The 72,089-nt window shown below is 46.8% G+C and overlaps 1 protein-coding gene across 1 annotated transcript; it reads right to left on the bottom strand.

Moving 5' to 3' along the window:
• Positions 1-27,034: 27,034 nt before the first annotated feature.
• GDF1 (growth differentiation factor 1) lies at positions 27,035-69,058 on the bottom strand. Its single transcript, XM_075347135.1, has 3 exons — positions 68,848-69,058; positions 30,221-30,559; positions 27,035-27,846 (listed from the first exon to the last, which is right to left on the bottom strand). Exons 1-3 carry the CDS (start codon positions 69,056-69,058, stop codon positions 27,035-27,037), a joined length of 1,362 nt encoding a protein of 453 aa, XP_075203250.1.
• Positions 69,059-72,089: the final 3,031 nt, after the last annotated feature.

Below are 72,089 nucleotides of genomic sequence, written 5' to 3'. Positions count from 1 at the left end.
GGTCCAGGTCCCTGGTTGACATGGGACACTGCCACGTTCCCCTGGAGCAGACATGTTGTCAGTAACAGTCCTGGAGGCATTCTTGTGCAGGGCCTCCAGGCTCCCTGCTTCCGGTTTCGTTTTACATTCAGGATACTCCCAGGGGGCAGGGCTTTCTTTTCACGCCTTTTAGTCTGCTGTGGTGCAGTTATTTTTCAGAGCAAAAATGGCAGCGTTTTTTCAAACAAAAAAGTTCAGTCCATATAACACAGTTTTTTAAGTCACTCGTCACCCGGTTTGACCGGGTCCAGTTCAATACTGTTCTTGACGACAGGAAAAAGGGTTGTAGCACCCAGGGATATGGGGTACTCGGTTCCGGGCAGTGTATGTCTTGGGGATGTCACGATTGTGGTGGTTACCTGGTTCCGGGCCCTGAGCTCTTTTTGGAAATGGAGATATTTACAGGGGATATTTGAATAGAGTTTATTTATGACGCCACTTGCGGTGTTGCGGCTAACTGTAGGGAGCTGCGGCTGCAGAATGTCTCTACTGGTGGTATGAGCAGCTAGTATGGTTGTCCCTCCGCAAGTAGGGTGCAGCGGGTGTATGGTGCAGTGGACCATGGAAAAAGGGAGTCCAGACAGGTATTCAGTGCAACTGGTTTACTCACTTTAGATGTTAACTGGTTTCCCGAGACCGGCTGGTTTCGCTTCCAGGTCCCCTTCGTCCCAGTGCCAGTCTGGTTCTCTGGTATCTTCCTCTCTTGCACCTGTGTCTGGTAAGTGGGTCCCCGTGGTATAGAAATATTAGTAGAATAAGACCCTGTCACACTGCGAGACGCACACGGCTAGCGATCACACACACGGGAATTTTGTACCATACCCCTTTTGGGGCCTTTTTCATCATATCATTATACACCTACAGTTTGCATCAGACTGTCAGCCTGAAAAAAATCTTAAGTTATATATTAGAAGCTCTATGGATTATGAGCTAAAAATGTATTGAAACACTGGGCCTCTACCCCTTTAAATTGGTTATTTACATACAGGCTGCGGTAATATTCATATCTGGTTATTACTTTAACATACAAATTGAGTGTATCTATATCCCCTAAGTTCTGGACACATATTGGACACTATTGATTCATGCCATTAAGAAGCACTTGGGATCCAGTGATTGTATACATCCTATATATTTGGTGCCGTGAGAAATCCTGATACCGCTAATAGTCCGGTCAGATGAAGGCCGAGTAGGTCGAAACGTCATGACTTGTATGGACTAACTTCTTTTTGATTTATATGTCGCAGACGGGTGCCGCCTCCGTTGCGGCGACGGGGCTGCTCGAGTGGCGCTCGGCTCCGGGATCGTGTCCTGGGCTCGAGTGGTGACCGGACCCGGGGCTCGAGCAACCGCCCATCCTCGCACACAGTGAAAAAGGGAGGTATTTACAGGGGAGATTGTCTGTGACGCCACCCGTGGGTTGCGGTGATGGGATGGTGGCACCGCCGCTGCCTCTCGGGGCCGGCGTCCGGGACTGATGGTGTGGGGGCAGCAAGGTGGTATCCCCTCCACGAGTAGGGGGAAGGTGTAGTCCCGGGGCCCAGGTGTAGGTAGGGAGCAGTGTTGGGGTGCCGTAGGCAGGTTGGACCGGATGACTCCGGTGTACTCACAATTAGGAAGAATTCACACCAAGTCTGTATTGTAAACCAAGGCCAAATGCCGGTTGCCTCTGGAGGGGTGTGCTGGTCCCGCACATGGGTTGACAAAGTAGGGACCCGTCCTCCTGCACTTGTGTCTTGTGGTGTGTGGATTAACACTGCTTGGAACGGGAGAAATCCGCTCCCCTGCAGCTTTGGACGCAGAGGGAGCCGTTGCCCGCAGACGCTGACCCGTGGGACTTTAATTGGTTCTTGGCAGACACCCTGTCCCCCGCGTTGGGCTGCCGGTCTACTCTATCTGGGCTTCTCTCTTCAGGAACAAGGCCTGGTACCTTGTCCCGCTGGTCAATTAACAAGGGGCTTGAAGCTTGCCTCGTCCTAGGGTCAAGGTCCCCCGCCTGTTCACGGCCTCCAGACCGAATTCCCGTTGTCGGTACCAGCGGGCTACAACCCTGCCCCGGTCCACTTCAGGTCTCCCGCAACCGGATCTCCGCTGCCTGTAGCCCTACAAAGCCGTCTGCCGCCTAGTCGGTCCTCCCGTGGTCCAAGGGCTCCAATCCTGACCACACTGCACTTCAGCTCCTCACCGACTCCAACTGCAACCTCTACTCAAACTGAACTCTCACTGAAACTGACTGGTTTCCTCCTCATGTCACCTCAAGACCCCTAGGTGGGCGTTCCCATCCACCTGGTCCCGCCCACTGATGTGTCCTGGCTGTCATGGGAGGACGACTAGGATTTGTTGCTGGTGTTCCTATGTGTGGGATGTGTGTTATTAATTCCCAAGGAGGAGGCGATTCCTGTACCCTTGGTGGGGGGTACAGTTATCTGTGACTACCTGGTTTTGCCAGGGCGTCACATATACACCAATTAAAAAAACAACTTTTTTGGCCTGCAAGAACTTTGACTCTTTTCATAATTTGGGGTAGTGTGCCGGAGGACTCTTATTTTTCCCATGGTATAGAACACTGGGGTCCCCATTCTATGGTTTGTACACTTCTGTCCGCCTGACGGTAGCGTGAACCCTGTGGTTCATATGCTTGGGCCTGTCCTGCCCATAGCAATGATTCAGTCATGGGTATGGGATGGAAAAGTACCAGGTAAATGCTGCTAAGAACAGTTCTACTTTTTTCATATGTGAGGCCGTATGGCACGTTTTAAATACAAATAATTTAGAGTAGGACTGCCCCAAAGAGATTTGCCATGATGTAGCGGGGTAGCTCAAGAAATTTCTAATTTTTTGCCAAAAATCTCAAACTTTAAAAATAAGTACAGTTTGGAATTTTGAGTGCAGTAGTGCACATTTAGTGCTGGCTATTTTGTTTTTTTCTGTTCTGACTGTGTCCCTTTCACTGCAGACTCCCTTCTGACTACTGTCTTCCTGTGTCCTGACTACTGTCCACAGTCTGCCCCTCCTACCTGGTCAACTAGTGGACCGGAGTGGCTCTACCTCTAGGTGGCCATCCATTGGTCCTACCCTAACTAAGTGCCATTGTATGGGGTTTTTGGTGTTACTTGCACTGGGGTTCTGGGTCCCTAAGGGGGTAGGCCCTGCATCCTGGTGGGGATGCAGAACTTTATAGCACCCTGATGGCTTCACCTGGGACATGTGGTCAGCACCGAGGGCGTGGCACCGGATCCCGAGAAGATCACGGCCATCCAGAACTGGCCAATTCCCAATACTGTCAAAGAGGTGCGGCAGTTCCTGGGTCTGATGGGATACTACCGCAAGTTCGTGAAAGGCTACACCAAGATGGCGGCTCCCTTGCAAGATCTCCTGGTTGGACAACCAAAGCTTAGCAAGACTTTTGGCCCCCCATTCAAGTGGGGTAAAGAACAGGAAGATTCCTTCAGACGGATGAAGTCAGCTCTGACAGGACATGAGATCTTAGCATATCCCGACTAAGGTTTCCCGTTTGTACTGTACATGGATGCAAGAAGCGTAGGATTGGGAGCTGTCCTATCCCAGGTGCAGAAGGGCAAGGAGAAGGTGATTGCCTACGCCAGCAGGAAGCTGCGGTCTACTGAAAAAAACCCTGAGAACTACAGTTCTTTCAAGTTGGAGTTCTTTGCACTTGTCTGGGCCGTAACCGAGAGATTCAAGCACTACCTGGCCTCTGCAAAATTTACCGTGTAGACGGATAATAACCCCTTGACCCACCTGGACACGGCCAAGCTTGGAGCCCTGGAACAATGTTGGGTTGTATGACTGGCGAACTATGATTTCACTATAAAATGTGGCTGGCCGCAAGAACACCAACGCGGATGCCCTATCCAGAATGCCCCATTTAACCGATGATGGAGACGATGAAGATGACTTGGAGGAGATTGAACTGCCTGCCTTCCATCATCCTGTTAGCATGGAACAGCCCCGGTCCCATAGCAGTCAACAGGAGGCAACTTTCAATCCATTACCCAATCATGGTTGGTGAGAAGCTCAGGATGGTGATCCTGCAATCAGAGTAATCAAAGCATTGATATGCCAAGCTGGCTCCCGTCTTGAACCAGACGCTCCAGAGGAAGCTAAGAAGCTGTGGAAGGACAGGATTCGACTGTATCTCTATTGAGGCCAGTTGTGCAGAAGTCTTACCAAGACGCATGAAAGAATATGCCAGATAGTGATACCTAAAGCGTATGTACCGGTGGTCCTGGAAGCGTACCATGACAGAGCGGGGCACTTTGGATGGAAGAAGTTGGAAATGCTGCTGAGAAGCCGCTTCTGCTGGATTGGGATGAAAGACACCATAGAAGTCTGGTGCAGAAACTGCGGTTCTTGTGCTTTGAGGAGGAGGGATGGCACCAGTCAGCGAGTGCCCCTTCAACCGATCAGCAAACAGCCCTTGGAACTGGTAGCTTTGGACCACGTGAAGCTCACCCAAACAGGGGTGGTTACCCTATGCACTTATGATGGTGGATCACTATTTCAGATTCCTGGTGGTGGTACCTGTTAAAGATCTAACTGCCAGCACAGTGGCGAAAGCATTTCAAGCGCACTTTTGCATGCCGCATGGGTAACCAGATCAAGTCCTCACTGACCATTGTCCAGCATATGAGGCTGAAATCTTCAAGGAATTCTGTAGCTTGTACGGATGTAAGAAGATACGCACTACACCCTACCATGCTCAAACAAATGGGATGTGCGAAAAGATGAACCATCTGGTCATCAACCAACTGAAGACTCTTCCACTTGAGGAGCGGAAACAGTGGCCTGAAAAACTGCCAGATCTCGTTGATATCTACAATAATATTCCTGTGGGTTCCACCAAATGTACCCCGCTTACCTGATGAGAGCCAGACCTGGGAGACTCCCAGTGGACTTAGAAATGGAAGTTGAACTACTTGAGGTTTACTCGCCCAACGCGTTTTGGGACTCACTTCGCCAGGTCCAGTATAAACAAATCCAAGAATATGTTGAAGAGAATCTGAACCAGAGTAGAGAGAAGCAAGAAAAGAACTTCAACAAGCAGGTAAGAGCTACTCCTTTCTCACCAGGCGAGATGGTACCAAAGAGGAAGAGGAAATTACCCAAACTGGATGACCAATGTGTGAAGGAACTCTGGTGCAACTCTCTAACTTTGACAACCAGAAGACTTGCCTCATCAGCATAGATCAGCGAAGAACCACGTCTGCCATCTCCAGGGACCACTTAAAGAAGCGTCCAGAACCCCTAAGAGTTCCAGATGAACCCCAGCCCCAACCTCAAGTAGTGGAAAGGAAAAAGAGGACCATCCATACCATCCTAGGTGATTTCCCAGAAGATTGGCCTATGCAAAATGGAGCAGTGATAGTTCCTGTGTTAACATTCTCACAACCCATGGAGGAACCAGAACAGGAAAGGCTTACTGACACTGCACTCCCCTCAGCACCTAGAGTAGTACCTGTACCCTTACCCTGAACACGTAGAGTCCTGCCAGCAACACCTGTCACTGATGGTGAGGAACACGTAGCAGACATTGCCACATCGCAGGGGGAAGTAGAGAGTCCAGAGTTGAGGAGGTCGACTTGTGTTAACTTTGGTCAGCCCCCACTGAGATATAGGGAATAATGTTAGCGGCACCAGGCTATCCAGTTTCCATGTTATGATGTTATGTTATTCTGAGTTTATTTTTCTGAAAATGATAAGTAATGTTTGAAAATGCCAAAAATGTTGATTATCCGGGAAAGTCACCTGATTTTCTGCTAATTATTTAAAAGTTAAACATGGACCATGGCTGCGGGACTGGCAGCAGCCAGCACGAACTTGTGCTCTTGTATATAGTTGCGCCTAGTGCGCCCACCAGAGTTGTCTTTTGAGCCTCCAGGACTTCAACCCTGTCACGGAACCAAGTAGGAAGCAACGGGTGTAGGTTGTTTGGGTGGTGGGTTTAAGGGAGAGGGACAGTGGGAATGGACTATCGCAGGAAGGGGCTGCAGTGGAGTAGGCTGAGCCACTGACTACCGCTACAACTGGTAGCTTTCCCACAGTTCTTTTAATAAAAAAAAATGAACTCTACGAGTTTTTGTAATGTAATGTTTAAGTAATGTCCCTCCCCTGCGTGGGATGAGAAATTGTGAATTAAACCTGTTATTCTCTCTTTTTCATAGTTACATAGTTAGATAGTTACTTAGGTTGAAAAAAGACCTAGGTCCATCTAGTTCAACCTTCCTCCACCAGTTCTACATTTAGTCACTAAGTCATTTATAACCAACAATGTTTTGTGTACTGAGGAAATCATCCAGCCCTTTTTTAAAAGCTGTTATAGTATCTGCCATTACTACCTCTTGTGGTAGGGCATTCTACAGTCTGACTGCTCTAACTGTAAAGAACCCTTTCCTATTTAGCTGTTGGAATCGCTTTTCTTCCACTCGCAGTGAGTGCCCCCTGGTCCTTAGTACTGTCTTTGGAAGAAATAAGTCATGTGCCAGTCCTTTATATTGACCACACATGTATTTATACATATAAATGAGATCTCCTCTGAGACGTCTTTTTTCTAAGCTAAACATATCTAACTTTTTCAACCTGTCATCATATGGGAGGCCTTCCATTCCTTGTAATAGTCTAGTTGCCCGCCTTTGAACTGACTCTAACTTCTGAATGTCCTTTTTAAAATGTAGAGCCCAAAACTGGATCCCGTATTCCAGATGTGGCCTTACAAGTGATTTATAGAGGGGTAACAATACGGGATCTAATCTCTCTTTTTATACACCCTAAAATCTTGTTTGCTTTAGCAGCTGCTGCTTGACATTGAGTGCTGCTGCTCAGCTTATTTGTAATGAGAATACCCAAGTCCTTCTCCTGTTCTGTAGTCCCGAGTTTACTTCCATTTAATGTATACGCAGCTATAGGATTACTCCGTCCTAGGTGCATTACTTTACATTTATCAACATTAAATCTCATTTGCCAAGTATCTGCCCACTCTGACATCTTATCCAGATCTTTTTGTAATATTGTACTATCTAGGTCAGTTTTTAATATCCTACATAGTTTGGTGTCATCGGCAAAGACTGACACTGTACTATCAATCCCATCCACAAGGTCATTAATAAAGAGATTAAAAAGAATCGGTCCAAGCACAGATCCCTGTGGCACCCCACTGCTGACTATAGCCCATTTAGAGAATATACCATTTATGACTACTCTTTGTTTCCTATCTTTTAGCCAATTCCTTACCCAGTTGCATATTGTGTCCCCTAGTCCTTGCTTCTGGAGCTTTAGTATAAGGCTATTATGTGGTACAGTATCAAATGCCTTTGCAAAGTCCAAATAAATCACATCAGCTGCATTACCAATATCCAGGTTTGAACTTACCCCCTCATAGAACCCCAACAGGTTGGTTAGACACGACTTATCTTTCATGAATCCATGCTGTTTATCAGTTATCATATTATTTTCTGCAATATATTTTTGCATGTCATCCCTTAAAATGCCCTCAAAAACTTTGCATACTACTGAAGTCAAGCTTACTGGACGGTAGTTGCCTGGATCTACCCTCTTACCTTTCTTAAATATCGGTACCACATCAGCAATCCTGTCTAAAAAGATGAGATACAGCGGTCTGCCGATTACGGAGCTCAATTCCCTCAATATTCGTGGATGAATGCCATCTGGCCCTGGGGATTTGTCAATGTTTAATTTACTCAGACGTAGGCGTACTTCATCTTGTGTTAAATTAATTATATCGGGTGGTGAACTTTGATTTTTCACTTGTTGAATGATCCCTGGTACAGTCAGTTCCTTGGTGAATACAGATGAGAAATGCCTATTTAATATCTCGGTCTTTTGTTTGTCCTCTATAACTAACTTGTTATTATATTTTAAGGGGCCGATACTATCCTTTGTTTTCCTTTTGGCATTAATGTATTTATAAAAGATTTTGGGATTTATTTTAATGTCATTGGCGATTTTTGTTTCAGTAGCTAATTTTGCTTGTTTGATTTCTTTTTTACATTTCCTATTGATATCTTTATACTTCTGAAATGCTATTTCTGTATTCTCAGCCTTTAAGATTTTAAATGCCCTTTGTTTTTGTTTTATTATACTTTGTACAGTCTTATTTATCCATAGTGGTTTCTTTTTATTCCGGGATGTTTTATTACCAGAGGGTATAAGTTCTTTACAGGACTCTAGCAGTATATCCTTAAACTTACACCATTTATGTTCGGTATCCCCAGTTATTATGACTTTGTCCCAATCTACACATTTAAGCTCTTCCCTTAATTTGTTGAAATCAGCTTTCCTAAAATTCCAGGTTTTAGCATTCCCCCTTTGAAATGTTCTATTGAATATTATGTTGAAGCTTACCATATTATGATCACTGGTGCCCAAGTGCTCCCGGACCTGTAGATCTGAAATTGTATCCGGTCTATTTGACAGGACCAGATCTAGCAAATTATCTCCCCTGGTCGGTTCACCTACCATCTGAGAGAGGAAATGGTCTTGAATAGTAGATAAGAACTTACAGCTTTTAGCAGAACCAGAAGATTCTATGTCCCACTGAATGTCTGGATAGTTGAAATCCCCCATAATAGGAACCCGATTATTATTATTAGCTGCCTTTTCAATTTGTTCCAGCATTTCACCCTCTATTTGTTGAGGTATGTTAGGAGGCTTATAGCAAACTCCAATTAGCATTTTTCCATTATTCCCCTCCCCATGTACATTTACCCATACTGACTCTACATCGTTGCTGTTCCCCTCAATGTCATCATACAACACAGGTTTTAGGTTAGATTTAATAAATATACACACCCCACCACCTTTTTGGCCTTTCCTGTCCTTCCTAAATGTACTATAACCCTGTATGTTTGTCACCCAGTCATGGCTTTCATCCAGCCAGGTTTCCGTAATGCCCACCACATCATAATCCATGGTTGACATAAGGGGTGCTTCACACACAGCGAGCTCGCTGCCGAGATCGCTGCTGAGTCACGTTTTTTGTGACGCAGCAGTGACCTCATTAGCGATCTCGCTGTGTGTGACACTGAGCAGCGATCTGGCCCCTGCTGCGAGATCGCTGTTCGTTAAACACAGCCCTGGTTCGTTTTCTTCAAAGGCGCTCTCCCACTGTGACACACAGATCGCTGTGTGTGACAGCGAGAGAGCGACAAATGAAGCGAGCAGGGAGCAGGAGCCGGCGTCTGGCAGCTGCGGTAATCTGTAACCAAGATAAACATTGGGTAACCAAGGTGGTTACCCGATATTTACCTTAGTTACCAGCCTCCACAGCTCTCACGCTGCCTGTGCTGCCGGCTCCGGCTCTCTGCACATGTAGCTGCTGTACACATCGGGTTAATTAACCCGATGTGTACTGTAGCTAGGAGAGCAAGGAGCCAGCGCTAAGCAGTGTGCGCGGCTCCCTGCTCTCTGCACATGTAGCTGCATTACACATCGGGTTAATTAACCCGATGTGTACTGTAGCTAGGAGAGCAAAGCTAAGCGGTGTGCGCTGGTAACTAATGTAAACATCGGGTAACCATACCCGATGTTTACCTTAGTTACCAGTGTCCGCAGCTTCCAGACGCCGGCTCCGTGCAAGCGCAGCGTCGCTTGCACGTCGCTGCTGGCTGGGGGCTGGTCACTGATCGCTGGTGAGATCTGCCTGTTTGACAGCTCACCAGAGACCATGTAGCGATGCAGCAGCGATCCTGACCAGGTCAGATCGCTGGTCGGATCGCTGCTGCATCGCTAAAGTGTGACGGCACCCTAAGAGTCTCCAATTCATTCATTTTGTTTGCAAGACTTCTTGCATTTGCCAGTAGACATTTAATCCTATTACCACCTTTATTACTCCTAGCCTCCCTATGTTCCTTGTATGTCCCATCCCCCCCTAATCCTTCATTGACCCCTACCGTCTCACTGTCTCTATCTGCTCTATCTCTCCCCTTATTTGCTCCACTACCCTCCCTCCCCCCCGATCCTAGTTTAAAAGCTCCTCCATCCGTCTGACCATTTTCTCCCCCAGCACAGCTGCACCTTCCCCATTGAGGTGCAGCCCGTCCCTATCGTAGAGCCTGTAGCCAGTAAGCAAAAATAAACCTCTGGATGTCCTGTAGCTCGGGGATGAGCTACGTTTAACCAAGGGGGAATGTGACGCCCCTGGACTAGTCAGGGCATAACAGGGTACTGCACGCTCTTTCTTCTTAGTGCAGGACTCAACCCCTTTTGGTTCTGGGTTCCCAACCTATAGTACTGCCTCCATCAGTATACAAAAATCCCAAGCACACCTCACACCACACCCTGTCAGACACACCAGTGGGCTGCTGAGCTGGAATAGGGCCGCCCACCTAGGGGTCAGGCAGACTGATGGGAGGTGACAGAGTAGTTGGCAACAGGGGAGCAAAGAGAGAGGGAGTGGTGAGTCGGCTCCAGGGGAGCAAAGTGAGAGGAAGCAGAGTAGTAGCTCTCCAAGGGAGAGAAAACTGGGGGTTGAAGCTCCCAGGGAAGTTGAGCTTAAGGTTGGGTTGCAGACGGTGGTTTGGGCCCGGAGGAGCTGGAGACCCGGTCGTGGGATATTGGGATTGGGTGCCTGGACCTATTCTTGGAGGAGAGGATGGTTAGCAGCTCAAGTTCAATAGCTGGTCCGGGAGCGAAAGCACGGCGGAGTACTGGACCCTAGGTGGGGGAGTAGCTTCAAGCAACCCGGCAATTAACCTGCAGAGGATAGTGACTTTGTGGACTGTCCCCAGGAAGCTCAGAGATCAGGGGCCTTAGCACAACGAGGGGGATAGGGCTTTCCAACCCATGCAGCCCACAGAAATCCCAAGCATGAGCTCTTGAGAGCATAGCTCCACTACCAATTGTAGGGAGCAGGGCCCGGACAGCTTTAAGCCCACGGGCCACCTGAACACTTCTAAATTTGTACACGGAAGCAGGCTCTGGACCATCAGGCGGTACTGTAGGAAACGGATACCCGGACGGGCTCCCCCAAGAGACTTGATTTACCTTGTTATCAGAGTCTGCTTTTCATCACCAATGCTGTCTGAGTGAGTTCATGGTCCGCCCCTGCTACCACCAAGCCCTGCGCTCCCCTGCACACCTCCATCCAGAGTCCCGGGGCCTTCCCTACTCATGGAGGGAAACGTCATCGGGCTGCCCCCATTACATCTCCCCCCAGGCACTTCCATCTGTGTACCGCCCCGCGGGCTCGGCTGCGACCACTGAGCCGCTCGGATCTGTGCTCGTACAGTGGGTGGTTGCTCGAGCCTCTCACGGACCCGGGGGTCACGTCGCTCTGCAAGGGAGTTGGCGCTACACGCAGGGACTTGACAGGGTGGTTCCACGGCCGGGGCCGCGGTGGTTTGGTTTGGGATGTAAGTTCATGACGCCACCCACGGGTTGTGGTGAATAGATGGACACCACTGCTGCCGTTAACTAGGCCTCCTGGGGACGGTGTTGCGCAGCTTGGTGTTAACCCCTCCGTGGGTAGGGGAACGATGGTCCCGGGGGCCCGAGGGAGGTGTGCAGAGGCGTGGGAGCAGGTGCGTGCTGGGTGCTGGTGCTGTGCAGCGCGGTGCGAGCCCCGAAGGCACTAGTGTACTCACTATGACACAATACACTGGAGTCTCTAGTAAATTAAACGGGGTGATGAACGGGGCCCGCAGCCAGCTGCAGCTTCTCCCGGGATAGGTTGGTGGTTTCCGCCTTTCTCCTGCACCTCTTTGTAAGAATGTTCTGACTCCTATGCCTAAGCAACGGTAGTCCGCTCCCCGACTTGTATATGCCGTAGGAGCCTGTTTGCCTGCAGACGCTGGCCCTTTGGGTCTCTATGCCTTGGCGGTGGCTTTACCCTGTATGGTTGGGCTGTTGTCTTCTAACGGGTCTTGTGTGGGATAGGTCCTAAAGTTCAGTCCGCAATCAGTTGATTTGACTCGGCCTTGTCGGTTCAGGGCTTTGTACTGGGTCTGAGTACCCCTCCTGGTGCTCCGGTTTCCAATCGGTTCCCCGGTTTGGTACCGGTGGGCCACCGCCCGACCCCGGTCCCTACGGTTCCACCGGCTGTAATCCCAGCTCCTGCAGGTGGCCACCACCATCTGCCTCCTTGCCAAAGGTGACTGGGCTCCGACCTAGCCACCGGGGTAGCTTGTTGGCAGGCCTGGACACAGGTCTGCCCTTGAACTTGACTTCGCTCTACTCTGCACTACCACTTGACTGACTGTTTTTCCCGCCTCCAGGCCTGTGAACTCTTCGGTGGGCGGAGCCAACTGCCTGGCCCCTCCCCCCTGGTGTGGACATCAAACCTGGAGGGTGGTGACAAGGGTTTCTAGGTTGGCTGCTGTCACCTAATCGGGAAGGGGGTGATGTGTGTGACTACCTGGGATGACCTGACTAGTCCAGGGCATCACATCTGCAGTGACGGTAGTCCTCATTACCGCACACCACGGGTGGCGTCACAAACTATATCTCTCCCCTGTAAATAGCCCCCTTTCCATTTGAAGTGGCCGCAAGCCCCCGGGTCTGGAGACCCTCGAGCCACAGTGACCCCCAGATCTGAGCGGTTCGACCGCTGCTGGGGCGGCACAGTAGTCTTTATTTTTTAGTCAGAAATTAGTTCCAAATTAAGGAAAAAGTATAAGGAAAAGACTTGTAAACAACTAGAAAAATATGGCTGCTTTCTATCAAAAACAGAGCCACAGGCTTGGGGTACTGTTCCACTTGCGATTTTCATGTGCGAGTGCGATCATATAAAACATCGGATTGCTCTCACTCTAGTGCAAATCTATGGGGCAGTGTCCATCTGCGATTGATTTCTCATGCCATATCAGCCTGAAAAATGAATCGCAGCACCATACAAGCCTATGGGAGCGTGTGAAACAACGCACTGCACTCGCATGTAATACGAGTGCAGTGCAATGTACGCAGAGACAGACCGGGGAGGAGGTGGGGAGAAAGTGTTCCCTCCCTCTTCTCCACAGCTGTGGTCCGATCGCAAGATCTCATCACAGTCGTATGACCCTCGGCTGACGCTCGCAGCAGAGGATCATTAGCATCTCGCTTCCAATGCTCTCGCATCACAAGTTATGCGCAAGTGGAAAAGTACCCTAAGGGGTACTTTGCACGTTGCAACATCGCTACTGCGATATCGTCGGGGTCAAATCGAAAGTGACGTACATCCAGCGCCAGTAACGATGTTGCAACGTGTAAAGCCTAGATGCACCGATAAACGATCGCAAAAGCGTCATAAATCGGCGATCTGTGTAGCGTCAGTCATTTCCATAATGTAAGGAACATCTCCTACCTGCGTCCACCGGCTATGCGGAAGAAAGAAGGTGGGCGGGATGTTTATGTCCCGCTCACCTCCGCCCCTGCGCTTCTATTGGCCCCCTGCCGTGTGACGTCGCTGTGACGCCGCACGACCCGCCCCCTTAGGAAGGAGGCGGGTCGCCGGCCAGAGGGACGTCGCAGGGCAGGTAGGTGCATGTGAAGCTGCCATAGCAATAATGTTCGCTACGGCAGCATCACAAAATATCGCATGTGCGACGGGGCGGGGACTATCGCGCTCGGCATCGCTAGCATCGGCTAGCGATGTCGCAGCGTGCAAAGTACCCCTAAGTGTGGTATTGGTGCTAAATCTTCCATAGGAATTTCTGGAAAAATACAGTAATATTTTTGAGTCCTGGACAACCCCTGTAAGTTATTATTTCTCTGGTTTAGTCAGGATGATGCCACAAAGACCATTCAAAGCGTACTTCTGTGTTTACTACTTAATTCATGCTAACAGTTAAAGCACCACTCCAATTGTTTTTTTTTTTTAACTATATTTTTATTCAAATTTTTCAATAACATAACATTGGCATAAGCGAATCCAGCATTGTAAATTCAACATTACATTGTCATGTTTGATCATCCCAAATTCCATACCAATTTTTAAAATCAATAACCATAACATGGCAAGATAAAGCAAAGGAAAGCAGCGACCCCTTAACCCATCATTCTTATCATTCCCCCCATTGAACCCTTGTGAACATGGTAATGACATACAATAAAGAAGTCCCACTCAAATCGGTTATTTCCCCCTCTCCTTTTAGTCAGCTTTCGGCCTTTCCTCCCCCACCTCCAAGCCATCCAATGTACCCTTCAATTTTTCAGTATGATACCAGACTGTGTCTTTGAAAGGTGACATAATCCTGACTATCTCCTCCCGAGTACAATAGGCCAGTATGAATTTCTTCCATTTGTTAAAGTGCTGTCGTATTCTATCCGCCCTCCTTTCTGCATCCAATCCTTCTATTTCAAGAAGATGCATGAGCTGACCCAAGATCTCTTCAATCGCGGGGACCCTAGACTCCAACCAGTTTTTTAGTATCGCTCTCTTGGCTGCCAGAAGTATCACATGTATAAGTCTGGGTGGGTTAGTCATCTTCCCTTTGGTATCGTTCCCCTCCTCCCAATGGTGAAAAATAGCGAACCCAGGTGAGAGCCGAACTTCAAGACCCCACACCTTTTGTATACAACTTTTGATCTGTGACCATAATGGACTCAAATGGGGGCAGGACCACAACCCGTGAAGGAGATCAGTTCCACTACTCTTACACTTAGGGCAATACGTAAGCCTGTCTGGCTTTGTTGCTGATGGAGGGAGATTAAAACCATAAATTGCCTTGTGCATAATTCTAAATTGGGTTTCTCGCCAATTCTCATTTAAAATTGATTTACGAAGAGCATTCCACCCTCCCCTAATTTTTACCCCCATAGACGGGTCTTCAAATTGTTTTTCCCAAGATTTAAATAAACCTTCTGGGTGCTGTCCTACTAATAGATCACGCATGGCTCCATAAAGAAAAGAGATAGATGATGAAGTTATTGAGTTCTTTACCAGACAATCAAAAGAGTTAAATACTACCTCCTGGGTCACATCATGCAACTGAGTCATAATACTATATCTCACTTGGTCATATTGGATTACTTGGTTAGGCCCCAGGCCATACTGCGCTATAATTTCGTCTCTACTCAACCATCTAGGCTCTGAGGTGTGCAGGAGATGAGCAACAGTCCTTATACCCCTCACCTTCCACTCTTCAAACAGCTTATTGCTTGTCCCCTGCACAAACTCTGGATTCCCCCATATAGGCAAGTATTTGGATATTTTATGGGGAAGTTTGTAGTTTTTCCTCAACGCCTTCCACGCTGCAATCGTGTCTTTAAATAAGGAAGAGTGCTTGATTTTCACTGGGAGATTAGCCTGCCTAGTATGAAGTAATGCCACCAGATCCCAAGGTTGTGCATAGTCTCTCTCAAGCTCCAACGCTGAATAATGCCTAGAGCCTTTAATCCAATCCAATATATATCTAGTCAAACAGGCTATATTGTAACCCCGAATGTTCGGCAAACTCAGACCTCCATGAACCTTAGATGCCATCAGCTTCTTAAGCCCTATACGAGGGCGTTTCCCCCTCCAAATGAAGTGTGAAAAAGCTCTATTTAGCTGGACAATATCTTTATGCTTGAGAAGCAGGGGAAGTGTTTGAAGATGATACATTAATTTTGATATCGACATCATCTTAATTAGGTGGACTCTACCAATTATGTTCAATGGAAGGTCGTGCCATCTTTTAAGATCTTGCTCTATTTGGCTCAGAAGGGGTGGATAGTTTAGACTATAAAGGGTTGCCGGAACCTTACCTATTTTAACTCCCAGGTATGTGATATATGACTTAGCCACTGTAATTCCTTCAAAAGGGTTCTGCTCCCGTGTTTGAACATTTGTCCCTCCCAGGTATAGGAGCTCGCACTTTGACGCATTAATCTTGAAGCCTGAGTACGCTCCAAACTCTCGCAAAATTTGTAAAATCTCGGGGACCTGCTGAGCTGGATTCGAAAGGAAAAGCAAAATGTCATCCGCAAAAAAAGCTGACTGAATTTGTCTATTATTTACAGAAATACCCTGGAAGGTGCTATGTGTAGATAACAATCGTACCAATGGTTCCAGAGCCAGATTAAAAAGTAATGGGGAAAGGGGGCAACCCTGTCTGGTTCCTTTCAGTAACGGAAAAGGGGCTGACAGATATCCTGGAATGTAAACTTGAGCCTTCGGATTTGTGTAAATTTCTCTAATGTAGGTATAAAATGACCCCGAAAAACGCATTTCATCTAGAACTCTATAAAGCCATGACCACTCAATATTGTCAAAGGCTTTCTCGGCATCTATTGTAAGCAAAGCGGGAGATTCTCCTTTCAGAGGCCGAAGGTTAACCCTATCCAGGACAAGAAGAACTTTTCTAATATTTAGTGTCCCTGATCTTTTCTGAATGAAACCGGCCTGTGCTGGGGAAATCAGTTGGGGAAGAATTATAGCTAGACGATTTGCCATAATCTTTGACATTATCTTCATATCTAGGTTGATAAGTGATATGGGCCTATACGAACCCGGCTCCTTCGGGTCCTTCCCCTGTTTAGGGATCAATTTTATATATGCCCGGTTATTATTTTGGAAAGACGCATTACCGTCTAGTATGCTATTATACAGCTCTAGTAATGTAGGTAAGATCTCTTCCTTTACTGTTTTATAGAATTCTCCCGTAAATCCGTCAGGGCCAGGGGCTTTATAATTATGCATGGAGTTGATTGTCCCCAATACTTCTTCCCCCGTAATTTTGGCATTCAGAAAAGTGCGATGCTCTTCTGTGAGTCGAGGTAGTGTCACTTTAGATAAAAGATTATTATCAGGAAATTTGTCTCGCTTTTCCGACGAATAAAGGTTTCTATAATACGTGCCTAAAGTCTCAATTATTGTCTTAGGGTTTTTGTGTATCTCCCCCTTTTGATTTTTTATTTCCATGGGTCCCTGAGTTATAATCCTATTTTTCGCTAAGTTGGCCAGTATTTTCCCTGCTTTATTTCCAAAGCGATGTAATGTAGCTTCTTGCATTGACCTAGCCATTTGTTCCCGTTTTTCCGCCCACTCATTAAAAGCTCTTTGGGCTATTACCCATCTATCTCTATGGTCCCTATCAGGATGCTTTTGAAAAGAAGTATATGCTTCCCTCAATTTATGGGAGGTTTCAGTAAATTTAAGATGAGCCTTTTTCTTCAAATAGGAAACATGTGCTATCGTTCTGCCCCGTAATACTGCCTTCGCCGTGTCCCATAATAACATAGGTGTGTCTTTATGTTGATCATTATGTACCATAAATTCCGTCCACCATTCCTTTAATTTCAAGGAAAAATCTTCGTTATCTTTAAGGAAGGAAGGATATCTCCACAGATAGTCCGTTCCTCTGGGATAAATGTTTGCTAGGTCTAGCACCACCGGGGCATGGTCAGAAATCACCAAATCCTGGATAGTAGCTGAGTGGAGCGCACGTACCAGGTTCCCTGAAATAAGAAAGTAGTCAATGCGAGACCAGGAGCTATTAGCATGTGAATAGTGCGTAAATTCCCTATCTTGAGGGTGCAGTAGTCTCCACGCATCCCATAAGGCCGTGGCATTTAACAGAGGACGCATAACTTTATCATGGCCGCGCGGTACATTTGGGGGGCCTTTAGCATTTTTCCTGTCCTCTAGCACAGATACCACCGAGTTGAAATCCCCCCCAATTATTAGATTAAAATGGGCATGTTCTAAAATTTTGGCCTCAAGTCGTTGAAAGAATGATTTGTTGTTTTCGTTCGGGGCATAAATATTAAAGATTTTATAAATTTCTCCAGGTATCTCCACTGAGATCATCTGAACCCTACCTTCCGTGTCCGCATATGTTTCCAGGACTTGATGTTGTAATCTCCTACTTACTAATGTAATAACCCCTGCTTTCCTTTTAACTGAAGATGACCCATAGACTCCTCCAACCCACAATTTCCCCATCCTCTGCATGTCTGAACCTTCCAGATGAGTTTCCTGAAGGAGCGCAATGTCCGGTTTGAGGCGATTAAGGTGGCGTAATATCTTAATTCTTTTTTGGGGGGAACGTAACCCCTTAACATTCCAGGTGACTATTCTCATAAAGCACATGTAATAAATGGAAATCCTGCCTTTCGTTTACCATGTTTTTGCTGCCCTCCCTTGCCAAAAAAAAATTCAACCAATTAGACAATTGAACATAGTGCTCACTTGCAATAGTGAGAGTAGTAGTAATAATAATAACTCTGTGTAAAATCTTTGCTACTTCACTTGAATCCAAAATCCCCAAACATTTCAAACATCTCCCTCCCCTCCCCCCCCCAACTATACCATAATACTCAGACTTCACTTTTTTCTGATCATTTTCCAAGCTCAGTCAACCTTATACTTATAGCGTTTAACCAATATAAAGGAGTGTCCCACCTACAAAGAAAGAGAGAGAAGGAAAAAAAAAAAAAAAAAAAAAAAAAAAAAGTTCTCTTTCCTTTCCTCCGCCTCAGATTTCTTGAACTTTTTCCACTGCGGCTTCTCCAGCCTAAATCAAAAACAGGTGTCCCACCTTGAACTTTACACATCCGACATTTGTCTATTTGTCTCAGGTTCCCTTAAGTTCCTTGTTTTGCTGTCTCCGGTCCTTCGGGGAAGCTGTAGCGAGCTTCACAGAGCTCCCTTTGGTCACTCTCTGGTTCGGTGAGTCGTTGCGCCCTGGTCCTGGAGAATTCCTGAGGTCAAGAGGACTGCTGATCCGCTCAATAAAGGCCTCTGCCTCCTTTGGACTTGAGAAAGAATTGTAGGATCCATCCTGATGTCTGATAATCAACGTTGCCGGGTACTTTAACTGGAAGCGTATATTTCTCTTAAATAAGGCAGAGCATATGTATGAGAATGCCCTCCGCTGCCGTGTGACCTCCGCAGAAAAATCCTCGAAGAGCAAGATGCGCGAGCCTTTCACCTCCAAGGGATGTTTCAATTTCTTGTATGCCTGTAATATTTCCTGTTTATCGGAGAAGTCCAAGTATTTCATTATGACTTGTCTTGGGCGTCTGTTATGTTCACTCTCATCACCTCTCCTTGGCGGACCAATGCGGTGCACCCTTTCCACTTTTCTCCTTCCTGCTACTCCCAGGGTTGTAGGAATAGTGGATTCACACAATGTACGTAGCTCACCAACTGGGTATGTTTCAGGCAGGCCGACAATGCGCAAATTGCTTCTTCTGGAGCGGTTCTCTAGATCGTCCACACGGTCCCTCAGGGTCAGATTCTCCCTGGCCAGACGCGTGACTGTAGTGTGGTCAGAGCTGAAGTCCTCCTCTAACGTCGACATTTTGGTTTCCATAGCCGCAACCTGTTCCACCGTCTCATCAAGTTGGTTCTGTATGGCACTGAGAGCTTTTGCTATTGATGCTTTAATTGTAGCGGAGATGTCAGGTAGCAAACGATTGGCGACTTCATCAGCCAGACGCTTATAATCCATACCCTCCACTGTTTTGAATACATCCGGGGTCCCCGGGGAATCCTCCATCTCCATCTGATGAGTATTTTCAGGTGACCGAGGGACACTTAATTCTGTATGGGCAGTCACAATCTTTTTTTCACACTGTACGCTGGATGTATGAGGATTTTGTGTTTTGGAGCTGCTGCGCAGCAGGTATCTTTCCATCAAATAGTGAATGAAGGGACGTAAGTTTTGACACTGATTTAGTGTGGGTTGTCAGACAAATCTTGATTCTGCTCCCCCTTTTGTTTATTCTCACTTTCACCCCTTTCTCCCCCCTGCCAGAGTTATATGAATTCTCACTGTCCTGAAACTTTGCAGGGATGAATGTTTAAACTTCCCTCCTTCAGCTTCTTTCACTTTCTCCAGAGCTTTGCACTGAGTCTGTATGCCTAGAGATTCAGCTCCTGCTTATGCACAGGTCTGGACAAGATGGGGGAAGGGCCCAGGGATTCCCAGCTTTTTAACTCTTAGCTCTTTGCAGAACTTGTCAGTAGCGTGTTGTTTGCTGCTGATATCTTATCAGGACTCCAGGAGATTTATTATTCTGCTGCCGGTTAACTGCTTAGTGCTGGGGGAGTGAGTGCAAGGTAAGCTGCGTCCTGCTCTCTGTGTACAGATCTGATTTTAGTGCAGGGCAGGCTCCGGCGCCATCTTTATCACGCTGCCAGATCTTGAGAGGGAGGGGGAGAGCGAAATTCACCGCGCTGTTTCAAGTGATTATCTCCACGGCTCCCCATGAACTTCCCTGCATGTAGCAACTTCACTCACCGGTGGAATGGAGCGGGGGAGGCTGGTGGGTTGTCCGGTATATATGTCAGAGCTGCAGGGAATGACAGAGCTCAGGCGTCCTGTGTCCTACATGATCAGCGCAGGAGCCGGAAGTCCCCAATTGTTTTTTTTAATCCACAGCTGAAGTTGTAATTTAAATCTAAGTCCCCTGGCCCTGGCTTATACTCATCCGTCGGCGGCGTCATCTGTTATTGGCATTGCTCCCTATGGTCTTCTCCAGTTTGTGACCTGCTGGTTGCTCCAGTGTTTCATGGAGAGAGAAAGAGATTATTCTTCAATGCAAACATATGAGAGCCTCGTGTTTACTCTCAAAGAGATGCATTGAGAGTATGTGATATAACATCTGACTTCCAGCCATGCAGAAGTTATAGTCTCAAGATGGCGTCGAAACAAGGTGCAGATGATGTAGGGTGAGTATAAGTCTGGAGGTAGGGGATTTAGATTTAAAGCACCACTCCATTGCTGAAATGAAAAAAAAAACCAATAACACTGGAGTGGTGCTTTAATTGGTGCTTTAATTGTATACTGTTGCTGCTTTTGTAGTACTTGAATCCCAATTACGTGACCTTTATAAGATCTTGGATTGGCCCTGGAGATTTTGCATTGGATGAGTGTCAGGACAAACTTTCTTTATACCTCTCTGCTTACAGTGACCCTTAATCCACTACAATGTAAGAAGTCACGAAATAAGAGAAGTTATGGCAATATTCCCTATCTGGCCAACCACATCTGTAAAAAGAGATGCTTCTATGTTGAATTTCGAGATGTAGGATGGCAGGACTGGGTAATTGCGACTTGAGAATAGTTGGCTAATTACTGTTCTGGAGAATGTCCATATCCTTTGACTGAGATACTAAATGGATCTAACCATGCTATTTTGCAGACTCTGGTGCATTCTTTTGATCCTGAGAATGTCTTATTACCCTGCTGTGTACCAACAAAGATGTCCCCCCTCCCGCTGTCTCCATGTTATTCTATGATAATAATGACAATGTCTCCAGAGACTGCTGGTGAATCACCAGTGGTGATTGATTAGTGGCAAGTTTTCCTAAGAATATAAACCTCTTCTTTTCAGAATACTATTATAGAGTTATAATTTATTTAACTAATAGTAATTACTGTTTTTCTAGTGTGATAAATTATTTTCTACTGGTTTCTAATAAATGTTGTGCTTCTTGATGATGTAACAACTCGTGGCTGTTAAGCCCGCTTTACACGCTACAATATATCTTACAATGTGTCGTCGGGGTCAAGTCGTAAGTGACGCACATACGGCATCGTAAGGTACATTGTAGTGTGTGACAGGTACGTGTGATTGCGATTGAACGTTAAAACGTTCATCGCATACACGTCGTTGAATCCTGACGAATTGCACGTCGGGTTGTTGAATGTTCCCGAGGCAGCACACATCGCAGTGAGTGACACCCCAGGAACATTGAACAGATCTTACCTGCCTCCCGCGGCCACACATACGATGGGGGCGTTGCAAATAGCATACGATATCGTATGCGAAATTGCAACGTGTAAAGCAGGCTCAATGTCAACTGATGAAATCAGCCGTAATCTGCAGAGAAAGGTGTGGGCTCAGTGTGCTAGCCCTCATCAAAGCAAGGGACGTGACATATGATTTAAATTTACGTCATATTCCTTGAACGGGTAAATCACACTCTCCCGATGCACAGAGTATGTGTATAGGGGGCTTTTACACGCTACGATATCGTTAATGAATTATCGCTGGGGTCACGTTGTTTGTGACGCACATCCGGCGTCATTAACGATATCGCAGTGTATAAAACTTAAGAGTTATCTGAAATGATCGCAAAAGAAGGCAAAATCGTTTGCCGCGCAGAGGTCGTCCTGAAATAAAAAAATCGTTTTCTGCTTTTTAGCGATGTTGTTTGTTGTTCCAGCGGCAGCACACATCGCTATGTGTGACACCGCAGGAGCGACAAACATCTCCTTACCTGCCTCCACCGGCAATGCGGAAGGAAGGAGGTGGGTGGGATGTTTACGTCCCGCTCATCTCCGCCCCTCTGCTTCTATTGGACGGCTGACGTGTGACGTCGCTGTGACGCCGCACGACTCGTCCCCTTAGAAATGAGGCGGTTCGCCGGCCAGAGCGACGTCGCAGGGCAGGTATGTGCGTGTGGCGCTGCCGTAGCGATAATGTTTGCTTCGGCAGCGATCACCACATATCGGCCGTACGACGGGGTGGGTGCTATCGCGCTCGACATCGCTAGCAATTGCTAGCGATGGCGCAGCGTGTAAAGCCCGCTTATGTGTCAGTATGTTGGCCACAGCGTATTTGTGCACCTGTTTATTAATTCACAATGACACCGACCCTCACTCAGCTCTGTCCTTGGCACCCACTTTTCACAAAAATTTTCTTCTGTCGAGACAAACTACGAGATCGGTAACCTTGAATGGTGGACAATCAAATAGGCTTTCAGGAATCGTGTCATTTCCTAGAAAGTACTAAACAAAAAGTTTGTGACCGCACAGAATATGTGCTCACATATGGAACATATGCCCAAGTCAAAACACCTTAACGCCATCCTGCTGGACTTCTTCATCCAGCTTCTGTTACTAAACGTCCATGACACCATACCTCTATGGACTTTATTATTGATCTGAAGAGAAAACTTTAATTTGGATTGTTGATGACAGACTAAAGGGTGCTTTACATGGTGCCACATTGCTAGCGATAGCTAGCGATGTCGTGCGCGATAGCACCCGCCCCCGTCGCTCGTGCGACATTTGGAGATCGCTGCCGTAGCGAACATTATCGCTACGGCAGCGTCACACGCACATACCTTTACAGCGACGTCGCTGTGACCGCCGAACAATCCCTCCTTCAAGGGGGAGGTGCGTTCGGCATCATAGTGACTTCACTGCGGCGTCACTAAGCGGCCGGCCAATAACAGAGGAGGGGCGGAGATGAGCGGCCGGAACATGCCACCCACCTCCTTCCTTCCTCATTGCCGGTGGACGCAGGTAAGGAGATGTTCGTCGTTCCTGCGGTGTCACACACAGCGATGTGTGATGCCCCAGGAACGACGAACAACATCGTACCTGCAGCAGCAACAATATTATGAAAAGGAGCGACGTGTCAATGACCAGCAATTTTCGACGTTTTTGCGATCGTTGATCGTCGCTCCTTGGTGTCACACGCTGCGATGTCGCTATGTGCATCACTAACGACGTAACTCCGACGATATATAGTTAGCGATGTCGCAGCGTGTAAAGCACCCTTTAGTGTCACTTTGTCACTCTTTCCAGATTACCTACCTTTCAAACCTTATACAAGTTTTTTTCTTTCTAAATCAAAAACCTTGCACGTCTGCATAATGTTCCAAAAAATATGGGTTTTGACTCAATATTGTTATATGGTTTGTTTTGACATTCTGGGGGTTAATTTTTATGTTTTTTAAATGTAACCCTATTAGTAATTAGGTGAACTTATAGATAACCGGGACCGGTGGGACTAACCGGGTTAAAAAAAAAAACAGATCCGGCCTGGGATTGGACCCACATATCTGGCTGGACGCTGGTCCCCATATGAGTCTATGGGGACCAGAATCCGGCAATTAAAAATGGTGGTAGAAGGGATCAGCTGACTGCTTCCAATCACAGACGCTATTTGCATCTATCGTGGTATAAGAATAAAAAAAAAAAAATATTTAGCGTAGGGTCCCCCCATATTATGATACCCAGCACAAATAAAGCATATGGCTATAGACTGCAGCCCCCAGCCATGTGCTTATCTTGGCTGTATATCAAAATAAGAGGAACCGCATGCAGCTTTTTTTTAAATTATTTAAATAAATCATTTAAAAAATGGCGTGTGGTTACAACAATTCTGGACAGCTGTAGACTGCTATTTTTAGACTGGGGGGGCCCAATAGCCATGATTCTCACCAGCCTGAGAATACCAGCCCCCAGCTTCCCAGCTTTATCATGGCTAGGTATCGAAATTGGGGGAAAACTGCACGCCACTCTTTAAAATTATTTATTTAAATATTTAAAAAAAAAAAAAAAAAGCCGCATACGTTTGTCTTCTTTTTATACACGGCCAAGATAAGAGCACGGCTAGAGGCTGCAGCCTGTAGCCGTATGCTTTATCTGTGCTGGGTATCATAATATAGAGGCCCCTATGCCAAATTCTTTTATTTATGTATTTTTACTGTACAATATAAAGTTGCAGACTGGTCTGGGATTGGAAGCGTCAGACAGGCTGTCACTCAACGTGGGGGCGCGTCTGACTGCAACCATTCACAAATGCCGGGCAGGGAAAGCACTGCATATGCAATGAATCTAATGAGTGGCCCTGAAAGTGAATGAGCGGCTGCAGGAGCAGGTACAGCCTGCTTGCTTTATTATTTTTTTCTTTATTTTTCCTTTATTTTTTTGTATTACCTGAGTGCCGGATCCGGGACAATACCCAGCATTCCCTGACAATTCCGGGCCCGGGGCCAGCTCTCAGGTACCTTTGAACCTGTGCAGGTCTGAACTTTTACAGTCCTGGTGTGCCTATCATCACTAAATTTCACTGGCTCAGGTGGACAGAAAATGATAAAATGTAACCTTTATTGACATATATTAAATTAAAATATTATATCTGCACCTCCACCATATAAAAATATTTAGCCTATCCAAGCATACAATGATCTCACTTGGATACAGAATTTACCCAAAAGTTTGAATTAGGATACATTTTTGTATGAGGACAAATAACATATTTTCTAAAAAGAGGGGGATCTTTTAATCTTTGTTTGATATTACCCTCTTTTTTTTTTTCATTTTTTTTATATAGTTCACTCAGTGGATATATTACATATGGATCCCTCTAGATTTTGAGTCTGAGAGGTCCTTGACAGTTTTGAGTCTTATAACTCCTGGATGGTTTTGAGTCTTATAGGTCCTTGACGGTTTTGAGTCATATAGGTCCTTGACGGTTTTGAGGCTTATAGGTCCTGAACGGTATTGAGTCTTATAGGTCCTCCTGAATGGTATTTAGTCTTATAGGTCCTGGACGGTTTTGAATCTTATAGGTCCTTGACAGTTTTGACTCTTATAGGTCCTGGACGGTTTTGAGTCTTATAGTTCCTTGATGGTTTTGAGTCTTATAGGTCCTTGACGGTTTTGAGTCTTATAGGTCCTTGACAGTTTTGAGTCTTATAGGTCCTCCTGAATGGTATTTAGTCTTATAGGTCCTGGACGGTTTTGAATCTTATAGGTCCTTGACAGTTTTGAGTCTTATAGGTCCTTGACAGTTTTGAGTCTTTAGGTCTTTGACAGTGCATTTGTCTTCCCATCACTAAACCCTATTACAAATATTGACTGCTACTAAAGCTATTTATGATTTATTATAAGAATTGTGCCCTACAGACTTACTAATGCTGCCCGTCTAATGGATTTGTGTATGTAACTGTCTCCAAGGGGCCGAGCATTCTCCTGTCATTCTCTGCTTTGGGACTGAGGAATCTCATTTTACGGGAAGAATTAAAAAAGAATAAACATTGCATCATAATTTACTGGCACATCAATAAAAAGAGGTATGAGCTGTTTCTTAGGCATCCTACACATTGAATGAACATGGAGTAAGTGCAGATAACAGGGGAGCGAACATATACAGTATCTCATATAATTTATGGATTTGATATTTTCAGCCTTTCAGGACCAAGCTTTAATTTTTCTCCAAAGTCGCATTCAAAAAGCCATTACATTTTTATTGTTTGAAATATAATTTTGTCGTTTCGATATAATGCCTTGTTACCATTTTGGAGTATATATAACGTTTTATGGGAAACGCTAAAAAAATGAGTGCTATTAACCTGCAGATTAATTCCATATTTGCAGGTTAATTACTTTTTTTTTTACATGACAGATTCCTTTTAAGAACAGCCAGGCCTTCACATACAGTTACCCTTACAGATGCCTTCTATGAGACACAAAATGTAACATTTTTAGAATCAATAGCTTTATTCAAATTCTTCAATTGCATTATTTTAAATACAATATATGTAATTGTAGCATTCTTTCAATACAATCATTTAGTATACATATATGAGGATATCCCCTTGAAAATGACTTGTGTACTAAAATAAAATAAAATAAAAAATAGAATTTTTAGTGCAAATATAGAGTTGTTCCTCCTGATATGAAAATAAACATAGATTTCTAGCTTGTTGTCCTTTTTAGGCCTCATTCAGACATTAGAGATTATTCTCATACATAGCAGAATGTTAGTTTTACGATCAGCATTTGATCAATAATCCTCGCATTAAAAAAAAAAAAGAAAATGAAATGCAATTGCAAAGCTTTCCCTATTATTACAATGTTTATAAAACACCCCATCCATGTGGTGCCGATGACAATGATTTTTTATGGATCCATAGACTGGTAATTCTAATTGTGATCTGTAAGTCAAAGAAAAACATGGATAAAACACTTCAGTGAATCAGGCTCTGAATGAGGCTAGAATCAGATGACATGTCCTTATTTTGCATCAAGTGTTAAGCACTTTATCTCTTTCAAGTGCAGAGACAATAAAAGCTAGATTCCTGGAGCTTCAGAGCTACTCTTCCTCCTTGAAGTTCCTTAATCCAGTAATCCAGATCTAAATTGAGCTGTCCTTTTTCATTTGCTTATCACTTTTGCAAATCAAGTTCTCCTTTTTTTAAGTAGGTGGCTCTTGTGCTATAAAAATAAAAAATAAAGTGCATCTAAACAAGTCCAACTGTTTAAGAAAGGAGCATTTAGGTTGGAGGAGTTGACAGTCTATTAATAGTTAAGCCTCATTTGCAGCCACATTCGTCAACTACCATATCCTCATAATGTCTTAGTACAACATTGTCATTATTGTCATAATAAAGCATGGAGATGGGGGAGAGCTTAATTGGAGCGCAGCAGGGCAAGGGTGTAAGGTCCGGCTCTATAGAATGCACCAGAGTCTGCAACACGGCGTGGTTGGTGCCCTTCAGCATTTCAGTCAGTGGATATGGACACTCTCCATGACAGTAGTTGGCCATGTAGCCACGAGGGGCAATAACCCAGTTCTGCCATCCGACATCCTTGAAGTCAATGTATAGTCTCCTCTTTTTGCAAATATTGCTTGGAGTTGGTAGTGACGGCTCTGCATTTCTTTTGATACGTGATGTTTTACAATTGGTGGAGTCAAGGGAAACTGTAAGCAATGATGCATGGATGAAAGAGTAGATTTGATCACAAGAGGTAGAAATGTGATTTTCCATACTGGAATTACCATCTGCGAATATTTCCAGAACGAGTCCCATGTTGTTCTTTTTGCTGGTCCAATCTTGTGCCACCTTTGTAAGATTGAAAGAAAGTGACTTATGATGAAGGCGGAAGGACTGAGCAAATAGAAGTTTCCTATTGTTCTCGTGGTCTCTCATGCTCTTTAAGGCCATGTGCAAGGGACGATGGAGTCGGAGCTGAAATTCCTGCCCTTGATATGTGTTGTGCTTGAACTTGATTTCCAGTTGGCCGAGTGTTACTTGTTCTTTTGCTTCCACCACAGAAAGGTCAAAGAAAAGATGCTTTTTGAGGCATAGCAATCCATGAGACATATCACTAGAGATCAAAGGCCCTATAAAAGAGAACATAAGGCATTAGACATTACTGATTTTGTTAGTAGCCAAAGGATGGCTTATTTACTTCGTAATATAGACTGTGATCTTTATGAAATAAATAATACAGGCATTTATATTTGACATCAGGGACCCCTATTTCTATACATAATGGGTATGTAAAAGAATTAGGCTTATTTCAGTAGCTCTATATTTTATATTGATTGCAGGACCATACACTACAAGCACTTCTTACCTTTGGTGTCATCCATATTTACTCAGACTGTAAGCTTGTGACCTTACCTCGTGGTATGTGTTGAACTATGTGTTGGAGTATGTTCACATGTCCCTTTTTTGTTGCTTTTTTTCTACAGAAAAAAAGAAGGTGTGTGTCTGTGTGTGCATGAGATTTCTGAAATCTCATAGGTTTTGGTGGTACTGTAAAATTCAGCTTTTTATTTGCATGAAACTTATGAAAAGAATCACTCAAAAATAGGCAGCAAAAAACGCAACGTGTGAACATAGCCTTACTCTATAATGTGCAATATTGTTTGTACATGTCCCTTTGAATTGTAAAGTGCTGCAGAATAAATTGGCGCTATAGAAATACAATTATTATTATTAATTATATTATTATTAATTATTATTTTTATTATTATTATTAATAATAATAATAATGGTCCTATTAAATGAAAGACAATTGCTGTACAAGACTCTCACTGTGTTTGCAAGCAGCAATGCTATAAAGTAAACCCAGCAGGCTTCACAGGGCAGGCTCATTATGGATACTGATCCTCCTTTCTGCAGCCATGTACAGTTTATGTAACTGCTGTGCAATATACTAAAAACAGAAATTGTATATTTTATATCCTGTGTAATAAAAAGCTATGAAAGTCCTTATTGTTCCAAAGGGGTATAAAACCAAAACAAAACACCAAATAAGAACAAAATATACAGTATATATGACTGTTATGTTGTTGCAGCTCCAAGCCACATACTAGAATCTTGGGTATCAGTATATACAGTGGCATTTAATGCTGGAGTAAGATGCACCAGATCCTTATTTCACCATTCTATCTAGGTAGAACCTTTATATATTATTACGCTGCTCCAATGCTATTATAAACATTTAGGAGGCACGGACATTTATTTTAGATTTTCCTCCACTTCCAATAGACACTGTGGAAATATTTGTGCAGTTAAAAAAAATCTTACTGATCACTTTATGTCTGATTTATCAGATCTTTTCACTTGTTTTTATTATGTTGTACATTGTTACTACCTGAATCATAAACTGCCTTCAATTTGGACTGGAAGTAAATCTTATCTATGCATTCCTATGAGAATCTTAAGTCTTATTAGTATATAGCAAGTATAGAAGTATATAGCGGTGGCTCCTAGTCTACACTGAAGACTTTGTGTAGTTACTGTGGATCATATTCTCCAACCATAGGAACAGAACAAACCTGATAAACTAGAAATAAAGTGATCAGTAGAAGGTACAACTACACAATAGATAAAAGAAAAATACAAAATCTTTAAGTTTCCATTTACTAATAAAAGAAACACTTAGGCTATGTTCACACAGGGCTTTTTTGGTAAGTTTTTTTCCTGACCAAAACCTGATCTTGTGGCAGGAAATCTCCTTTGAGTCATTTGTGTTTTTAGTGCGTTTTTCATGTGTTTTTCGTGGCGTTTTTGCTGTAGATTTGGTGCGTATTTGCTGCTTTTTTTCTACAAAATGGGTTGTATCAATGAAAAAATGCAGCAAATCTGCAACAAAGAATTAACATGCTCATTCTTTAAAAACCTGACCAAAAATGTAGATATCTGATAAAACAGTCAGGAAAAAAACCTGATGTATTTGTGTGTGTGTGTGTGTGTATAAATGAGATTTCAGAAATCTCATAGACTTTGCTGGGACTGTAAAAGGCAGCGTTTTATTAGCACGGATTTGGATAAAACCAAGGCAAATCTGCAGCTAAAAATTGCAGCAAAAACTTACCAAAAAAGCCCTTTGTGAACATAGCCTAACAGCAGTTTACACCTACAATAGTTACCTAAATTAGAAAAAAAACTATATCTCCATACCTGTATATCTCTTTTGGAAGAGGAACAACTAAGTATTGGAAAAATGTACTGTAGTATATACAGTATATACCTTTTCCTACAAACATTTTCTATTTTGAACCCTTAATGCATTCGTGATTCTAAACTAAAAAAAAGTAGATGCACATATATATATGTATGTATATATATATATATATATATATATATATATATATATATATATATATATATATATATATATTACACATAGAGATACCCTACTTTAAGCTCAAGTTGTGTATGTAAATAAGTCAAGTACAATTATTTTCTCTTCCCTCAACTCACCTTGATCTCTGTAGGATCTGACAATGTTTCCTGGTACTTGAAATCCCTCCATTCTGCATGGATCATCAGCATTTACACCCTTCTCAAACATTTTCCAAAGTTTGTTGGGCACAGGGCCTGGAGCAATGGGTTTAGGTCGTCCATTCAATCCCAAGGCTTTGAGAAGCATCCGCTCCTGGAATGGCACCTCAGAGTTTTGAACCAGCAGAAGACAGGATATCAGGCAAGAAATGAAGAGCAGAGATCTCTCCATGGTGATTTCTCTCAAGTGGTCTACTGGCTTGGTGTAGAACACTTTCCTAAGTACTTGCAAAAACAGCCATGTGTGAAATTTGTCAGCTATGGAGCCAATGAGGTGTGTTAAGAAACCACCATCCTGTCTCCTCCCTTTTTAATGTAAATATTCACATTCCAAGAAGTTAAAATCTAGTTCATCTACCCTAGAAATATACTTTCTATTGTCACAATCTACAACTATTAATAATGATGTATCATTTCACAAAATTATTTATGTTTGCAAAATAACGCATATAATTACAATTTGCTCTTTGTAATGATAATTGTAAATATTTCCATTATTAGACTATTTTAGTAAACTATTATAGTAATATATTTAAATTGCTTGGACATTATTTTTAGGTATCTACTAGAAGATTCCATTATTTTCAGACTCGTAAATCCCAAAACTGATACTGTAAATAGGTTTACAGTCCAATATTCCATGATAATACCACTGCCATAGAAGTTCTATTTATACTAAAATATTCATGTGGGTAGTGATGGTATGAGAGCAAAGAGAAGACAGACAGAACCATTGGATGCAATTTACAGTCATATGCCCCCCATCTCCATAGTGCTGCAGAGCTAATGATGGCAGATACCAGTTTTGGAAGGGCAGGTGCTATAAAGATAAGTTAACGGTTTGTTTACAAGCGCAGATAATGGTTTAAATGATGAGCTCCTAACTCCTAAGACAAGCAAATTATGTCAGATAAGTTATTCAGGACAAGAAGTGTTAATAAAATGGTTAAATAGTGATCTATCCTCTCCTCCGGTTTCTGGTCTAATCATTGAATGAGTGAATAATCTCTATATATAACACAATCTTCAAAATGTGAATACTGTGGTATTTCAGCATCTAGTAGAAGTGATCAAAGTAAAGCAGGTTCCAGTCCTCTAATCGATAAAAAATATCAAAATGCCAGAATTGCGTTCTTTTGGTCAACTCATCTCCCTAAAACAATATAAGGCTGAGTTCACATGTCCTGTAATCATCCGTTAGAATGCATCCTGTAGAGATCTATTGGGAAAAAAGTTCTACAAACATATTTTTTTGCCCATTTTTAAACAACTGATTTCTACTGGATCCGGGTTTTTTTTACATTGAAGTCTATGGAGGATGGATCCATTGATTGCTATTTAGTCATCCATAGAGTTAAGTGAGTACCTAACTATTCGTACCCGATATAATCATAACAAGTACTGTCTAATACTCGCGTATTCATTCCGAATAGCGTGTGCAATGCAAGTCAATGGGGAAAAACTCACAAAGTAACAAGTAACCCGAATGCCGTACTATTCGTGCGAGAAGCAAATAGTGCGGAATTCGAGTTACTCGTTACATTGTGAGTTTTCTCCATTGACTTGCATTGCACATGCTATTTGGAATGAATATGCGAGTATTAGACAGGACTCATGAGTATGGCAAGTACAAATAGTTAGGTACTCGCTCAACTGTAGTCATCCGTTATTCTTGCATTTGTAATGGATATGGAAGAAGGCCACATCTGGAATATGGGATCCAGTTTTGGGCTCCACATTTTAAAAAGGACATTCAGAAGTTAGAGTCAGTTCAAAGGCGGGCAACTAGACTATTACAAGGAATGGAAGGCCTCCCATATGATGAGAGGTTGAAAAAGTTAGATATGTTTAGCTTAGAAAAAAGACGTCTCAGAGGAGATCACATTTATATGTATAAATACATGTGTGGTAAATATAAAGGACTGGCACATGACTTATTTCTTCCAAAGACAGTACTAAGGACCAGGGGGCACTCACTGCGAGTGGAAGAAAAGCGATTCCGACAGCTAAATAGGAAAGGGTTCTTTACAGTTAGAGCAGTCAGACTGTGGAATGCCCTACCCCAAGAGGTAGTAATGGCAGATACTATAACAGCTTTTAAAAAAGGGATGGATGATTTCCTCAGTACACACAACATTGTTGGTTATAAATGACTTAGTGACTAAATGTAGAACTGGTGGAGGAAGGTTGAACTAGATGGACCTAGGTCTTTTTTCAACCTAAGTAACTATGTAACTATGTGTTTTTCTTACAGGATCTGTTACAAATGGAAGATAAATAGCAATCCGTTAACGGATCCTCCCTCTATAGACTTCAATGTAAAAAAAACAGATCTTGCAGAAGTCATTTTGCCAGCAGATCTCTGCAGGATCCATTCTAATGCATGGTTACAGAACATGTGAACTCAACCTAATAATATGAAATAATATCAATAAAAACATCACCACATTATGAAAAAAACAGGGCCTAACTCAGCCTTTATCAACAAAAAATTAAAAATCTTACAGGCCTTGGAAAATGGTGACACAAAGCAAAAAAGAACAACAAAAAATAATTTTGCAATATTCTGCTTTTTTCCCATCCCTTAATGCACTACTCCAGCATTTTTTATTGCACTGCTGGAGTGGGGCTTTAAAAATTAGGGGTACTTTGCACGCTGCGACATCGCAAGCCGATGCTGCGATGCCGAGCGCGATAGTCCCCGCCCTTGTCGCCGCTGCAATATCATGGTGATAGCTGCCGTAGCGAACATTATTGCTACGCCAGCTTCACATGGACTCACCTGTCCTAGGACGTCACTCTGGCCGGCGACCCGCCTGCTTATTAAGGGGGCGGGTCATATGGCATCACTGCGACGTCACACGGCAGGCGGCCAATAGGAGCGGAGGGGCGGAGATGAGTGGGATGTAAACATCCCGCCCACCTTCTCACTTCCGCATATCCTACGGGAGCCGCGGTGACGCCGGTAGGAGATGTTCCTCGCTCCTGCGGCTTCACACACAGCGATGTGTGCTGCTGCTGGAGCGAGGAACAATATCGGACCATCGCGTCAGCGTAATTATGGATTACGCCGACGCTACACCGATGATACGATTACGACGCTTTTGCGCTCGTTAATCGTATCATCTAGGCTTTACACACTACGATATCGCTTGCGATGCCGGATGTGCGTCACTTTCAATTTGACCCCACCGACATCGCACCTGCAATGTCGTAGTGTGCAAAGTACCCCTAAGTCCCCTGACCCCTGCCATATTCTCTCCTTCCAGCCCTGGAAAAAAAATCTGGAGTGGTGCCTTAAATAGAAAAAAACATGAATGTATCTTGGGTATCATTATAATTAGACTGACCTGGACAATCATGTTTTCAGATCATTTTTACTGGACAATGAGCACTGTAAAAATAACCCCCATCCCCCCCTTAAAAATGCCAGAACTGCATTTTTTTTCTGCTATTTTACATGGAATATTTTTCCCCATGTTTTAGTGCAATAAATTATTAAAGGAATGGTGCCAATCAAAGCTACATCTTGTCCCACTTAAAACAAGCATGCACACGTCTGATCCAAAAGAAAAATAAACTAAAGGGTACTTTACACGCTGCGATATCGGTACTGATATCGCTAGCGAGCGTACCCGCCCCCGTCGGTTGTGCGACACGGGCAAATCGCTGCCCGTGACGCACAACATCGCTAACACCCGTCATACGGACTTACCTTCCCCGCGACGTCGCTCTGGCCAGTGATCCGCCTACTTTCTAAGGGAGCGGTTCGTGCGGTGTCACAGCGACGTCACACGGTAGCCATCCAATAGCAGAGGAGGGGCGGAGATGAGCGGCCGGAACATCCCGCCCACCTCCTTCCTATCTCATTGCCAGTGGATGCAGGTAAGGAGATGTTCGTCGTTCCTGCGGTGTCACACATAGCGATGTGTGCTGCTGCAGGAACGACAAACAACATCGTACCTGCAGCAGCAACAATATTAAGGAAATGAACGACGTGTCAACGAGCAACGATTTTTCACATTTTTGCGCTCGATCGTCACTCATTGGTGTCACACGCTGCGATGTCGCTAACAGTGCCGGATGTGCGTCACTAACGACGTGACCCCGACGATATATCGTTAGCGATGTCGTAGCGTGTAAAGCACCCTTAAGGCTATGTTCACACACTGCAACTTTTCTTAACCACAAACATACAGCGTTTTTGCTGCGTTTTTATCGCATTTTGCCCAATGCGTTTTTCCAAGTCAAATCTATTGACTGGAAGGGCTCAAAATCGCTGGAAAAACACAAAAAGAATTGACATGGTTCATCTTCAAAAACGCAGCCAAGATGCAGCCAAAAAAAGATGCAGTGTGCGGAAATCTCATAGACTCTGCTGGGGGAAGGAAATGCATGCATATAGGTGCATCTTTGTGATCTCAAAAACACACCAAAAGTGCAGTAAAAGATGCAGTGTGTGAACTTAGCCTAAAAAATGAAGTGTGGCTCTTCAAAGTCAAATCGAAAAAATCAAAAGCATCAAAATAAAAAGTTTTTTGGGTCTTAAGGCTATGTGCCCACAAGACTATGTACCCGTGTAATTTGCCGAGGAAAACCTGCGGATTTATCTGGATTTTTTTATAAATCCGCAGGTTTTATCAAGTACAGACACTGCCTATGTTATACTATGGGACATGGGGAGTGTGTGTGTCCATGCTGTGGTATGTGCGGCTGCGAAATATGCTGCGGATGTTCCGCAGCCGCACATAACTGCATGTCAATTATTCCTGCGGAATTACCTGCGGAAATCCCGGCCCTCCACTATGGAGATAGAGGCCGGGACGTCCGCAGGTAAGTCGCATGAATGTCAGCAGGTTTACCGCAGATATTTCGCTGGAATCCTGCAGCAATGGATAGCTGCGGATTCCGGGTATCAGCTGCGGTAAACCTGCAGACGTACCTGCAGATATATCCTCGTGTACATAGTTCCGTAGGCACATAGCTAGATAAAGAACCTAGGTCCAACACACTGTATGGATGCTTTTTTTTTTCTAATCATGTAAGTAGTACAAGTGTATGATTCTATTTTTATTTTAGAAAATATTAGTAACATTTCTAACAAAAAAAAATGTGTTTAGTTTTATATAAACTGGATCCAATCTGTTGAACTAAGGCCAATTCATTACATTTCAGCACAATCCATCTAGAAAAACAGATGTTTTTCTAGATATTTTTCTACATGTTTTTAAAGATTTGTTTTTCTAAATATGTTCAACTGATTTCTCCAATTAGTCAATGTTTCCAATGCAATCAAATATAATAAAATTATGACTCACAAGCCATAGCTTCCCTTAATGTATACTAAGAGGAGAATCTGAATCTGGGACTTGGTTTGCTAATTTTTCATTATGGTTCTTTACTATTTTAAAAAAAAAAGTTTAAAAGAACTGAAGTCCTCAGTGGTTGATGCCTTTTAATGGCTAACTGAAAAGATAGTAATAATAGCAAGCTTTCCAGAGTACTCAGGTCTCTTCATCTGGCTCAGTATAACACATTACTTTTTAATAAGTGCTGAAGTACAGTAGATACTGAATTTTGCTACCTATGGTATTTTGTGATTAGATTATCAGTGGTCGATTTCAAATAAGGTGTTAATTTGATTGTTTACTGAGTGAATGTAAATGAGTCCCCAATTGTTCTTCGGCCAACCAGATGTTAACATGTGACTCCCATTGATACTGACCCAGGTCACTGTGAAGTTGGGTTTCACACCAGATAAGAGGTGTCAGAATTGTGGTCCCCTGCTGACACCTTACAGTCTCTTTGACTGCTCTCTGACCTGAAGGTGAAACTATCAAATCTCACTGTTCTGAAGAAACAGAAAAACATCTCTTTTATTTTTTTTAATGATTTTAGTGTAATTTATTGTAGCCTATTATTCCTTAAATTAAAGATTATTGTTACAACTAAATAAATTGTAATATTCTCACCGTGTAAGAGAATAAAACAGCATAAAAGATATAATATAATGTGTTAGGACAAATAAGTAGTTCATCCATAACAATCATTGTAAAGAATGTGCCTCTGACAATTAGCTGGCAAAATTGAGATATTCCCTAAATAAATCGGAATACACTTTTCAAAAATCTTCAATAGCTTGCAAATGTCATTTTTCTTATCACCTAATAATAGAATCATTCCTAAAATACTTGTGTCTTTTATGGGGACATAAAAGTATATACATGGACTCTTCAACCAATAATAATTTGTTGTTTGTCATTGTCTGTCTGTCATTGAGTTCTTTGTGGGCCTGTTTTATATCTTTAATAGAAATTCATGGTGGCCATGTCTAATACTGGCGTGACACCATGAATTTCGGGCTTAGGGCTAGCTGATAATATACAGCTAGCCCTAACCCCATTATTACCCAGCAAGCCACCCGTCACCAGGGCAGCTGGAAGAGTTGGATACAGCGCCAGAAGATGGCGCTTTTATGAAAGCGCCATTTTCTGGGGTGGCTGCGGACTTCAATTCTCAGCGGGGGGTGCCCAGAAAGCATGGGCACCCTGCACTGCGGATTCCAATGCACAGCCACCTAGTTGTACCTGGCTGGACTGAAAAATTGGGCGAAGCCCACATCATTTTTTTTTTAAATTATTTCATGAAATTCATGAAATAATTAAAAAAAAAGGGCTTCCCTATATTTTTGGTTCCCAGCCGGGTACAAATAGGCAGCTGGGGGTTGGGGGCAGCCCATACCTGCCTGCTGTACCTGGCTAGCATACAAAAATATGGCGAAGCCCATGTCATTTTTTGGGGGGGCAAAACACTCCTGCATACAGTCCTGGAAGGAGGATGCTGAGCCTTGTAGTTCTGCAGCTGCTGTCTGCTCTCCAGCATACAGTCCTGGATGGAGCATGCTGAGCCTTGTAGTTCTGCAGCTGTCTGCTCTCCTGCATAAACACGAGTGGAGAATGAAGAACACATTGAAGAAGGAAATGACATCAGACTTTTTTTTTTCTTCAACAATCTTTAATGGCATTGTTCACTGATAATAAACGCATAAAACCGCAGTGAGCAAAAATGCAGCAAAACGCAGCAAAAAACGCACCAAATCGCGGTAAAACGCACCCGCGTTTTTTTGCCGCGGATGCGTTTTTGTGCGGTTTTTTTTCCGCAAAAATGCACAAAAACACAGCGTAAAAAAACTGCAGTGTGTGAACCTAGCCTAAGATAGGCCACACCACCACATTGCCCCCCTTATCTGCCGGTTTAAACTGTACATCATGCCATGTCTGAAGCTCCCGAAGAGCTAGTTTTTCTTTTTTGTTCAAATTAGAGGTTCCTCTGTAATTATATTGACTTTCTAATTCCTCTGTTACTACTTTGATGAAAACATCAATAGCTGGAACCGTATTTAATGGCGGAAATGTGCGCATGTCAGAAGAGTCCGGAGCTGTGACTTCTACTCGGCCACTAATTTTGATTCCACACTGCCTCCGTTGTCATGTGACTAATGGAACGCAGTGTGCGTCTCATTGCCGCACAGTGGAAGTCATTTTCATTCAGCAGCTCTGGCTCTCTGATGATGCCCCGTACAAACCCAGTGAGCGCAGTATATTGTAATGAGCAGCACACTATAAAAAGACCACTTCCCTCCACCCTAACATACGTTCCCTGAAGAAGAAGTGGCGAAACACGTGTTGGAGTTGCAGGACGTGGATTTTATGGTCTCCTATGAGTATCACTTTATTTATGCTACACTTATGCGTTATTTGTGACTGAATGATCATACATATAATGATCTAAACTTAGGTAGTCTTTATATACCCGGTGAAATGGTTTGGATGACTTAATTGATATAATCCCACCGTTTTTATCTGAGGAACTACAAGTCTCAGGTTAAATGTGCAACAGTCATCTAATTAGGCACTTGTGTGGCGCCCTGGACCAGCCAGGGGCCACAGAGAACAACAACCACAACACCCCGCACTCCCAGCAGGCACACCGAAGTCAGAACACAAAACCCTTGTTGCCTTCCTCCAGGGGCTGATGTCCACACCAGGGGGTGGGCCAGGCAGTTGGCCCCGCCCACCGAGGAGTTCACAGTCCTGGAAACAGGAAAAAGCAGTCAGTTTAGCTGATGCAGAGCTTTTGTGCAGAGCAAAGATTAGTCTTGGAGGTGAAAGTAGAAGGAGGGAAAGTAGTGAGAGAGGAGAAAAGTGACAGCTAAGCAGCCTGAAGTTGGTCCGGGTGTGTGGCCCGGACAGATCAGCAAGGTTGGCAGACGGTGGTGACCATCTGCAGGAGTGGCCGATTGGAGTCTACCGTAAGGACCGTGGACGGGCGGTGGCCCGGCGGTACCGGACCGGTACGCAAAGAGAAGCCAGCACCATCTGGCAGGGGCTTACGGACCCCGGCAAGGCTAGGAGTCGCCGTGAATTTGCTGAATTCGTTAGTGAAGGGAACTCCTGGGTTTCTAAACAGCCAAGTCCCGACAGAAGGCAACAGTCCAACCAAGTGAGAGAGACACCGCCACCGCCAAGGCAACCGTTTCTCAGGGCCAACGACTGCGGGCAAAAGGGGCTCCTCCGGCCCATATCCAAGCCGGGGAGCGGGTTACCGGTGGGAACCCATTGGAACCATCTACCGTATCTAGGTGCAGGGAAAGGCAGTCACCACCAAGCTGCCGGGAGCAAACAACACCGCAGCCGTCTGTGGGACCCGTCCATCCAGCCGTGTGTTTTACCGAGAACTGTGTCCTCATCATTGGCTGAGTGAGTACCACTGTGCCGTGCGGCACAGCGCTGCCCCCGCGACCCTGCACCTCACCAGGCCCCGTAACCCACCTGCCATCCATCCCTACCCCATCACCGGGCCCCGGGACAACCAACCCCCTACCCATGGAGGGGAGAAATAACAACCAATCTGCTCCCTGTCACCGCTCCCGGGATCCCCGTCTAGAGCAGCGGTGGTGTCACCAATATCACCACAACCGTCGGCCTCCACTGCAGACGGTCACCACCGTCTGCCAACCTTGCTGATCTGTCCGGGCCACACACCCGGACCAACTTCAGGCTCTTTTGCTGTCACTTTTCTCCTCTCTACTACTTTCCTCCTTCCACTTCCTCCTCCAAACTCTATCTCTCCTCTCACTTCCCTAGCTTCACTCTAACTGCCTGTGTTTTCCCTCCTCCAGGACTGTGAACTCCTTGGTGGGTGGAGACCAACCGCCTGGCTCCACCAGCTGGTGTGGACAACAGCCCCTGGGGAAGGCAACAAGGACTTTGTGTTCTGACTTCGATGTGCCTACAGGGAGTGTGGGGTGTGGTGGTGTTGTTACCTGTGGCCCCTGGCTTGTCCAGGGCGACACATTCCCCCTTAGCAAAATGCAGACCGTCCTCGGGCTGCCCGTCCATCACCGGTTTTATTTTTCTGCAAAAAGACAAGAAAACACAATACAAGTAAAATAACATCATCCCACAACGGGAGGTACTTTCTTAAACGTTGCAAACGGTTAACGGTTACGGCTTCCGCTCTCACCCACCCAAGTAACCTGGCCCTGATGCTGCCCCTAAGAAAACAGGCAGCACCCCTTGACCCCAGTCCTGCACCGAGTTACCCGAGCGGGATCTGTCCTTTCCAGGGGACCCACGTCCATGGGGAGCCCCTGGAACCCCCAGAGAGTAGCCACCGGTTCCGGTGGTGGCTGGGCCCCAGCCTGCTCCACTGCGGGCCCTCCCTCCAATCTGCCTCTCCGGAGGCGGCAACGGTGGAAGCTGCAACAACATTTTTATTTACATCCCACAAGTTTGTGGTTGCCCTGCAAGTTCACGGGCTTGTCCGTAAGGAGTGCCTTACGCAACTTCAGACGGTCCCCACGGGGACAACGGTGCCGGCAATGACTGGTTCAATCAGCAGGTTAATCAGGTTAATCTTCGGTAATCATTCACTTTCATTTTTTTTTTCAAAACTTTCAAAACTTTAAACACATACAGGTGGTCCCAACGGGGACGGTGACAACGGTGCTCCGCTGCTCTACTCAGAGTCCTCGGCATCACTTTGGGGAAGGGGCGCGGTGCTCACACGGGCCTCCTGGCTGCCTCTCAGCTTCGCATCCAGCGCGAACCACTCCCTCTCCCCGCAGTGCCGGATGTACTGCACCAGGTCCCCTGGCATCAGGTTGCGGCCTGGGTGCTCTTCTGGCAGGTGAGCATTAACATACCGCCGGGCTATAAAGACTTCGGCCTCCAGGCCCGGTTCATAGATGAACCCATAGCCCCGGCGGACATCAAACCGCCTCACCTGCCCCTCATACAGCGGGCCCCGGACACGGAAAGTTGCTTGATGGAGGTTCTCTTTCTCCCGGATTGCACGGGCCACCAACTCCGCCTTCTTCCTTTCCCTCTCCTCGATTTCTAGACCCAACGGTACCGGCTCCCTATCCCAGTATGGCGCTGCTGCGAGCTCTGGCGCACGGGTCGGGCCCCCGCGAGACCTTTTGGACACTGCCCACTGCTGGTGATCTGGGCGGAAGGTCCCGCGGTGACGTGGCCTTGGACGCCGCCTTGCAGCGGCAACCCGGCGCAACCTCAGCCGAGGTGTGGGAGATGGGCACAGGGGCTTTCCTCTGCTGGGCCTTCGGCACGGAGCGGGCTGTCGGCTCTGGCTCGGGGAATCTCTCGGGGGATGCCTCCGGTTCCGGCTTCGGAGCTTTCCAAGGGAGCACCTCCGGTCGGCTACGGGCTCCGGCTACAGGTCGGTCTGCCTGGGCGGACATGCTGGGTATCGCTACCGGTTGCGGTGGTAGCGGGCCTAGTGGCGGGGTCACGGCAGCCGGGACGGGTGGCGAGGGAGGCAGTAGGGCGAGAGGGTTCAGACCGGGTCCCGCAGCCGCGATGACCGACCCTTTTGGGGTACCGGGGCGTGGGTCACTCACTCTCCCTTCCGCTACTTCCTCCTCGCGTCTCCGCACGGTCGCGATAACCTCCGTCATGTCGGTCTCCCACTCCTCCATGAGGAGCTGCATCTTGACCTGCAGCCTCTGGTAGAGTTGCGCGGTCCGGATCTCCACCCACGCCGCGGTTCCAGGCGCGGGGGCTACGGTGCTTCGGGACGGCATGTACATGTTGCTGGCGGCCTCTCCCAGGAACAAGATGGCCGCAGAGTCCTGGCGTCCCTGCTTTTATAGCCGCGGCTACATGCGACCAGTCGCCATTTCGTCCCCCTTAGCCTCTTTTTGACTCCTCCTCTATCGGGGCGGGATTTCGGCCTACGCGCCTCCACTACTCGAGGAGACGCTCGAGCGGGAACTTTTCGCGCCAAAGATGGCGGCTTCTGAAATTTTCCGGCCGGACACCTCCGGCGGTAACAAGGCGCACCTCTACCCAACGGCAGAGCGGTAAGATCCTGTTCGTGACGCCAAGTTGTCACGGGCGGAGGAGGGGACGCTGCGCTCTCCCACTGCTCGGGTCCGGCTGCCGCTGCTGCTTGCGGCCGCTGCTGCTCGGTGGCTCGAGCGATGGGCCGGATCCCGGGGACTCGAGCGGCGCTCCTCGCCCGTGAGTGAAAAGGGGAATGGTTTTGGGGATTTATTGTCCGTGACGCTTGTCCGTGGTGATTTTTGGTGACACCACCGCTGCTCTGAACGGGGATCCCGGGAGCGGTGACAGGGAGCAGCTTTGTTGTTATTTCTCCCCTCTGTGGGTAGGGGGTTGGTTGTCCCGGGGCCCGATGATGGGGCAGGTAGGGAGGACAGCAGGCGGGTTGCGGGTCCTGCTGAGGTGCAGGGTCGCAGGGGCAGCGCTGTGCCGTACGGCACGGAGGTACTCACTCAGCCTGAGACGATGACACAGTTCTCGGTAAAACACACGGCTGGATGGACGGGTCCCCCAGACGGCTGCGGTTGCTTCTTCCCTGTAGGTTGGTGATGACTGTCTCTCCCTGCACCTAAGTGTAATGTTGTTAGCGATGGCTTCCCACCGGTAACCCGCTCTCCAACTTGGATGTAGGCCGGAGGAGCCCCTTTTGCCCGCAGGCGCTGGCCCTGGGAAACGGTTGCCCTTGGCGGTGGCGGTGTCTCCCCTTCACGGTTGGACGGTTGCCTTCTATCGGGACTTGGCTGTTTGGAAACCCGGAGGTCCCCTTCACTAACGGATTTGGCAAATTCACGGCGACTCCAAGCCTTGCCGGGATCCGAAAGGCCCCTGCCAATGGTGCTGGCTTCTCTTTGTATGCCGGTCCGGTACCGCCGGGTCACCACCCGTCCACGGTCCTTACGGCAGACTCCAATCGGCCTCGACTGCAGACGGTCACCACCGTCTGCCAACCTTGCTGTTCTGTCCGGGCCACACACCCGGACCAACTTCAGGCTCTTTTGCTGTCACTTTTCTCCTCTCTACTACTTTCCTCCTTCCACTTCCTCCTCCAAACTCTATCTCTCCTCTCACTTCACTAGCTTCACTCTAACTGCCTGTGTTTTCCATCCTCCAGGACTGTGAACTCCTTGGTGGGTGGAGACCAACCGCCTGGCTCCACCCGCTGGTGTGGACAACAGCCCCTGGGGAAGGCAACAAGGACTTTGTGTTCTGACTTCGATGTGCCTACAGGGAGTGTGGGGTGTGGTGGTGTTGTTACCTGTGGCCCCTGGCTTGTCCAGGGCGACACATTCCCCCTTAGCAAAATGCAGACCGTCCTCGGGCTGCCCGTCCATCACCGGTTTTATTTTTCTGCAAAAAGACAAGAAAACACAATACAAGTAAAATAACATCATCCCACAACGGGAGGTACTTTCTTAAACGTTGCAAACGGTTAACGGTTACGGCTTCCGCTCTCACCCACCCAAGTAACCTGGCCCTGATGCTGCCCCTAAGAAAACAGGCAGCACCCCTTGACCCCAGTCCTGCACCGAGTTACCCGAGCGGGATCTGTCCTTTCCAGGGGACCCACGTCCATGGGGAGCCCCTGGAACCCCCAGAGAGTAGCCACCGGTTCCGGTGGTGGCTGGGCCCCAGCCTGCTCCACTGCGGGCCCTCCCTCCAATCTGCCTCTCCGGAGGCGGCAACGGTGGAAGCTGCAACAACATTTTTATTTACATCCCACAAGTTTGTGGTTGCCCTGCAAGTTCACGGGCTTGTCCGTAAGGAGTGCCTTACGCAACTTCAGACGGTCCCCACGGGGACAACGGTGCCGGCAATGACTGGTTCAATCAGCAGGTTAATCAGGTTAATCTTCGGTAATCATTCACTTTCATTTTTTTTTTCAAAACTTTCAAAACTTTAAACACATACAGGTGGTCCCAACGGGGACGGTGACAACGGTGCTCCGCTGCTCTACTCAGAGTCCTCGGCATCACTTTGGGGAAGGGGGCGCGGTGCTCACACGGGCCTCCTGGCTGCCTCTCAGCTTCGCATCCAGCGCGAACCACTCCCTCTCCCCGCAGTGCCGGATGTACTGCACCAGGTCCCCTGGCATCAGGTTGCGGCCTGGGTGCTCTTCTGGCAGGTGAGCATTAACATACCGCCGGGCTATAAAGACTTCGGCCTCCAGGCCCGGTTCATAGATGAACCCATAGCCCCGGCGGACATCAAACCGCCTCACCTGCCCCTCATACAGCGGGCCCCGGACACGGAAAGTTGCTTGATGGAGGTTCTCTTTCTCCCGGATTGCACGGGCCACCAACTCCGCCTTCTTCCTTTCCCTCTCCTCGATTTCTAGACCCAACGGTACCGGCTCCCTATCCCAGTATGGCGCTGCTGCGAGCTCTGGCGCACGGGTCGGGCCCCGCGAGACCTTTTGGACACTGCCCACTGCTGGTGATCTGGGCGGAAGGTCCCGCGGTGACGTGGCCTTGGACGCCGCCTTGCAGCGGCAACCCGGCGCAACCTCAGCCGAGGTGTGGGAGATGGGCACAGGGGCTTTCCTCTGCTGGGCCTTCGGCACGGAGCGGGCTGTCGGCTCTGGCTCGGGGAATCTCTCGGGGGATGCCTCCGGTTCCGGCTTCGGAGCTTTCCAAGGGAGCACCTCCGGTCGGCTACGGGCTCCGGCTACAGGTCGGTCTGCCTGGGCGGACATGCTGGGTATCGCTACCGGTTGCGGTGGTAGCGGGCCTAGTGGCGGGGTCACGGCAGCCGGGACGGGTGGCGAGGGAGGCAGTAGGGCGAGAGGGTTCAGACCGGGTCCCGCAGCCGCGATGACCGACCCTTTTGGGGTACCGGGGCGTGGGTCACTCACTCTCCCTTCCGCTACTTCCTCCTCGCGTCTCCGCACGGTCGCGATAACCTCCGTCATGTCGGTCTCCCACTCCTCCATGAGGAGCTGCATCTTGACCTGCAGCCTCTGGTAGAGTTGCGCGGTCCGGATCTCCACCCACGCCGCGGTTCCAGGCGCGGGGGCTATGGTGCTTCGGGACGGCATGTACATGTTGCTGGCGGCCTCTCCCAGGAACAAGATGGCCGCAGAGTCCTGGCGTCCCTGCTTTTATAGCCGCGGCTACATGCGACCAGTCGCCATTTCGTCCCCCCTTAGCCTCTTTTTGACTCCTCCTCTATCGGGGCGGGATTTCGGCCTACGCGCCTCCACTACTCGAGGAGACGCTCGAGCGGGAACTTTTCGCGCCAAAGATGGCGGCTTCTGAAATTTTCCGGCCGGACACCTCCGGCGGTAACAAGGCGCACCTCTACCCAACGGCAGAGCGGTAAGATCCTGTTCGTGACGCCAAGTTGTCACGGGCGGAGGAGGGGACGCTGCGCTCTCCCACTGCTCGGGTCCGGCTGCCGCTGCTGCTGCGGCCGCTGCTGCTCGGTGGCTCGAGCGATGGGCCGGATCCCGGGGACTCGAGCGGCGCTCCTCGCCCGTGAGTGAAAAGGGGAATGGTTTTGGGGATTTATTGTCCGTGACGCTTGTCCATGGTGATTTTTGGTGACACCACCGCTGCTCTGAACGGGGATCCCGGGAGCGGTGACAGGGAGCAGCTTTGTTGTTATTTCTCCCCTCTGTGGGTAGGGGGTTGGTTGTCCCGGGGCCCGATGATGGGGCAGGTAGGGAGGACAGCAGGCGGGTTGCGGGTCCTGCTGAGGTGCAGGGTCGCAGGGGCAGCGCTGTGCCGTACGGCACGGAGGTACTCACTCAGCCTGAGACGATGACACAGTTCTCGGTAAAACACACGGCTGGATGGACGGGTCCCCCAGACGGCTGCGGTTGCTTCTTCCCTGTAGGTTGGTGATGACTGTCTCTCCCTGCACCTAAGTGTAATGTTGTTAGCGATGGCTTCCCACCGGTAACCCGCTCTCCAACTTGGATGTAGGCCGGAGGAGCCCCTTTTGCCCGCAGGCGCTGGCCCTGGGAAACGGTTGCCCTTGGCGGTGGCGGTGTCTCCCCTTCACGGTTGGACGGTTGCCTTCTATCGGGACTTGGCTGTTTGGAAACCCGGAGGTCCCCTTCACTAACGGATTTGGCAAATTCACGGCGACTCCAAGCCTTGCCGGGATCCGAAAGGCCCCTGCCAATGGTGCTGGCTTCTCTTTGTATGCCGGTCCGGTACCGCCGGGTCACCACCCGTCCACGGTCCTTACGGCAGACTCCAATCGGCCTCGACTGCAGACGGTCACCACCGTCTGCCAACCTTGCTGTTCTGTCCGGGCCACACACCCGGACCAACTTCAGGCTCTTTTGCTGTCACTTTTCTCCTCTCTACTACTTTCCTCCTTCCACTTCCTCCTCCAAACTCTATCTCTCCTCTCACTTCACTAGCTTCACTCTAACTGCCTGTGTTTTCCATCCTCCAGGACTGTGAACTCCTTGGTGGGTGGAGACCAACCGCCTGGCTCCACCCCCTGGTGTGGACAACAGCCCCTGGGGAAGGCAACAAGGATTTTGTGTTCTGACTTCGATGTGCCTACAGGGAGTGTGGGGTGTGGTGGTGTTGTTACCTGTGGCCCCTGGCTTGTCCAGGGCGACACACTTGATCCTTTGAATCCTTCTTTGTTTCTATCAACATATGATTGGATTGACCCCATGTGTTGTCCCTGCCATCCCTGCCTATTTAGGGGGGTTGGCACGGACAGCACATGGGGCCAGTTAACAATGGATCTATTGATAATATATAAAAAATTGTTTTCTATGTGGATGGTTTTTCTAATTGTAATTTTATTGCCATCAATTAATTTATTACATTTAATGATACATGTGTATAGTTTTTATGTAATCAATTTACTATGTCTATATTTTTCACTGTACTCATACATGAGAATATTTTTGTCACCATTCTTATGTCTTCACTTCATCGGCACTTTTTATATAATATGCTATCACCCATAACCATTAGAATATCACAATTTATAAATTATAGGCATTTTACACATATAATGTACACTACATAAATAACTCGTTTTATATTCATGTTTCATGAGTACACGCAGGTTCAAAATAGTTTTATTATTGATATTTAGTATATATATATATATATATATATATATCACATTTATTAATTTATTAATTTATGGATATTGTGATTTTTATGAATGCTATATTTGGTTATATTTATTAATGTACTTAATGTATCTAATGTAGTAAATCTAAGTTATTTATTATTGATGGCATTGTGCTATATACTCTGTAAAATATGCTCTGTAAAAAATCTATATATCATTTGGATGCAATTTTAGTCATCTGGTATGGTGTATATTGCAAACCATGAAAACCATTCTGAAATATGAGGAATTCTTATGTAATAAATTGTACCTATTCATGACTTATTTATCTCCAAGTATTAAATATAAGGCACATTTGAATATTGTTAAAAGTCACGTTTATATAGCTGTTCTTATGAGAAACCCTCTCACAAGGGTTTGCGCATGTCAGAAGAGTCCGGAGCTGCGACTTATACTCGGCAGCTAATTTTGATTCCACAATGCCTCAGTTGTCATGTGACTAATGGAACGAAGTATGCGTCTCATTGCCGCCGAGCGGAAGTCATTTTCATTCAGCAGTTCCAGCTCTCTGATGATGCTCCGTACAAACCCGGTGAGCGCAGTATATTGTAATGAGCAGCACACTTTCAAAACACCACTTCCCTCCACCCTAACATACGCCCCCCGAAGAAGAAGTGGCGAAACACGTGTTGGGGTTGCAGGACGTGGATTTTATGGTCTCCTGTGAGTATCACTTGATTTATGCTACACTTATGCGTTATTTGTGACTGAATAATCATACATGTAATGATCTAAGCTTAGGTAGTCTTTATATACCTGGTGAAATGGTTTGGAGGACTTAATTGATATAGTCCCACCATTTTTATCTGAGGAACTACAAGTCTCAGGTTAAATGTGCAACAGTCAACTAATCAGGCACTTGTATTATGCTTGTAATATTATGAACAATTGTGTTAAACCACATGATTTAAATCAGTGCTTTTGATGTTTATTCAGTACTAAATTTACAGTTATGCCCTATGGACAAACTGTCATATTGATATATGCTGAAATATTTCATAATACTACTTTGACCTATGCAGTTGCCTGTTTATGACTTGATATAATTCTGTCTATATATATTCCTGTTATTGGTACTCAGCCATACATTTATATGACCTTTTCCATGTGTGGAATTAAAATATTTTTTATGATATTTTTCAATAAAAATCTATATTTTAATATAAAATTATTTAATCTGATTGGTAAACAGCGTAGCGGCAAAAAAAATACAAATGCCAAAATTACATCTTTTGATCGCCACAAATTTTCCACAAAATGCAATAACAGGCGTTCAAAATGTAGCATCTGTGCAAAAATGGTACCATTAAAAACGTCAGCTCAGAAAATGGCGCAAAAAGTGTGCCTTTTTTTGGACAAACTTCTGATTTTTTTTAACCCCTTAGAGAAATGTAAACCTATACATGTATGGTGTCTACGAACTTGCACTGACCTGAGGCATCTCAGCGACACATCAGTTTTACTATGTAGTGAACACGGTGAATAATATATCTGAAAAACAATCATGCAATTGCACTTTTTTTGCAATTTTTCCACACTTGGAATTTTTTTGCTGTATTCCAGTACACTATATGGTAAAACTGATGGTTTCATTTAAAGTACAACTCGTTGCGCAAAACATAAGCCCTCATATTTCATGATTGAATGAAAAATAAAAAAGTTAAGGCTCTCGGAAGAAGGTGAGCAAAAAAACAAAAAAACCGGAAAATCGGCCGAGGGTGAAGGGGTCAATCCATGACATTACACATTTGGCTCTTCTCAGTAAGGTTATTGATTGTTGTCTGCGGAGTGTTCTGCCGTACTAAATAAACTTGGATAGAAAATTTATCAGCTTCTCTGCAATTATCGGGGTCCAAGTTTCGTTTTAAAGGGGTATAGGACTGTACCATGAAAGGAAGATGCACAGCAATGAGGACATATAGAGGGGTGCTCAATGCTGGTAATGCAAATAAAACAATAAAAACACCTAAAATAATAGTGGGCAATGCCCACATAAATGTCTCACCCCATTGCACATAAAAACACATGTAAAGACCACAGTCTTAACAGAACCTAGATAAATGCAATACATATATAGGATGTCAGGGGGACATATGTGTACCAGAACAGGGATATATATGAAGATCTGACAGGAATGCAATAGTAGTAAGTCTTACAAATGAACCCAAAACTGACAAATACTGCTTGGTCTTATGTAGGAGAGAACAAGGAGAAGACGAAAAGTCCAGCATCTGAAGGATAGAATTAAAACATACCATATTTTTCGGACCATAAGATACACTTTTTTTCCCCCAAATGTTGGGGGAAAGTGGGGGGGGTGCGTCTTATGGTCTGAGTATAGGGCTGCGGCCGGGAATGAGGGTGCTGCGGTGGAGCGGGTCATCGGGGGCATGAGCAGGCTGTAGCAGCCTGCTGTGACCACGTGGGCCCGCTCATTACATATGCACGCCCATCCTCCCGCCCATTATCCCTCAGCACAGAAGCCGGCGCTGACAGGTAGGCGGGATGATGGGCACATAATTAACAGCCGGCCCGCATGATCACCCCTGGCAACTACAGCCTGGATTGATCATGTGCGGCTGCATTCACTGCCCCCCGCGCATCATCATCAGCGCGGGGGGCAGTGATTACGTACACTACACTCACCAGCCACTTCGGTGCAGCTTCGCTATGTCCTCCCGTCTGCCGGTCAGCTGATCTGTGCAGAGAGCGGTGAGCACAGCGATGACGTCATCGCTGTGCGCGCTGCTAGTCACGCAGGTCAGCTGACCGGCAGAGAGGAGGACGAGCGGTGCTTCAGGGAAGTGACCGTGACTGCTCCACACAGATCAGCGGCGCTGCTGCCGCCACAGACAGGGGGAGGAGCAATGCTGCATGGAGCGAGGAAAGGTAAGTATAAACGTTTATTTTTTTTGTGTGATACAGGATACAGGCTATATAGCAGGATGGGGGTATATAGCAGGATAAGGGCATATACAAGGATAGCAGTATATATTAGGATGTCAGTATATATCAGGATGGGGGCATATAGCAGGATGGGAGGTATATAGCAGGATGGGGTATATAGCAGGATGGGGTACAGTTAGGTCCAGAAATATTTGGACAGTGACACAATTTTCGCGAGTTGGGCTCTGCATGCCCCCACATTGGATTTGAAATGAAACCTCTACAACAGAATTCAAGTGCAGATTGTAACGTTTAATTTGAAGGTTTGAACAAAAATATCTGATAGAAATTGTAGGAATTGTACACATTTCTTTACAAACACTCCACATTTTAGGAGGTCAAAAGTAATTGGACATATAAACCAAACCCAAACAAAATATTTTTATTTTCAATATTTTGTTGCGAATCCTTTGGAGGCAATCACTGCCTTAAGTCTGGAACCCATGGACATCACCAAACGCTGGGTTTCCTCCTTCTTAATGCTTTGCCAGGCCTTTACAGCCGCAGCCTTCAGGTCTTGCTTGTTTGTGGGTCTTTCCGTCTTAAGTCTGGATTTGAGCAAGTGAAATGCATGCTCAATTGGGTTAAGATCTGGTGATTGACTTGGCCATTGCAGAATGTTCCACTTTTCTGCACTCATGAACCCCTGGGTAGCTTTGGCTGTATGCTTGGGGTCATTGTCCATCTGTACTATGAAGCGCCGTCCAATCAAATTTGCGGCATTTGGCTGAATCTGGGCTGAAAGTATATCCCGGTACACTTCAGAATTCATCCGGCTACTCTTGTCTGCTGTTATGTCATCAATAAACACAAGTGACCCAGTGCCATTGAAAGCCATGCATGCCCATGCCATCACGTTGCCTCCACCATGTTTTACAGAGGATGTAATGTGCCTTGGATTATGTGCCGTTCCCTTTCTTCTCCAAACTTTTTTCTTCCCATCATTCTGGTACAGGTTGATCTTTGTCTCATCTATCCATAGAATACTTTTCCAGAACTGAGCTGGCTTCATGAGGTGTTTTTCAGCAAATTTAACTCTGGTCTGTCTATTTTTGGAATTGATGAATGGTTTGCATCTAGATGTGAACCCTTTGTATTTACTTTCATGGAGTCTTCTCTTTACAGTTGACTTAGAGACAGATACACCTACTTCACTGAGAGTGTTCTGGACTTCAGTTGATGTTGTGAACGGGTTCTTCTTCACCAAAGAAAGTATGCGGCGATCATCCACCACTGTTGTCACCCGTGGACGCCCAGGCCTTTTTGAGTTCCCAAGCTCACCAGTCAATTCCTTTTTTCTCAGAATGTACCCGACTGTTGATTTTGCCTCTCCAAGCATGTCTGCTATCTCTCTGATGGATTTTTTCTTTTTTTTCAGCCTCAGGATGTTCTGCTTCACCTCAATTGAGAGTTCCTTAGACCGCATGTTGTCTGGTCACAGCAACAGCTTCCAAATGCAAAACCACACACCTGTAATCAACCCCAGACCTTTTAACTACTTCATTGATTACAGGTTAACGAGGGAGACGCCTTCAGAGTTAATTGCAGCCCTTAGAGTCCCTTGTCCAATTACTTTTGGTCCCTTGAAAAAGAGGAGGCTATGCATTACAGAGCTATGATTCCTAAACCCTTTCTCCGATTTGGATGTGAAAACTCTCATATTGCAGCTGGGAGTGTGCACTTTCAGCCCATATTATATATATAATTGTATTTCTGAACATATTTTTGTAAACAGCTAAAATAACAAAACTTGTGTTACTGTCCAAATATTTCTGGACCTAACTGTATATAGCAGGATAAGGGCATATATAAGGATGGCAGTATATTTCAGGATGGCAGTATATATCAGGATGGGGGCATATAGCAGGATGGGGTATATAGCAGGATGGGGTATATAGCAGGATAAGGGCATATACAAGGATGGCAATATATATCAGGATGGCAGTATATATCAGGATGGGGCATATTGCAGGATGGGGGTATATAGCAGGATGCCGGTATATAGCAGGTTAAGGGCTTATACCAGGATGGGATGCATATACAAGGCAGGAGGATCATTACCAGGATACCTTAGTAGAGAATTTGGGGACATTACCCCCATAACAGTGTCGGCAGCAGATCCTCGCCCCATAACAGTGTTTCATGACCACATTTTTTGCTTAAAATTTTATTTTTCCATTTTCCTCCTCTAAAACCAGGGTGCGTCTTATGGTCTGGTGCGTCTTATAGTCCGAAAAATACGGTAGCTTTAATGATATCCATTAAAAACGGTTGTACAAATTTGTATTAAAGCATACTGTATGTAGACAAAAGAAAATTCCATCTACGTATTTCGAGTAATATACACCTTGCTGTTAATCATGAGGACAAAGCTTGACTGTATAAAAGAATCTTATCTAGTAAGTATATCCATTAGTATAACTAGGGAGGGGGCAAATTCACCAACATTTAACTGTTACAGATGGATAATATACATAGAGACAAATCGAAAACATGCAAATATTGTACAAAGACATTTTTCAATGAATGAGAAACCTATTAAACAGTAATATAAACCAGTTAGATACATCTTGAATAATCATAAACACATGAAAATAAATTGACAAAATGTGTACTGTTTAAATAGATGCATATATTATATGATCACACTCATTGCATGTATATATACATATACTGTATATGTAAATAACAAATTTAGTATATTATATTATAATTATTATTATTATTATTATTAAGCAGCACTCAACGGCAAATAAATTAACCGAATGTACACTGATGTAGACAACAATTATATACCGTATATGCAAAGCGTATATGTCCTTCACAAAGATGTTTCTTGAATTTTCTTTACCTAATTTTCAGCTTTGCCCAACACCTGGTCATCTAATGGTTAGACGGAGACCTGGAAGGTGTATAAGCCCCAGTGTCTTTCACCCACTGTGAAATTTGGTGAAGGATCGGTGATGATCTGAAGATGCTTCAGCAAGGCTGGAATTTGGCAGGTTAATCTTTGCAAAGGACGTATAAATCAAGCTGCATACAAGGTTATCCTGGAAAAACAGTTGCTTCCTTCTGCTCAGGCAATGTTCCCCAACTCTGAGGACTGGTTTTTCCAGCAGGACAATGCGCCATGCCACACACCTAGGTCAATTAATGTGTGGATGAAGGACCACTACATCAAAACCTTGTCATGGCCAGCCCAATCTCCAGACCTGAACCCCATTGAAAACCTCTGAAATGTAATCAAAAGGAAGATGGATAGTCACAAGCCATCAAAAAAAGAAGAACTGCTTACATTTCTGCACCAGGAGTGGCATAAGGTCACCCAAAAGCAGTGTGAAAGCCTGGTGGAAAGCATGCCAAGACGCCTGAAAGCTGTGATTAACAATCACGGTTATTCCACAAAATATTGATTTCTGAACTCTCCCTGAGTTAAAACATTAGTATTGTTGTTTCTAATTGATTATGAACTTGTTTTCTTTGCATTATTTCAGGGCTGAAAGCAATGCATTTTTTGTTATTTTGAACATTTTTATTTTCAGAAAATTAATTCAACATTTTTTTGCTTGGAAATTCAGAGATGTTGTCAGTAGTTTATAGAATAAAAGAACAATTTACATTTTACTCAAAAATATACCTATAAAGTGAAAAATCATAAAAACTGAAAATTTGGAAGTGGTCTCATAATTTTTGCCAGAGCTGTATGTATGTACTATGTCACAACTGCAGTCAATGGGAACAACACACTGATCCACAAATGTAAATCTTGGGCATGAAGCCGACCAAAAGAAATCTCAAGGAAAAATTTGTATAAACACAGTGAATCAGTCCTATAGTTTAGGGTACTTTCACACTTGCGTTATTTTCCTTCCGTTACAATCCGCCCTTTTGGGAAACAGCGGAATCCGTTAACGGATTCCGCTGTTTCCCATAGACTTGTATGGGTGACGGATTGTACCAAAAGGAGCTGCGTTGCTTCCGCTGGGCGACGCTCCGTTGCTTCCGCCCAGCGGGAGGAACGCAGCATGTAACGTTATTTTGAGCAGCGGAATCCTCTGGATTTCACTGCGCATGCTCTTTTTTTTTTTTTTTTTTTTTTTTTTTTAAATCAAACTTTATTTTGGCTCGCGGTGGCCGAACGTTCAGCTGAGCGCCCGGCCGTCGGCAAGCGACAGCGCTCAGCTGAATGACCGGCCACCAGCATGCCCGGCCGCCGGCAAGTCACAGCGCTCAGCTGAGCGCCCGCCCGCCGGCATGCCCGGGCGCCGGCAAGTGACAGCGATCAGCTGATCACCCGGCGGCCGGCTGCAGGGAGCGATCAGCTGATCACCCGGCGGCCGGCTGCAGGGAGCGATCAGCTGATCACCCGGCGGCCGGCTGCAGGGAGCGATCAGCTGATCACCCGGCGGCCGGCTGCAGGGAGCGATCAGCTGATCACCCGGCGGCCGGGAGCGATCAGCTGATCACCCGGCGGCCGGGAGCGATCAGCTGATCACCCGGCAGCCGGCTGCAGGGAGCGATCAGCTGATCACCCGGCAGCCGGGAGCGATCAGCTGATCACCCGGCGGCCGGGAGCGATCAGCTGATCACCCGGCGGCCGGGAGCGATCAGCTGATCACCCGGCGGCCGGCTACTGGGAGCAATCAGCTGATCACCCAGCGGCCGGCTGCAGGGAACGATCAGCTGATCGTTCACTATAGTCTGCCGCTGGTAAAACCGGGAAAAAAAAAAAAAAAAATCAAAACGAATTGCGTTGTTTTGCAGCATCCGTTGCATCCGTTGTGTCACTATATGCAACACATCCGTTGCATCCGTCACACAACGCAATGCAACGGATACCGTTCAACGCAAGTGTGAAAGTAGCCTAAGACCCATGGGACGTCTGGTGGCCAACTTCAAGATCCAAAAAGCCTCTCTATTTATAAATAGACTAGACCAATTACCCCCTCTAGATAGATGATTAACTCTTTCAATCCCCATGATACTAAGTGATGTCATAACATCCTGATGCTGCTCTAAGAAACGTTGCGATAAACCCGACATAGATATTTTTATATACAAAGGTTTGAGAATAGTGTCATGCAGGGGTGGGGCTGTCCCGGGGGGCAGAAGGGCAATTGCATACTGGGCCGGGCTCCCAGCAGCAGTTTTCGGCCGCCCGGCTGTCTGCTGCCGACACTGTACTTTGCATGTGTATAAGTGCCGGCCCGCCCTGACGCGTTTTGACATGGCTTTCTACATATGCCCTTGGAGAAAGCCACGGCGAGACGCTTTAGGGTGTCTCACTGGTAAGGCTTTGTTAATATGTAGCAATGTGGCATAATCTGTTTATTGGCATTTGTTAGTTTAATTACTTTATTATCAGGTTAAAATATTTTTTTCCCTGATATATTAACTATTATTTTTCATTTGCCATCTTATTTATTTTTTACCCCACATTGCTACTATATTATGCCTTTGACATCCTACCATGAATGTAGGTTCTATTATATATCTATTTGTGGCACAGAGAGTACCTAATATATTTATTATTCCCACTACTTGGTGATTGTGAATATTTATATTATTGCACACTGTCAAGTTTCATGTAAATTATTTATGGTGGTCCAAAATATATATTGACAGTTGTACATTTAGTGATCAGATATTTCCATGTGCCACGTACTCATTTCTACATTTTGTACTGCTGTGTATTTCATGTTTTTTCTTGTAATAAAGATGATTTTTTTATTCAAATTTGATTGGATTTTTTTCTGGATAGTTTTATAGTCATTATATTTATGACACTGTATATATACAGATTAGTGTATGACTGGAATATGCAGGGCTGCCGTCAGTGCATTATAACCATGACTGGTGTATGGAGCCCGGTGAAGAGGAGGGCCTGGCCAGGCCTGGGGTAATTACTTAGCTTTATGAAGCCCTGGTCCAGGCCCCCTCTTCACTAGGCCCCAGTCACATCCATATCAGAAGGGCCCGGCAGTGTTGCTTTGGCTACTACACATCCCTAAGTTGTAGGTGAAGCACTACACGAGCATTGTGTGCAAATTAGCCATGTGTACTGGAGGCAGGAGGGTCAGTGAAGCAGAGCAGGACACCGGTGCATCAACGTGTGGCCCAGTAGAGTGATGTGATGAAGTCATCACTCTGCGACCTCTTAAGCAACACAGAGCGTGGAGCTGGTGAGGACCCGGCAGCCAGTGAGGAAAGCTGGTAAGCGCTCTGTGAACTAAAGATCGCTGGGTTGGTGGGGCTGACCCCAGCCCCTGCCTCGCTTCAGCTGGATGTACACATTGGAGGGTGCACATCCAGCTGAAATGCTTCGTGGCTCAGAGACCATGCTGCGCGATGTGGGAGACGGGCAGGGTGAGTAAAATTTTTTTTCTTCCTTTTTGCAGCAAATATAAGAGTAGAGGCCCAGGAAGGGGATATCTACAAGAAGAAGAACATATATACCAGGAAGGGGACAAAAACCGCCATGGGGACATATATAACAGAATGTGCCCAGGAGGGGGGATATATAACAGGAGAAGGAAATACCGTATATACCAGGAAGGGGACAAAAATTAGGATGGGAACATATATACCAGAATGTGCCTAGGAGTGGGATATATATTCTAGGAGTTGCCCAGGATGGGACATATATGCTAGGAAGGGGAAAAATAAACCAGTATGGGGACATATACTGTATACCAGAAGAGGCCCAAGATGGTGATATATATACTAGGAGGAGGACATATAAGCTAGGAAGGGGACAAATAAACCAGTATGGGGATATTTATACCAGGAGAGTCGTAATATAGTGACATATATACCAGGAGGAGGATATATACTGGGAAGGGGACAAATAAACCAGGATGGGGACTTTTATACCAGGATGGGCCCAGTATGGGAACATATAAACAAGGAGGGGTGTTACGCTCACCGAGGAGCGGCGAGCTTCCAGAGGTGGACCCACTGGACCGTGCACCGGACTCCCCTGAGAAGGCGACCAGCAGCGAACCCCTATACAGGGACTGTGCGGCGCCTCCCCAGGAGGCCTAAATGCACGGCAGCCAGGAACCGGTAGTAGGAATCTCTGTAGGGCCAGGTGTAGCAAGGTTGTGACGTCCACAGCCGGCAGGACACGGAAACTGCACCGGAAATGTTCACAGCAGGTGACGTCCACTGCAGGTACGGCACGGATAATGTCCACGGCAGGTAGGGCACGGTGACGTCCACTGTCGGTATGAGCGGTGACGTCCACAGCAGGTACGGCACAGATAATGTCCCCGGTAGGTAGGGCACGGTGACGTCCACTGTCAGTATGAGCGGTGACGTCCCCAGCCAGAATGGTACGGATGGCACTACGGTGAGACAAGGGATTAGAACCAGGTATCAAAGCACAGAAAACAGATAACAGCACAAGGGGTCTGGACACTGGCAAGGCTCTAATGGAAGCGTTGCTCGGGCGCCTGATGCTGGGGGAGGTGAACCTAAATACCCATTAGGTAACCGGTGACCTCTGAGGTCACTTCCAGAAAACGGGGCATACCGCTTTAAGAAAGGGGGCGTGGCCTCGCGCGCAGCCTAGAGTCACTTACTGCAGCTCTGTGTAAGGAAGGGAGACAGGAAGAGGCTGCAGCATGCCTGGGAGCAGGAGCAACGTCTGCAGAGCCATGGGACCGGTAAGAGGAAGGCCGTCGCTGCCTGGGGCTATGACTGGGAGTGCTAGTGGGAGCCATGCTGGGACTGGGCACATGTGAGGGAGCGCGCCCCCCACGGAGTCTGGTGGGACCAGGCGCTACAGTACCCTCCCTGAAGACCCCCCCTCCTCAGGAAGCTCCGGAGGAGGTGAGGAGCATCCACGTCCTCCGCAGGTACCCACGTCCTCTCCTCAGGACCGAACCCCTTCCAGTCTACCAGATAGTAGGTTCTACCTTGGACCTCCTTAGCCACAAGGATGGCTTTTACCTCATAGACGTCGTCACCACCAACAGGAGGAGGTGTAGTACCAGGATCACTGTGGAAACGGCTCAGGACCACCGGCTTGAGGAGGGACACATGGAAGGAGTTCGGGATGCGAAGAGTAGACGGCAGCTTCAACTTGTAGGACATCTCATTGATCCGTCGGAGCACTTCAAAGGGACCAATAAAGCGGGGACCCAGCTTGTAGGACGGCATCTTCAGGTGGACATACTTGTATGAGAGCCAGACTTTATCTCCGGGTTGAAAGAAAGGAACATCCGGACGTTTCTTGTCAGCGTGTTTCTTCATGCGGACAGAGGAATGTTCCAGAGCCGACTTGGTCTCAGCCCAGACGGCGGAGAAGGACCTCACAAGGTCATCAGCTGCAGGGTTGCCGGACGAACATGTCACAGGGCACAGCACTTTGAGTCGCTGTCCATACACCACCTGGAACGGGGATTTAGCAGAGGACTCACTGTCATGATTGTTGTAGGAGAACTCGGCCCATGGAAGCAGGTTGACCCAGTTGCTGTTCGTCCACGAAGTGGCGGAGATAATTAGTCAAGACTTGGTTAATGCGCTCCACTTGCCCATTGGATTGAGGGTGGTAGGCAGAAGAAAAGTCCAATTGTACCTCCATCATTTTGCATACTGCTCTCCAAAACCGAGCGGTGAACTGGACCCCTCTGTCGGACACGATATGGAGAGGCAAGCCGTGAAGCCGGAAGATATGTTGAATGAATAAGTCAGCAAGAACCGGAGCGGACGGTAGCCCGGAGAGTGGTGTGAAGTGGGCCATCTTGGAGAACCGGTCCACCACCACCCAGATGACTGTGCAGCCAGACGATTTTGGCAGGTCCGTGATGAAATCCATGCCGATAGGTTGCCATGGAGCAGATGGTACGGGTAAAGGAAGCAAAGGGCCCGCCGGAAGAGTCTTCGGGACTTTGTTCCGGGCACAGGAGGAACAGGATGAAACAAAGTCCTGGACGTCTTGATGTAGCCCTGGCCACCAATAATATCGGGATATCAATTGCAGAGATTTCTTTTGACCCACATGACCTGCTATTCGGGAAGAGTGTCCCCACCGGAGTACACATTCCCTATCGACCTCAGCAACAAACGTCTTACCGGGAGGAAGGTGGTGCATGCCAACTGGTGCTGCCATTAGCTTGGAAGGTTCAATGATGTGCCGAGGTTCATCTTCCTGATCCTCTAACAGGAATGATCGAGACAGCGCATCGGCCTTCAGGTTCTTCTCAGCTGGACGGAAATGCAGAACAAAATCAAAGCGGGCGAAGAATAATGACCATCGGGCCTGTCGGGGGTTTAGCCTGTGGGCTGTCTGGAGATATGCCAGATTCTTGTGGTCAGTATAGATGGTAACTGGATGTAATGACCCTTCCAGCAGGTATCGCCACTCTTCCAGGGCCAGCTTGATTGCCAGCAACTCACGGTCTCCGATTGAGTAGTTTCGTTCTGCTGGGGAGAAAGCCTTAGAAAAGAAGCCACAGGTTACTGTCTTACCCTCTGACGTTTTCTGTGTAAGAACCGCACCGGCTCCGGATGAGGAGGCATCTACCTCAAGGATAAACGGCTTGTTAGTGTTGGGTCTGTGTAAGGCTGGAGCAGAAGCGAAGGCTCGTTTAAGGGACATGAACGATTCTTCAGCTTCCAGGGTCCATTTCTTAGGGTTCTCCCCTTTGTGAGTGAGAGAGGATATGGGACGCACCAGAGACGAGAAGTGTGGAATGAATTGCCGGTAATAGTTGGCGAATCCCAGGAATCACTGGATAGCCTTCAACCCTTCCGGACGGGACCAATTCAGTACGGCTGATACCTTATCGGGGTCCATCTTCAGGCCAGTATCAGAGACTATGTGGCCAAGGAAGGGTAGCGAGGTCTGCTCAAACAGGCATTTCTCGAGTTTGGCGTAAAGGCGATTCTCTCTCAATCTCCGCTGGACAAGACGGACATGTCTTCGGTGGGTATGCAAGTCCGGAGAGAAGATAAGGATGTCGTCTAAATACACAACCACACAGGTGTATAGAAGGTCACGGAAGACGTCGTTCATGAACTCCTGGAAGACCGCTGGAGCGTTACTGAGCCCGAAGGGCATCACTCGATATTCATAGTGCCCATCCCGAGTGTTGAACGCAGTCTTCCATTCGTCTCCCGACCGAATGCGGACCAGATTGTACGCACCCCGGAGATCTAATTTGGAGAAGATCTTGGCACCTTGAAAGCGGTCAAACAGTTCCAGTATCAGGGGTAGCGGGTATCTGTTCTTCACCGTGATCTTATTCAATCCGCAGTAGTCAATGCAAGGCCGTAGACCCCCGTCCTTTTTCCCCACAAAGAAGAAACCCGCTCCGGCAGGAGAGGAGGATTTTTGGATGAAGCCTCGTGCTAGATTTTCCTTTATGTAATCAGACATGGCTTGGGTCTCTTCTCGGGACAGAGGGTAGATGCGCCCACGCGGAGGGGTTGCCCCGGGGAGCAGGTCGATGGGACAATCGTAGGGTCTGTGTGGTGGCAACATCTCAGCCTCCTTGTTGTCAAAGACATCGGCATAGGCCCAATAGGCAGGGGGTAACCCAGGAAGGGTGACCGGTTCAACGGGTCGGTGCGGAGGATGCACTGGTTTCAGGCAGTTGCTGTGGCAAGACGCACCCCATTGCAGGATGTCTCCAGAATCCCAGTCCAGTACTGGCTTGTGCGACCGAAGCCAGGGTATTCCCAGTAGTAGGGCATGCGTCATGGGAGTCAGGGAGTACGTGGAAGGCGATGGTCTCAGAGTGTAGCAACCCCACTTGCATAGTACAGTTCTCCGTGATGTACCGGATGGGTTCGGATAGCGGTTTTCCATCCACGGAAGAAAGACTAATGGGGGTAGCAAGACATCGGATGGGAATCTGGTGTAGGTCCACCACGGCTTGTTGGATAAAGTTCCCGGCAGAGCCTGAATCTAGGAACGCATGCTCTGACAACCGGATGGAACCACAGGACAGGGATTCAGGTACATGGAGAAAAGGAGAGGACTTGGCATGACCTAGGGTGGCCTCTCTGATGGACCCTAGGCTCTGTAGTTTCCCGGCTTTACTGGACAGTTCTGAATCAGATGTTTGGCACTTCGGCAGTAGAAGCACTCTCCTGCCATTCTCTGATTCCTCTGTCGCAGTCTGGACTCACTGACGCGATCGACCTCCATGGGCTCGTGTGGAGCAGTAGGCCGGGTGGAGGGAGGTGACATCGGCCTTTGGAACGTGGGTGCAAGGCGCGGGGTTCTTTTCGCCCAGGTGACTTCAATGGCATGCTCTTGGAAACGGAGATCAATATGGGTAGCCAAAGAGATCAGCTCTTCCAGGGTGGTAGGTACATCCCGGCCGGCCAGTTCATCCTTGATTTTACCGGATAACCCTTCCCAGAAGGCAGCTACCAAGGCGTCATTGTTCCACTTGAGTTCGGAGGACAGAGTGCGGAATTCGATTGCATACTGTCCCACGGTGAGATTCCCCTGGTGGATTCTCATGAGCGAAGAGGCAGTAGACGAGAGACGGCCTGGCTCATCGAACACCTTACGGAAGGTGGTCAGAGAGCCGGACAGGATTTGAACAGTCGCGCCATTCCTCTCCCAGAGCGGATTCATCCAAGCCAGAGCCTGACCAGTCAGATGAGACATGATAAATGCGATTTTCGAGCGATCAGTCGCTCGCTGCAGTGGCGACAGCTCAAAGTGCAGGGAGCACTAGTTTAAGAAACCGCGACACAAACGGGGATCCCCTGCATACATGGGTGAGGCGGCCAGGCGGGAAGGAGACATGCATGTCGATAATCCCGCAGAGTCGGGGGTTGTTGAGGAGGCCGGATTCTGCAGAGCGTATAGACGGGAATCCACGGACGCCATATATTCGGCCATGCGTCTCTGGGCCTTATGCTGGTGGGACAGTTCCTTCTGTAGTTCACTTAACTGGGAGCCGTCGGAGGATCCGGAGGTTTGCATGGATGCCAGACGTGATTCCACAGACTTCATGTAAGTTACTAATCTTGCTTGGGTCTCGCGTTGGCGGGAGAGCTCCTGTTGCAGGTCAGTCAGCGGGTTAACCTTGATCCCGGCAGAGTCCATGGCCCGAGCAAACTGTTACGCTCACCGAGGAGCGGCGAGCGTCCGGAGGTGGACCCACTGGACCGTGCACCGGACTCCCCTGAGAAGGCGACCAGCAGCGAACCCCTATACAGGGACTGTGCGGCGCCACCCCAGGAGGCCTAAATGAACGGCAGCCAGGAACCGGTAGTAGGAGTCTCTGTAGGGCCAGGTGTAGCAAGGTTGTGACGTCCACAGCTGGCAGGACATGGAAACTGCACCGGAAATGTTCACAGCAGGTGATGTCCACCGCAGGTACGGCACGGATAATGTCCACGGCAGGTAGGGCACAGTGACGTCCACTGTCGGTATGAGCGGTGACGTCCACAGCAGGTGCGGCACAGATAATGTCCACGGTAGGTAGGGCACGGTGACGTCCACTGTCAGTATGAGCGGTGACGTCCCCAGCCGGAATGGTACGGATGGCACTACAGTGAGACAAGGGATTAGAACCAGGTATCAAAGCACAGAAAACAGATAACAGCACAAGGGGTCTGTGTGATGGTGGGCTATGGGGGAGGTGTATCTTGCTGTACAGATTCCTATTTCAAGCTGGGTTCATTGTCTTATTTGAACTACTTCTGTGTACATTTCTATTGTTGTAGGTAATCACCCCCTAAAATGCAAGGTTATATCCTCTTGAGGCACTTCCATCCCTGGGAGTAGGGGGAGGTGGGCCTAGAGTCCAACTAGTGTAAACTCTGCTTACCTGGGAGATTCTGGCAGAGTGAGCTGAAACTTGAAGGGAGCAGGAGCTCCAGCCTGTGTGGCTGTGGACACGGACGGAGCTAGGCCTGTGTGGCGGCCCGTGGGATTGTGTGGAACTCTTTGGACTACTGTAAGGACGATTGCTTTGTAATCCGGTCCGAGGATTGTCGGGAAGGGCCCCCGAATCTGTTTTACGTGGACTTATCGTGTGCTGTTCCAGTGTTCTTGTGAATAAACCTGTTGGATCGTTCCTCGGCCTGTTGTCTCTCCTTGCTCTGCTGTACACCCCGTCACAAACTGGTTGGCAGCGGTGGGATCCGAGCAGAAGAAATGGAGGACAACAGCCAATCGACGTCTGAAACCAGAACCTCAGGATACAGGAACTGGACTGTGGCGAGTCTACAAACAAAGGCCCGTGAATTAGGTGTCGGCTACAAAGGACTCTCTAAGGAGCAACTACTTGAGGCATTGGAACACGCTTGCCTGCAAGATGGCACCGAGGAACAATTTCCACAGCAAGGGGAGCAAAGACGGGAGCCGGAGGTGAATACCCAAAAAAGTCAATGGGTTGTGTGGTACAAGGAAAAGATGGCACTGCTTGGCGATGAGGCCACCATAGAAGATAAGAGGGAGGCCATGCGTGGAGCTGAAGAGAAGGAGCGCAGGATGGAGGAGATGGCATTGCTGGATAAGCAGCTCGCTGTGGAAGCCGCGAGAGGTTCCAGACAGACTGTAACCCCAGCACCCACCATGAGGGAACTTCCCAGGGTGTCCCGCAAAGACTTTAAGCCGTTTAACGAGGCTGCAGGCGACATTGAGGGCTTCTTCCAGGACTTTGAGCATCAGTGTCAATTAATGGAAGTCCCGGACAGGGAGCGTGTCCGGCATCTGGTTGGGCTCCTAGAGGGGGGAGCTGCTGAAGCCTATAGAGCTATGGACCCTCGGTGGAACTGTGAGTATGCGGATATTAAACAGACTATTCTAGAACATTATGCTGTGACCCCAGACACTTACAGGACTCAGTTCCGTGCTTTAGCCTGTGATGGGGAAGTGTCTTTTAAAATATATGCTCATAGACTCAAACAAATATGTAATCGCTGGCTGGAGGCAGAGGAGGCCTTATCTTGGGGGACCTTCCTGCAGGTCATCCTAAAAGAGCAGTTCTATGCCAGGTGCCCAGCGGAAATCAGAGAATGGGTGCGTGAGAGAAAGCCGTCAACTGTGGAACAAGCTGCTGCTCTCGCTGATGAGGTGCTCACCATCAAGCCTCAGTGGAGGGTTCTGTTGGAGGATGGAGAGACGCCTAATAGCTCCACAACACCGGATGCCCCCAGTTATTCTGTCCCCATTGTTCCCCGTTCCTCTAAGCCACCACATGTTGATACCCGTGTTAATGTGCCTCCAGTTGCTTCTACTGCACTTTCTGGAATACGCCGGGGAGAGGAAGTAACAGAGCGCAGGTGTTATGTTTGTAGGCATCCCGGGCATTTGCAGGCCTCATGCCCAGCCAGGCCATGGAGGAATCATCCTCAAACCCCTACAGCACCTTCAGGTGGGAGCCGGCCTTCAAGTTCCCCTACCCCTTACCCAAGAGGACGCCTTGGATGGAGGGAGACTCAGCTCAGATGCTATCAATGTGGACAGCCAGGGCATCGGCAAGTCTCCTGCCCAGCTGTTCAAATGAGGACTGATCCTGCACCTAATCGGATTGTTAATTATTTACAGCCCAGTGCCATGGAGGAAGATGTGGCACCGTTATGTGAGGACTGGCCTAGTGACTCAGCCCCCCATGTTGCACCACCAGGAGTTTACGGGGTGCGACCCGCAGTTATGACGACTTCTGCTCATCGAGGTAAGCACTTGCAGGAGGTTGTGCTGGATGGACAGAGACTTGTTGGATTTTGTAACTCGGGTGCTTTCCTCACACTGGCTGATCCCCGAGTGGTTCGGCCTGAGGCAATCCATAGAGGACCTGGGATTGTTATTGAACTGGCTGGTGGACAATGGAGGACTATTCCCACAGCCACTGTGGATCTGAACTTTGGTTTTGGGGTCAGGCGATGTGTGGTTGGGGTGATGGGTGGTCTGCCTGCAGACATTCTCCTAGGCAATGATGTGGGAGATATACAATGCCGATTTGTGGGTGCAGAAAGCAGAGTTTGAGTGAGGGAATACACAAAAGGAACCTTGTCCTTCCAACCCTATCGCTCTACAGGGGATTACCTACACCTTTTCCATCCAATACAAGTGTGGAAGCCAACACCAGAATGCTGATGGACTGTCCCAGCCAGAAGAACCATAGACTATTCACAGCTGAGCAACATGGACGTAAGTGAGATGGCCAGAGGTCTGTGTAGACCTCGTGGCATACTCACTTATTAAAAAGGGGGGACAGGTTGTGATGGTGGGCTATGGGGGAGGTGTATCTTGCTGTACAGATTCCTATTTCAAGCTGGGTTCATTGTCTTATTTGAACTACTTCTGTGTACATTTCTATTGTTGTAGGTAATCACCCCCTAAAATGCAAGGTTATATCCTCTTGAGGCACTTCCATCCCTGGGAGTAGGGGGAGGTGGGCCTAGAGTCCAACTAGTGTAAACTCTGCTTACCTGGGAGATTCTGGCAGAGTGAGCTGAAACTTGAAGGGAGCAGGAGCTCCAGCCTGTGTGGCTGTGGACACGGACGGAGCTAGGCCTGTGTGGCGGCCCGTGGGATTGTGTGGAACTCTTTGGACTACTGTAAGGACGATTGCTTTGTAATCCGGTCCGAGGATTGTCGGGAAGGGCCCCCGAATCTGTTTTACGTGGACTTATCGTGTGCTGTTCCAGTGTTCTTGTGAATAAACCTGTTGGATCGTTCCTCGGCCTGTTGTCTCTCCTTGCTCTGCTGTACACCCCGTCACAGTCTGGACACTGGCAAGGCTCTAATGGAAGCGTTGCTCGGGCGCCTGCTGCTGGGGGAGGTGAACCTAAATACCCATTAGGTAACAGGTGACCTCTGAGGTCACTTCCAGAAAGCGGGGCATACCGCTTTAAGAAAGGGGGTGTGGCCTCGCGCGCAGCCTAGAGTCACTTACTGCAGCTCAGTGTAAGGCCTCTGCCACACTCACGTGAAATTCACGCACGTGCCGAGAGACACGTATTTTCCCTGCGTGTTGCGTGCAGGTAAGTACGTGTCTCTGGTACGTGCGTGACACGTGTGTTCTACGTGTGCTATCCGCGATAGCACACGTAGAATCGGTAATTATTATACTCACCTGGTCCTTCCTGATGTCCGCGCTGCTGTCCGTGGTGCTGATCCTCGGTCTCCAGCCCTCCCGTCTCCCCGCTGCTGCTGCTGCCAGGCAGTGAAGTGAATATTCAATGAGAATAATGAGCGGCGGTCGGCAGCAAGAGGCAGCAGCGGCAGAGACAGGAGGGCTGGAGAAGGTGAGTTAATGTTTTTTTTTTTTTTCAATGACATGTGTGTTTTCTCCGGCGCGTGTCACACGGGACCGCATCCACACTACACCCGTGTGGTGCGGGTGCGGGCCGTGTGACACCCGTGCTGCCGGTGAAAAAACGGACATGTCAGCGCTTTCAAAAACGCACACACGTACAAACGCACACGGACACACGTTCCGTGTGGTTTTACGTGTGTGTGCCTGCTACAATAGGGTAGCATTGGTTAAAGTGTCTCCGTGCCGCCGGTACGTGTAAAAAATGACAAACACGTGCCGGAGGCACGGATGTGTGGCGCAGGCCTAAGGAAGGGAGACAGGAAGAGGCTGCAGCATGCCTGGGAGCAGGAGCAACGTCTGCAGAGCCATGGGACCGGTAAGAGGAAGGCCGTCGCTGCCTGGGGCTATGACTGGGAGTGCTAGTGGGAGCCATGCTGGGACTGGGCACATGTGAGGGAGCGCGCCCCCCACGGGGTCTGGTGGGACCAGGCGCTACAAGGGGGATATGTATGTCAGGAAGGGGACATATATACCAGGAAGAAAACATATATACCAGGAGGATATTATACAGAGGGGCAGTGTGTGTGGTAGGATAGTATACACAGTGGTAGTGGGTGTGGGGCGATATACAAAGGGGCAGTGTGTGGGGGTGGATATATGTAAATAGGGGCAGCTCATGTGGGAGATAGTATACAGAGGGGAAACATATGTGAAGAATATTATACAGAGGGGCAATGTGTGTGGGAGGATATTATACAGAGGAGCAGTGTGTGTGTGGATGATATTCTACACAGGGGTCATGTCTCTGGGGGATATTTTACAGAGGGGAAGTGCATGGGGGGATATTATACAGAGGAGCGGTGTGTGTGGGGATATTATACAGAGGAGCAGTGTGTGTGGGGATATTATACACAGGGGTAGTGTGTGGGGGATGGTATACAGAGGAGCAGTGTGTGTGTGTGGATATTATACAGAGCGCAGTGTGTGTTGGGGTATATTATACAGAGAAGCAGCCTGTGGGGGGATATTATACAGAGGAGCAGTGTGTGGGGGGGATATTATACAGAGGGGAAGTGTGCGTGGGGATATTAGACAGAGGTCCAGTGTGTGTGTGGAGGGATATTACATAGAGTATCAGTATGTGTGGGAGGATATTATACAGAGAGCAGTGTGTGTGTGGATATTATACAGAGGTCCAGTGTGTGTGTGGAGGGATATTATACAGAGGAGCAGTATGTGTGGGTGGGATATTATACAGAGGAGTAGTGTGTGTGTGATGATATTATACAGAGGGCAGTATGTGTGGGGATATTATCGTTTCTAGAAGGTTCTTTTTTCTGGATATTTGTCATTCTTTCTATTTAAAAATGTATTTATTTTTTTGCCAAAAATAATCATTTATCACAGATATGGAAATTTTTCCTATAAAACATGGATGTCTTTACACAAAATCTTTAAATAGCATTGGGATTCTTTTTAGAAGAGTCCCTACTTTAGGATGACACGTGTCATCCAGTTTACCAAATATTTATAATAATTCAGAAATTACATTTTTATGGCTGAATGTAATTGGTAAGTATAAATGTGGAATTTTTTCTGCTGAATATGTACGTATTCCTTAACTAGCAAAAATATGTTGATCATGCATTCAATGTTTCTGTGTTATATTGATCGTTATGAAATATTTCTGTATGTTTTTGTATACTGCAATGACTAATGTTTTATTGTATGTTCTTTTAACCTTCGTCAGGCTGCATATTTTTACAACGTTAACAGCGACCCCTTATCTCGGAAGGGGGTGAAGATATTTTATTGAAATTTGGCCAATATATTCTGGACCAAAACTGCAGAGATTTCACGAAATTTCAGCCCTCTACGGCTTTTGGAAAAAAAAATGTATTGCAATTTTAAAACGGAATAGTTACAATTGTACCTATTCAGCCAGACAAAGGTTAAGTTGTTTCTACCCTAAAGGCCCCGTTACATTTCTCTCTCTGTTTCACTCTGTCTGTCTGTGTCTGTTTCTGTCTATTTGTTTCTCTGTCTGTCTATCTGTCTTTGTCTGTGTATGTCTGTCTGTGTCTGTTTCTATCTATTTGTGTCTGTCTGTCTCTGTTTGTGTCTGTCTGTGTCTGTCTGTGTCTGTCTCTTTCTGTGTCTGTCTGAGTCTGTCTGTCTGTCTCTCTCTCCCTGTCTGTTTCTCTATCTGCCTGTCTCTCTCTGTCTGTCTCTATCTGCCTGTCTGTCTCTATCTGTCTATCTCTCTGTCTGTCTCTCTCTCCCTGTCTCTCTCTCCCTGTTTGTCTCTCTATTTCTCTTTCTGTCTGTCTCTCCCTGTCTTTCTCTGTCTGCCTCTCTCTCTCTCCCCCGTCTCCCTGTTTCTCTCTCTCTCTGTCTCTTTTTGTCTGTGTCTCCCTGTCTGTCTCTCTGTCTGTCTCTTTGTCTCTCTCTGCCTGTGTCTCTCTGTCATGCTCTGTCTGTATTACTTCACTGTCATGCTCCGTCCTGTGCCGTCCCCGACCATGGACCTCGCTGGCCATGGGGACCGGGGGGGTCTCCGCAGTGTCAGCAGGGCTTGAACAGCTTCTGTCCGTTTTGTACTTACCATTTCCAGCAAGCTGACACAGCCCATGCGCGTGCCCTGCTTTCCTGTATCCATAGTGGCACTGCAGAACCCAGCATGCACTAGGGATCATGTGATCTCTGACTCCTCCCCTCCCTCTGACATCATCGCAGGTCCTGTTAGTACAGATCTATTTTGAGTGCAATTCCCTCTTAGCCTATTGCTGAGCAGCTCTGTGTATACAAAGCACCCTCCCCTTATGGGAAGTGCTTGGGCAACATTTCCTATCCTTAGGTATGTTGTCAATGTAGAGGGTGCGCTGCGTACCTCTTCCGGTGCCTCTTACTAATATGTAATTTCCTATCCTTAGGTTTCCTCTTGCTTGCTGAACCTCTGGAGCTGCTGCTTTTGTGTTGCCAAAGGGACCTGCAAGCTGTGCCTCCTTCCTGGTCTCCAGCTCCACTCTTGGTTCCACGTCCACAGAGCATTGTTGTAACAGCGGTGCCACATCCGGAGGAGCCACTTCTACTTCCTTCATGTTTGCCGTGTCTGAGCAAGTTGTGCAGTGCCACTGTCGGGATACACTAACCTGAGACTTTGCTCTTTTCCTGTGACGCGGTGAGTCGTAACCACTGTCTGGGAGATTGTGCATTTAGGCCCTCTGGGGTTGGGCCAGACAGCCCCTGTATAGGGGTTTGCTCTCGATTGCTCCTCCAGGGGAGTCCGGTGCATGGTCCGGTGGAGTCTCTCTCGGTCACCTTCGCACTCCTTTCCTATTTAAGGATTGTCAATAAACCCAGTCTATTGCTCACCATCTACGTTCTCCCGTGTCCTGCTTGTGGTCAGCTACCGGTCTAGTGGGTTCACACATCTAATCTCGCCGTACTGCGGTGAGCGTTATACTCACATATAAGCTGTCTTATACTAAAAAAATCTTTTGTTGCCTATAGCAACCAATTACAGCTCCTATGAAAAAAATGACAAAAATATTTAATTTTCTCCCCAACTTGGAATCAAACCAGCAACTTCCAAATACATAACAGCTGCCCTAGTAGTTGAGTCAATTGCTTTGATGATGTCAGAGGTAGGATTTTCCATAGATGAACCTGCAATGCAGCCTCTGATTATACAGCAGATTACACAGGACCCAGAGCTCCATTGTACAGTGCAGAGCATCTCTGTGTCCTGTATTCTAGAAGGAGAGTAAAAAAAAATGTTTCTTCTAATAAAATTACTAAAAATTAAAAAATAGAATAATGTAATTTTATTGCGTTTTTAAAAAAAAAATAAACATCACAAATCAGCAAATAACATGGACATATTTGTTGTCCCTGTAATCGTAACTACCCAAACAATGCAGCGATCAGATTATTTATTGAGATTGGTAAATGGCGAAAAAAATGGCGCAACTGATTATTTTTCTCTATTAAAACCCATAAAAAAAGTAATAAAAATGTATCACTCAGGCCAAGTTCACACGTAGCGTAAATGCTGCATTTTTTCTGCAGGTGTCTCCACCACTCGACACAATAACAATATTCCCTGATTAATGCGTGTTTGCTGCATTTTCTATGCCTCTTTCCCGATAGTTGATACTTGTTTGTTGCAGAAAAGCTTTGATTCATAAAGAAGCCTATAGAGAAAAAAAACACCAAAACCACACAGTTCAGTGGTGTCATTAGGCACACCAGCGGTCGAGATTTCATGTTGTCACATCCACTCTACTGGGACGTTTAGTCCGTGTTCACATGTAGCGTAAATGCCAGATTTTTCTGCTACTTTTTGCACAGAAATTCTGCTGTGTTTAACTGTCCAAGCTAAATGGATGTGATTTCATGAAAAGACGCCGCTGAACTCTGCGGTTTTGATGTTTTTTTTTTTTCTCTCAAGAGTAGAGATGAGCCACCCCCCTGGAGTTCGAGTTTGGTTCGTCGAACGGTGCCCCGTTCGACGAGCTGTTCGACGAACCTCTCGAACCCCATTGAAAACAATGGGAGGCAATCACAAACACATAAAAACACATTATAAATGTACATATACAGTTAATAAACATTGCCATAACACTTACCGGTGCCCGCGATGCGCCCTGCACTCTGTCTCCCGCCGCTTTTCCATCGATAATCGCTGCATCCTCCCGGTAACCAGCAGTGATGCAGGACCTATCGTGACGTCAAAATAGCCATGTGACCAGTCACGTGTCTATTATCTCATTGGCTACAGACTGGTCACATGGCTTTGACGTCATGCTAGGACCTGTCATTGCACTCTCCAGTACACGGTGCATGTTTGTGTAACACCGTGTACCGGCGACATGCTCTGGCACACGGTCGACTCCCCGTTCTGCTTCCCCGTTCCATTATGGACCGGCTGACACACCCGGTAAATAACGGAGATCACCGTTGCCATAGCAACGCGCCTGTTAGCAGTGACATCACCGCTAACAGCCGCAGAGGCATCGGGAATCATGTGATCGGAGCACCGTTACTATGGTAACCCGTCTGTCAGTGGTGACGGTACCGCTAACAGCCAGCAGCACTGATCACTCACGGAGTGAAAAGCCTGCACGGAGAGCAGCGTCTTTCTCCCATGCAGTGCTGCTGTTGGAGTAGAGCTGCATGTGTTGAAGGAGAAAGAAGCCCGAAGACCGTGGATCGTGGAGGGGTGAGAGGGAGTAATAAACATGGAGTCTCTAAGTGTGTCTGTGTATTTATTTCTATTAAAGTATTTTTTCTCTGTGTGGTGTCTTTTTTTAACCCTTTATTGGAGATTCTTAATGGCCGGGTCAAACTTGCCTGACATTAGGACTCTCTGGCTTAATACTAGCTAGTAAAACAAAGCTAGTATTAACTCATTATTACCCAGCAAGCCACCGTTACCAGGGCAGCTGGAAGAGTTGGATACAGCGCCAGATGATGGCGCTTCAATTTGCAGCAGAGGGGCCCAGAAACCTCGGGTTAACCTGTGCTGTGGATCCAATCCCCAGCTGCCTAATTGTACCCGGCTGGACACAAAAATGGGGCGAAGCCCACGTGTTTTTTTTTTTTTTTAATCATTTCATGAAAATTCATGAAATAATTAAAAAAAGGGCTTCCCTATATTTTTAGTTCCCAGCCGGGTACACATAGGCAGCTGGGGGTTGGAGGCAGCTGTACATGCCTGCTGTACCTGGCTAGCATACAAAAATATGGCAAAGCTCACGTCATTTTTTTTTTTTTTTTTTTTTTAGTTTTTTGGGAAAAAAAAAATAAAAAATGCTTCCCTGGATTTTCCATTGACAGTGAAGTTAGATAAGTAGCTGCTTCCATTACCCTTATCTAGCAATACAAAAAATGCAGCGGGAGCCCATATATTTTTTTTTATTTAAATAGCTAAAAAAATGGGTTTCCCTGTATTTTGATTGCCTGACATGACAGTGCTGTAAAAATAAATCATTAAAAAAAAATGACGAGCGCCCCGCGGTATTTTTGATTCTCAGCGCAGTTAAAGCAGACAGCTACGGGTTGCCACTCCCATCTGCCTGGCGTTACCTTGGCTGGCAATCAAAATACAGGGAAGCCCATTAATTTTTT

This window comes from Anomaloglossus baeobatrachus, chromosome 1, assembly GCF_048569485.1.
Source record: "Anomaloglossus baeobatrachus isolate aAnoBae1 chromosome 1, aAnoBae1.hap1, whole genome shotgun sequence".
NCBI classification, from domain to species: Eukaryota; Metazoa; Chordata; class Amphibia; order Anura; family Aromobatidae; genus Anomaloglossus; species Anomaloglossus baeobatrachus.
This window is presented reverse-complemented; position numbering and strand designations above follow the sequence as displayed.

Excerpts from the sequence above, each read along its gene's own strand:
- GDF1 (XM_075347135.1), bottom strand. The coding sequence starts at position 69,058 with ATGAAGGAAGTAGAAGTGGCTCCTCCGGATGTGGCACCGCTGTTACAA. Across the intron at positions 30,560-68,847 it reads AGTAAGAGGCACCGGAAGAG|CTGACAAATTTCACACATGG; the intron begins GTACGCAGCGCA and ends TTGGCTCCATAG. Across the intron at positions 27,847-30,220 it reads CAGATCCTACAGAGATCAAG|GGCCTTTGATCTCTAGTGAT; the intron begins GTGAGTTGAGGG and ends TCTCTTTTATAG.